The 60,948-nt window shown below is 42.1% G+C and overlaps 2 protein-coding genes and 1 long non-coding RNA gene across 9 annotated transcripts; 1 reads left to right on the plus strand and 2 right to left on the minus strand.

The window, feature by feature from the left end:
- Positions 1 to 19,397: 19,397 nt before the first annotated feature.
- On the plus strand, positions 19,398 to 43,743 carry LOC115548849 (uncharacterized). 2 transcript variants are annotated; one of them, XR_003977652.1, is made up of 3 exons: positions 19,398 to 20,479; positions 38,839 to 38,988; positions 43,654 to 43,743. It is a non-coding gene; the product is annotated as an uncharacterized LOC115548849 (long non-coding RNA). The 2 variants fall into 2 exon arrangements; XR_003977653.1 differs by having other exon boundaries at positions 19,401 to 19,891.
- Positions 29,635 to 45,955, minus strand: LOC115548848 (uncharacterized). Of its 5 annotated transcripts, none has more exons than XM_030363717.1 (6): positions 44,589 to 45,079; positions 33,657 to 33,953; positions 33,285 to 33,569; positions 32,474 to 32,590; positions 32,335 to 32,384; positions 29,635 to 32,149 (listed from the first exon to the last, which is right to left on the minus strand). In XM_030363717.1, the coding sequence occupies exons 1-6, from the start codon at positions 44,653 to 44,655 to the stop codon at positions 32,015 to 32,017; spliced, it is 951 nt and encodes a 316-aa protein (XP_030219577.1). In that variant the 5' UTR covers positions 44,656 to 45,079; the 3' UTR covers positions 29,635 to 32,014. The 5 variants fall into 5 exon arrangements, with proteins under 5 accessions (XP_030219577.1, XP_030219580.1, XP_030219576.1 ...); XM_030363720.1 differs by lacking the exon at positions 44,589 to 45,079 and adding an exon at positions 34,308 to 34,452 and having other exon boundaries at positions 33,285 to 33,564; XM_030363716.1 differs by lacking the exon at positions 44,589 to 45,079 and adding an exon at positions 34,308 to 34,449.
- A 7,785-nt stretch (positions 45,956 to 53,740) lies between these two features.
- On the minus strand, positions 53,741 to 58,281 carry LOC115549063 (acyl-coenzyme A thioesterase 1). 2 transcript variants are annotated; one of them, XM_030364056.1, is made up of 4 exons: positions 58,096 to 58,281; positions 56,477 to 57,029; positions 55,910 to 56,112; positions 53,741 to 55,516 (listed from the first exon to the last, which is right to left on the minus strand). In XM_030364056.1, exons 2-4 carry the CDS (start codon positions 56,934 to 56,936, stop codon positions 54,908 to 54,910), a joined length of 1,272 nt encoding a protein of 423 aa, XP_030219916.1. In that variant the 5' UTR covers positions 56,937 to 57,029; positions 58,096 to 58,281; the 3' UTR covers positions 53,741 to 54,907. The 2 variants fall into 2 exon arrangements, with proteins under 2 accessions (XP_030219916.1, XP_030219917.1); XM_030364057.1 differs by having other exon boundaries at positions 58,075 to 58,272.
- Between the last annotated feature and the right edge of the window lie 2,667 nt (positions 58,282 to 60,948).

Raw genomic sequence — 60,948 nt, forward strand, 5'->3', positions numbered from 1 at the left:
TACCGCAACCACCTGAGCCTATTACCGTGCCATCCAGCATCTCCATAATTCTCTGGTCTCCAACATTAAGCGAACATCAACTCCATTTCATATTGAACACGGAAATGAAACTTCTCGTTCAAATCATTATTCGAGTGAAGCCTCTCCGGCTGGATTTAATTGAAGGTGAGATGACGGAGGTGAGAGCAGGCTGACTCAGAACCTGTGTGTCAAGTTGCAGATCCTAGGTCTTCAGCACTGATCTGAGATCTTTTTAACAATCAAAATCAGACGGCAGTAAGACGGTTTTCTTTAGGTTTCCTGCCTGTACCTCTCGAAATCTGAAGTAGGTTCTGTGTCATCTTGAGGGTTCAAAAACCAGAGGCCTTCCAACCTACCTCACCTGCTAACAGGTACAACTTCAGCTCATCATCACTGAAGTCAGAAGAGGAGCTTCCGAAGAGCAAGTATCTCCTGCCAACGAACAGATCCAAGAGAAGTGTCCAGAGCAACAAGATGTGCAACATCCTTTGACTATTCAACATGGTAAGGCTTTTCTACGATATTGTATTGTGGACTGCATGTGTTCGATGTCTGCATTAAGAAGCCTCACCTGGCCTGAGTCTTTTTTAGATTGGACTCTGTGGCTGGGTTAGGCTGCACACCTGTCGTGCATTCACTCATCACTGCACACAGGTCAAACATGCCATCCCTTTACACACTCAGCATAGAGCTCGGACATGTTTGTATTGAACAACCGCTCTGTAGCATTCTTCCTACTCTTCCATAAGCCTGTATCGTGGTGTCGAACATCACATCACTCAAATCCTACAAAAAAATCGATAAACTAGTTATTGACCAATCAAATATAATGCCATAATCTGGGATTGTGTGTTTGTCTCTATGTTTACTAGTTACTAGTGCTTTTGTCTGTGTTTATGCTGCTTGTCTGTGTGTAAGTTCTTTGTCTGTGCTTTTGTCTGTGTTTAAATGTTTACGTGTTTCAATGTGCGATATGTTTCATGCACTTGTTGCTCTGTCTGTATGCTACTTGTTTTATGTTTTTCACACACCACCAACCTGTTATGGTCTGGAAGAGCGGTTGTGTAATTTTACTTGTCTGTGCTTGTGTCATTTTGTTGCGTGCCTATTTGTTGTATTTCTGTAGTTTTTTTATGTTTTATTTTAAGCCATCAACCTGCCAGGGACTACAGATGAAAATTAGCCTGCATGGCTAAATCTCACACATTTACACGTTGAACTCTGGTGCTCATGTTTATTAAAGCGTGCTGTCCCTTTTAAATAAAGAAATAAAAAAAAAATAGGTGGACCGATGAAGAAATCAGGTTATGGAATTTTAAAAGAGACAGGATTCCTGCATTTGGACCATCCACAACCCGTCAAAAGATCCAGACGCCACAGGGTTACTGTCTGACCTAGAAGCCCCCCGGGCGGTCCTAAAGAAAAGGGGTCAGAACCAAATGACGTACATGTGGCTTGACTCAATTGAAGGCTACATGTTCTGCTCTTGATCTACAAAAAAAAGTCCCTGGCCCGGAATGTGCCATGGCCAAGGTTTTGTGTGAAAATGGATAATTAGGATAATAAGGACAATGATGCAAAATTCTCAGCACTATTGAAAGAGATGACAAAATATCGGAAGACTAGGATGGACATGCAAATGGCTTGAACAACTTTAGTGGAGGGTTTTAAAGCCTGCAGGAGTTTATGTCTAACACTGGTAACTCAGCCAACTGATTTTCGACGTGTATGTGTGTGTTATCTATGTAATGCAAGTCCCCGGAAAATAAAATGCAAGTCTGTACAAGGTATTCCAGAGGAAAAGCTGCAATTACCATGTAGATGACTCCTAAGAGGATGATGAAATGTGGACATTTCAGATCCATGTCTTGGAAGAGGTGTTAAAACGTGGAGGGGGGGGGGGGGTTGGGGATCGGCTTAGCTCGGGTGGTAGAGCCGGTGGGCTTGTAACCGGCAGCTTGGTAGTTCAATCCACGAGCCGGCTGTCGCCTTGCATGGCTGCCTCCGCCGTCGGTGTGTGAATGTGTGTATGGCTGCGGTTTGGAACGAAGCGTCTGCTGAATGACCTAAATGTTAAATACGTTTGTAGAAGCGTTTGAGGATTGTTTTGCGTTGTGAGCAAGGGTTACTAGACCAATCAGAACTGGTGGATCACATGGTGTGCTACATAGGAACGGTATTGATAAGCATAGTGACAACAACTGTATTGAGGTGTTAGTGGAGAGGGCGGTTGACACAGACCAAAACACTTTTTATGTAGCATTAATGATGTGCATACTGGTGGTGTAGCTGATGAGGTGGTTGTTATTCTGGTTGTTATTCTCAGGTTGTGCCTGAGAATACGTGTACGGATAGTAGTAGTGATGTTTTTTTCATCCAAGACATAACCCTTCTTTAATGCATGTGATGTTGGGGCAGTCTGTAGGTCTAGGAAATATTAAATCACACCAGCCATCGTGATTCTGTAAGGAAGACTACTGAAAGTGAAGTGGATGACGCTACAGAGGTTAAGGCTATAGAGGTTGTGCCAGGTACTGACGTAGAAAGCCCAAAAGCATGGCACTGTTATAATGTAATCAATGGAAAAAAAAATACATACAGTACATTTACATTTGTATGACTAATTCCATCTTTATTTATAAGTCTTTATCAATCGGTGTGTAAATAAAAACAAGAAGGTTGTGATTTTAAGAAACTATATATTCATTCAGCAAAAATACAATTTCAATAAGATTGATTACTTATTTTTCACAGATAATATTATCAATTTTGTATTCTCAATACAAGTTGTGCTTGACACATCTTACAAATATAAAATCATCACAACAGACTAAATTACATTGAGAAATAGTCACATTTCATCATTCGGCTCTGATTACATCATACATTCTTGGAAATGGCTGGTTATTAAACAAGTTAAACTTGAAAAAGTTGAAAAAACGTAAGAAAAAAAACTTAAGACTTACCTTTTTAAAAAAGCCTTATGCTAATTTCCTTTTTACTGTCTATGTTTTATATGTTTTAACAACCCCTTTTATTTTTATTTCTATTTTTATTTATTTTTCTCTCTTAAACTCTGTAGCACTTTGAGATTTCTGAATGTAAAGTGCTCTATAATTTAAATATATTATTATTATTATTAAACAAGAAAATGACTCAATGCTTCACACAAGCTGTACTTGGAAGAACCTGAACCTGTTGTGTACAATATAAGACGTCAGTACAGTCCAGTTTAAGAAATCGATATATTGCGTCAGGGAACTCTGAGTATGTGGGAGAATTTCCATCAGTCCAAAAATTAGTTTGTCTTTGCGATGTAATACAGCCAGACAAAAGGCTCCCCCTACGTAGGAATGTTCTGCATTGACCACCATCATAGTCATTAGCTGATGGATGTCTCTGAGTAGTTGGGTTGCACGCCATTACCCCCAGAAAATAAGCCCTGTATGCAATCTTTTGACTCTTAAGTGGTTAACTCGATAGTATTCATATTAAAACCACTTTTCTTCAGTAGTCCGGTAGGTCCGGACATCTGTTCGATATTTCTACGACCGACTCGAAACCTGCATAACATGCTAAATTGAAAGATCTAACCAACCTCTTCTGAATCATGCTTCAAGCTTGCCTGTTCTGACAAGCTACACATGTTGTCCATGCGTTTCATCTGCTTCAATGTTGAAAGAAAATGTGTAACCATTCACGGCAGAGAGTAAAAAAAATCAACCTTTGAGCTACTGGGTGACGGCTAATAGCTTGAATAAATTGAAAATGTTCTCTGATATTCGGACCGTTTCTCAAGTCATGCTAAAAGGGGTTTAGCTGGAGATGATTGTCCATCAACTTAAAGGGCTGAATATTCTGCATAGTAATGCCGACATCTGAATGGATTGCTGTTATAGTTTCCTGTAAATGACTCATTATCCACAAAGCCGATAATGGCCACCTTTGGTATTCAGCCAAGAAACAGATTTTTCCTGATTGCATTTACTGGTACCATCAGAGATTACGCAATTTTAAGGCATGCACAATCATCAGGGTCTTTCAGGTTAACCTGTGCTTTGTCATGCCAAAACCACGCCAACACAAAGCTTTAAAAAATAATAAACGCTTGCAGACTGAACTTGTATTGTTAATCCAGTATATGCAAATCCATATGTCTAGTGGTCTCTTTGCTCAATAGCCAACAGGCAAATAGGGATCGAGTGTATGTTTTTTGTTGGTGATCATGATTTGTTATTCTTATTGGAATACTTATCAACCATCAGTAGACATTAATCGTGAATATTATGGATTGTATTGATATGCACGTCATAGCAGGTGAAACAACTGAAAAATAAAGAGTTGAATTTTATAGCATTTACCTAATCTCACTTGAAGTGTAAAGTTTAATCTTGGTTTACGCAAATGAGACATTTAGCATTATATATTCAGCCGAATCATAACTGAAGAGGGAAAGATGCTGTTCATTTGACATGAGGATGATTATTAAAAAAAAAAAAAAAACAGTGAATGACCAGATACAACAAAATTGAATATATGTGGCTGTGTTCTTAATAACCTTAGTGTCAACATGTGCCATGTGTCCTATCCTATTAGGGACGTCGGTGACGTTTCCCGTCCTGTATGTGTGAGGCCAGTTTCATGAGTTCCCAGAATGCCACACTCTCTTCTGCCCTCCACGCGGATGAAATCCGAAGTCCACCCTCCGCCCCATCGTCTGGAGCCAGCTCCTGGTCAGGGCTCCACCGTCAGCTCCCCCAGGAGATGGTTGTTGGGGGCTCTGATACAAACCCAGTCACACGGAAAAATTGAAATTCTGTGTCCCAGATCACGAATGAAAAGATTAAATGACGTGACACTGTCACGTCATTTGATCTTTTCATTCGTGATCTGGGAATGAAAAGATCAAAGCCATGAGTCATCAGAGAACTGTAAAAGGCGTGAAAGAAGTAAAGAATGTGATTCTCCCACTTTAACTGGGCCTTTGAGGCTGTCGGCCAGTCGTAGTGTTTTGCAATGTATCCGGTCTGTATTATTGGTTTGTAGCATTGAATTGAGAACTGTTCATCTCTAGTATAGTCTGTCCTTTGGTTTCTAGTTTGAGTTTACAGTGTTGTGCATACACATGTTGAAATTTACATTTATATTACGTAGTATAAATGAACGGTGAGAATCCAATGAAACACCACTTGAAACAGTAACGCTATTAATTGGGGTTGCTTTATATCGTTCCTTATTTATAGGCCGTTATATGGAATGGGGGAAATGGTAGAGAGAAAATAAGATGCACAGGAGGGAATTAATGAACCGATTTATGGAAACTTCCAGATTGGATCGGATCATCTTGGGGGATGACGGCCTGGGGCTGGGGGTGGGGGGGGGGGGTTGTTGATGGCGGCGACCTTGTTTTCCGCCGCCATTCCTATTAACACCCCCCCCCCCCCCCCCCCCCCTTCTCACCACAGTGAGGAGAGAGGAGGCGTTGTGCTCCTCTGGCGCTCCTCAGCCTCCCAGCACCAATAACAGCATCATAGATTTTTTCCCACCAAAAGTAAAAAATAAGTCACGGTGACCTCTCTTCGCCCTCCCCGTATCGCTGGGCTGGATCAGCCGGGCGGGTGATGATATCACAGCGCGCAGAGCGATGACACGGAGGGGGACAACCCCGTCGGGGTATTAATTAACGTCGTCCCCTCGACACACCAATACGGGCGCCGCCGATAAGGAAAGGGGAGCGGGCGGTGGGCAAAACCTTAAGATGTGATCGGAATCACCGCCGCGGTTCACCCAGATTCACCGCTCCACCGATTCCATCTCCTCCACGACTGTGGAGAGGCCATGCAGCCCCATTAATAACCGCAGGAGAACTCTATGGGCTCCACATGTTTAATTTATGGTGCGCAAGCAAAGAGGACCAGTGTACCTTTTGCTGCTGTGTTTTATTAACCTGGGAACCAGACGTATCTGCTAGCTAATGATTTATCTGCCGGTACATATGCACCAACTCCCCTCCCGTTCAGACAGATTGCCCAGCATTCGGACCAATCACAACCGCTCGTCTAATACAGGTCGGGTTTAATGCGATGACGCCCTATGGGAGCGCCGTTGAGGCCACAAACAACCAAAGTTGGCGGCCGCTGATGGCTCACACGTTGCTCTGATTGGTTGTCGGTCTATCCAATTATGTCCGGAGGCATTTTGGTCTGCGCCTGTTGATAACACCGCTTGGAAATCGAAATTGAACCGTGGTATTCCAGACTGATACGCTGGGGCAAATCGGTGTGGCCATTGTCAGGGCAACCGTTTTATGACTCAGGTCGGAAATAAGCGCATGTACCTACGGTAATGCTAAGCAGCCGACCGTGGTGTTTTGGGATACAACAAGCAAATAATTTGTCTCAACCGGAGGACATGGCGTCTGCAGCTGTAAATATTGCTGCGTGGCTGTGCTTCCATTTCCGTTTGCCAGCAAGCCCTCATTACAGGGTTTACCTTAGGTAACCTTTCCTTTTCATTCCCATTAACAGCATGGCAATTTAAAGCTGCTGTAGGTTAGATTGGAGAATTTTAAAGAGCGAGACAGAGAGAGAACAAACCTGTATGAACAAACATACAGAGGCATGCAAAGTCAACACAAAACAGATATTCTCATAGAGTATTTCACTCAATTATAGCTGACTAATGGCTATGGCCTTCCTTAATCAAATTCAAATTATCGTTCAGAACTCGTACCTACAGCATCTTTAACAAATTAAGTCTGGAGGGGGATGAAAGACTCATGACTTTACAGTAAAAATGTTTAATTTAATAATTTCTTCCAAAACAATTTCTGCAGTAGCACAGGAAACCCACCACAGTCACTTATAGACAGTTCCCCCTCTGGGTGGGGCTGACCCATGCAGTGGCATGTTGATGGGACATATTCTCATTATATTTTTATATTGACAGCCTAAGAATTGTTCTACTTCTTACACACAATTTTACAGAAAATTTGAAAGAAAATAATACATATATTTTTTTTGTTTTTCGTAAAAGTTTGGTGGGATTTGGCAGTTGATGGCAGAAGAGAGGAAATATGTTTTGGGTTTGTAGGATTATAATTAAAGGTAGTGAACATTTCCTGCAATAAACATTAAATCCTGGTTATGTGAGAGAAAATATGGAAATGGTATCGGAAATTGAACACCAGGCATTTTTTCTAATAGCTTCCCCCATTTTTCCTTTTAGGTGTCATTTTAAGCTGTGACACCGTAGTCAGTGTGACAAAATCGCTGCAGCTTCTAATTCCGCCTCAGCCACAACTCCCATTAGTTTCCTCTGCATTGCATGCTGACATTGACAATCCCCTGTTATTTGTTATGCTCCCTAGGGAGATGCTGTACTCTGTTCAGCAGTATCCCCATTTCACTTGCTGTTAAATTTCCATTAGGGGTACCACTTTTCCAGCTGTCTCCTCCTGCTTTAATTTATATCTCTTCTACAGCCTGATATCTTAATGATTTTTCTACCCAGTCTCTCGCAAACTCTCGCTTCTTTTGTTCCTCTTTATTTAGTAATTCCTAAATTTGATTAGCTTTTCTTGCATGTGGATTACCCCCCTTATCAGCTCTGATGACATCTCTCTAAGCTGTTTGCAAATATCGATATTGTCCGATAAAAGCAGGCTTTGGGAGATGGATCTCATCCCAGCTACCCTGTCGATTTTCTGGATTACTTTCTCTTCTTTGATGTGTGTCCCACCACTCCTTGCTTATTTACTCATCAAACAACAAAGAAAAATACACTGTGATGGTGTCTTTTGATTCTATCAACACGAGGAGGGTATCAGCATTTTTCATGTACTGTGTATGTTTGAAGTAGTAGGATTTCCCTGAGGGACCTTTGCCTGGCAACAATGTTCAGAGACTTCATCCATCGCAGTCCAAAGAGTCACACTCTGTCTTCCAGTCTCTCTGCTTCAGGACACAGCCTTCTGTCATTGTTTGTTAAATGGTTTCTCCTACCCTGGAGATTCAAAAAATCTTCTTCATACCATCCTTATGAGTTTAAAGAACTTCAACTAAACTCTACAGTCGGTAACTGAAAAACATGAGCATATTTTGGGCCCATGGATGGCAATTATAACGTTACAGCTAAGCATCAGTGCTTGATATACAAATTGTAGCCTTCCTGAAGGCATTTGAAAGATATACTATTATGTGTTGCTTAAGGTGTTAATCTGACACATTTCTATGTATCTTTCACAGATTTTACAGGTCAGAGGAGAAAACAGTTCAGGTGAGGAGAGATGTATAATTTCATCTTTTGATCTAAGTTTTAGATGCTGGCCATAGCAGAAGTAAAAGTTGTAACCGGTAGCTTTTGGCTCACTCCGATCTGCAGTTTCTTAGGTGTGATTTGGGCTGCAGCGGTGGAATTAGGTGGTAATGGAATATACTAAACACATTTATACTGAAATGTATACTGCATTTCATCAGAAAGTCCTGGCCCTTTTAATAGATTCCTCTGCACCTCCGTCATATTGTTATATTTCAGTACACCGGTTATATACATCGGAAGTTAGAATAAGGCGTGCTTCATTCGCAAACTTGTGAGGAAACTTATTATGGTTATCAGACTTTTCTCATCATGTGTGCTTTATCTCACACAGACAGGAGAATGACTTGGCAGAGGGATTCATCCAATGTTAATTATTGGACATTGGTTCTTGCATCCTTATCACATTCCCCACCCACAACCCAAGTTTTACACATAATCCCATTTTGGATCAAATCTTTATTCAAGGCTTACTTCCAGCTTTATATACAGATAATTATCGATATGGATACAGCCGGCTGGCCAAGATATGTCTGTATGTGAATCAAGAAAAATTAAACCCACTCTTGTAGCCGAACTTTGTCACAATCACCCGCTGTGCTGTTTTACACATCAAGTTTGTCATCACATTGATCTTTAAAGGCCACCCATCTGTATTCCCTCTCCAGCTCCATTGACAACCACTTGGTACTTGGAAACACATTTAATGGTCCCTCTGTGTAATTGTTCATGTAATGGTCGGGCTGGAACACAGCACCTCTGCTGTTTATGAGCCAGGGGTGCAAATTTGGTTTGACAGGTGGGGGAACCACCGGTTGGAGTTGGTCAGCAGGGAATGATCAACAAGGGCTTTTTTCTGATCACTGAATGTTCTTTTGTCATAACCTGTACTAGTGTACCACAGCCAACACAGAGATCAGAATCTCTTTAAATATTATTTGAATTATACATTTATTGTATACGTTTCAGTATTTACAGTATATTATGGTTAATTATTATTTTACTGTCTGAATTTTTTATTTTAATCACATGCTTAGAAAACCACGAGTATATACGTAATATATTGTGGAATAAAGAAATACGGTTATACTGTTAAAAGAAAAAAAACAAGTATCATTTAAAATGTGGAGGGGACATGTAACACCCCCCGCCCCCCTGCCCTCTAAATTGCACCTATGTTATGAGCCAAGGTCAGAGACCAGCCACCTACAGTCTGTGATGGATTACAAGTTTACAAGCCTCTGAACACCATGTGACAGAGACGGATTTCAGCAAATCATGGAAAAGGCACCATTTTTTTCTTCAATCCATCAGCCTCAAATATCGCAGCGTCTGTAAAGAAGAAGAATTTAGCTGTGTGTGTCCCCGATAAAAGGCTCAGAAAATATGCTTCAGTTTGCCATTGTTCTTCCATACAACTTTGGTGGATAACCACTGTGGACTTTCATCATCAGAAATCTCAATCCCAATAAGAAAGCCATACTAAACAAGCAATTAAAGTTGTCATCCAAAAATGTAAATTGTTCTAAAAACTAAATAAAAATATATAAATAAATGCAAATAAAAAGACTAACAAATGATGCAAGAGCTTCCCACGTAATTGCCTTCATCTATCTCCCCTAGCTAACCATGCACACAAAATGTTGGTTCTGTAATAATCTACAGCTCCCTCAGCCTTTACAGAAGTCTGATTTACTTCTGGGTAACACTGACAATGATGATGATCTGGTAACCACCCTCCACAGGAAGTACCAAACTCTCGTTTTTCCGGCTCTGGATTGTTGCGGATGATCAGCTGTGATGACTAAGATAGAAGAGACTTAAGACAGAAGAGGCTTCTCTTTTACACCCTCTAATACAGACCATTACCATTCAAGTTTAACCTTGAGCAGCGGGGGGCCATCTTGTGAGAACACCCTGCTCTGATGAGCGGGTTCCGATCATGTTTTCTCTGCAGATCAGGGGGGCCTCAAGCCTGTTGATTGATCCACTCTGAAGAGGCTCAAATCACAGGTGACGGACATGGTGGAAATGGAGGGCACCAAAGGTAAGAGCAGAAATCGAGCGGGCAATCAAAACTGTTTCAGATCAGATAAACGGAATAAGAAGCCTGGGAACCAGACAGATTTTGAAAGCTTGTGTTTATGTGATATGGTATGCAACTGGCAACCTCCTGTTTAGACCGATTTCGAAGAAGACCTCGCCCATGTCGGGCCAATCACAACTGTTATCGGACATGGGGTGGGCTTGATATGTCTACACAGAGCACCCTTGGTTGTTTTTATAAACAACCAAGATGGCTGCCGTCTATGTGTCCTACATTTCATGGCTCCGATTGGCTGTAGGTCTGTCCAATTGCTTCCAGACCCATTTTGGTCTGTTACGTTGATTACGCCCCCCGGACATTTTAAATTAACTGGCAGGTGCGAGATTAATTCGCATTTGGAATTGGTCTGGCGATGTCAGGCGATGTCATAGAATACCGATGTTCAAGGTTCAACAAAGATTTGCACAGAAGCATTTCCTTAGAGGAGACGCCGCATTTGCCTCACTTCGGACATTCTTCGGTAAAAGCGAGAGAGATCAAGAGCGTCCTTCTGATTGGCTGTGGTTGGAGTTTTCCGAACAACCCAAGGCCGTGCCCATGTAAGGAAATCAATAGCAGGAGCGGCCAAGGCCAGACTAATTGTCATTGTGAAAGGCAAACCTGAATGTGTGGACGGTCTCGCGAGGCCAGCACCGACCCGAGCAGTGGCGCCACTGAAAGCCCGCCGAAGGCAGACGACGGACCCTTCTGGGAAGGGTTGCGCTTGATTGAATATCAAATCCATTTTGACAGCTGATCTCCAAGCCTGCTTGGTCACCTTGTGCTCGCCTTCAGAGTTGATGAAGAAATGTGCAGATGTAGGGACGCCGACCTACCCATTCGTTCGACTGCCTCTACCGCTGCAGAGTGGCCGTGAATGAGGGGCCTGTTATCACTCTGCTCCACTCCAACGTGACCGAAGTGTTATGAAGTATTTAATGGGCACATAACAGTGGGAAGAATGATGTGTCTGGGGGATGCTCTGTGGCATAAACTGCAGGAGTCAGACCGTATATCCTCCATGGAGCATTGCTACGTCCTGCAGCCATTATATGTGTGCAGGATATGAAGCACAGGATTGGATGCTTACGCACACACAAACACACACACGCAGGGACACACACAAAAATACACATTCACATAGTACATACACACACACACACAGCAGGATGCCATGTCTCAGGAAAGACTACTGCCACAGTGAGATAGATTCATTAACACAACGTGGGGACATTTAACCAAGGCCTTACAATTCACTTTAGCTTAGTTAGCTTAGTTAGTTACTTCAAACATTATTCCTCCAATGTAGAAACCCATACAGTATCCATCAGAAGTTGCATAACAGCCCCCCTGGAGCCACCAGTTGGCCACTGAGCACACCCACTTAGGGAATATGAGTATGCGCTTCAAATGGTACGTTATCCATTATCACTGCCATTCGTATTTATCGTCTGTTTGAAGTCAAATCTGCTGCGTCTGGCAGTAAAGTGCAACGCTGCCATGCTCGCGCACGCATCACGGACAGATGCTCCGAGCAGCGTTTTTGGCTCTGCTCTGATACGCCATTCGTCGGTTGGTTACGGCCTCCTCTCGGCCGTAAAAAGCTTCGGAGGCAGCGGAGCGGAATGCAACCCGCCACACGCACAGTATTTCAAAATGATGTGCGGTAACACAAGGCATCTTGACAACAAGAAACCTATTTCTATGCACCGCCAGCCCACATTTAACACCTGGTTAGGCTCTGGGTGCCTCCTCTGCAACGAAGGAAAACGATGTCTCAACATTGGTATAACGGCGCCGTAATGAGATCTGATGGAGATTCGACCTCCTAATGTACTGTGATTGAGAATCCGTGTTTTTTGCAGTTTTTAAGCGTAATTACGTTCGGATTCATGCTGTAGAGCGATCATGCCCAGAAGAAATTACTGAAATGTGTGTACAAGTTCCTGCAGTCTGCCACCTGATTGTTGTAGTGAAGTCTAACTGGCTCACAGTGCACCTAACTTTTTACATGGTGAGACATTAGGTCTGGTCATCAATTAGTAAACTAACTGTCCAGAATAGTGTTGTGCCTGGTTATATTGCAAAACCTTTATATTGTATTGTAAGAACCCCAAACTAGAGAGAGAGAGAGAGAGAGAGAGAGAGAGAGAGAGAGAGAGAGAGAGAGAGAGAGAGAGAGAGAGAGAGAGAGAGAGAGAGAGAGAGAGAGAGAGAGAGAGAGAGAGAGAGAGAGAGAGAGAGAGAGAGAGAGAGAGAGATATTTATCAATGAGGCCTGTCATTACCAGCGAAAGGTATGGGTCATTACGGTCCTATTCTACAGGCACTCATTCTGCCACACAATACCCAACAAATGTAGCGCTATTTGTTTTCCTGGAACCAGTCAATTTTAATACATGATACATTATGTTGCTCAATACACCATTGTTCGATATAGCAGGAACACCATTTTCTTTTGGAAACCATTCACTTTGTGTGGTTTTTCCCCAGTCGTCAGTGTAATTTCCAACCAGCTTGCAGAATGCTTATTGCGTGTTAGACTCAGAGCCTACATTCTTTGCCTCTGGGCCTACTGCCCGAGGTTTATCTGTAATCTTTCTGTTTTAACAGAATTGTCATTTTGGGGCCCTTGGTTTGCTAAAGGCCTCCCTAACCCCCTGCCCCTAGTGTTCACTGGAGCAGATCCCAGCTCCACTCTGACTGAAATGTAATCAAATCCTACCAGAAGCACCGTGAATACAAATATTATAATTATCTTTGACTCCGTTTGGCCATGAACGACTATTAGCATACATTTGCGGAGCTTAAATGCCCGCTAGGAGCAGGCTGAGGGGAACTAATTGTTCCAATAATAATAGTTGCTCAATATGTTTTTTTTTTTTTTTAATGGAACTCTCTGAAAGACTATTTCATTATTGGAGTCTCTTTACAGTTTCAAATGTGTATGTTAATATCCACGTGGAGAGATGGCTTCTATGAATGCCAAATTATAACAATTGTTATCCAGGCGAGATAAAGGAGACACCGGCAGAGTATTCTTGATGCCTTTGGATTGAATGATTTTATTATGTATATTTATGACATTATTATGCAAGGGACTATGTGTCCAGTGTTTAACAAAATGGATTCACTCTTTTTGTGTGTGATTTTACAAAAACATTAAATTATCGGAATCTGAGACTTATTGTTCAACGCTACTCTATATGGCTCATGTTCAGAATAATAAAACACGTCATGTTTCAATGAAACATTTCAGAAAATCCAAAGACTCGACAGGAATTTGAGACTGTCGGTAATGCTGATCGAGCGCATGTTAAGAATGCTGAGATATGCCCAATTTTCAGTGAAAACACAATCAACATGCCTTTGTCTCTCTCTCTGGCATTTCTGCACTTGCTTAACAAATACAAAGATGGTGTATTTTTTCTGTAACCACAACAAAAAATGAACACGAGCAGCCTGGAGAAATACAAATCAATTCACGGCTGTTATCAACAAACAGATTGGCATCCACCCTGAATGCTTCAATTATAGCCGGCGTTAAGGCAGATATGAACAGAAATCTCACTTCTCGCTATTTCTATGTCAGGGGGGTTCTACCGTGGGCTTTTGTTAGGCCTAAATGATGCCTTTCACTGCTCATACTGGGACTAATTGGAGCATTTTCTTCCCTGTTGAAGGAGAAGAGGGCACGCCTCACTGAATTAGGTGTCCAACTGGTTTTGAAATGTGATAAAGATCTAGATTGTATCTATTGTCTCGAACACCAAGGTGTTTATTTGTTTGCTGTGTGGCCCTCAGAAGATATGCATAAAACATTGGACTCACCAGCACTAACGACAATGTGGCCTTCGAACTGCTGTCAAAGCTTTGTTCATATTACTCAAACATAGACACTGAATGTGTGGAAGAAAACATAATACGTCTATGATAGGGGGCTGAACGACTCATATATCCCATTAGTCATCAATCACTACCTTTATGTTTGTCAACAAAACTTTTACAGTTCCGATATTTTTTCAATTGAGTAAATAGTGGCAGTAGAAAAGCTCCATGCTGCAGGTTTCTTGTCTGTATGACTCGATAACTGGTATGAACTCCTGTCAGGGGTTCCATAATAGGGGATCAAGGATTTGACGTATTGTAAACACTATATAGTGTCCCGAGAAAACGTAAAAGTGATAAGAAGCAACAGGGGATCAACACGGTTGGGGTTAGCAGGCTGTGTGTGATGTTCAGGGAGGAAAATCAATCAAGAGCGGGGACAAGGGAAATACATATTGACATGTCGGTTGCAGATTCATGGTGGAAGGTAGATCATAGCATGAAGAAAAGTCAAATCAACACTCGGTACACAATGGAGTGTTAGCTAGCTTTGACATCATGGTGGTGTACTGACTGCTCAAAAGACCCGAAAAACAAATTCAATTTGCAATCCATGACGCTGTATACACAGGAGAAATACGGGGATTCTTCAAACGTTTTTTAATCAAGAATATATTGTATCTAGAGGACTGTCTCAAAATATTATGTGGGAAACACTGACCAAACAATATTGTGTTAAATATTGCCTTCATCGGTCACACTTGTGATGACTACAATGTTGTAACGGCCCTTTTCTGCAATCTAGAGCCTTAAAATAGCTCAAACTGTGGACAATTATCTGAAGGGATTGAGTCCAAACAGACTTGGCCTCTTGCAGGGAATGCAGAGATAACTCTCACACCAGGTGACCAAGGATCAGATGGCTCCCATAGGCAGCCGTGGTGTCCCAGACACACGCAGTTCAACCCGCAGAATATATCGGGAGCTTGAGCAGGGTCATGGATGGCAGGATCAGGTTGTCGGCCATGAATGCATGTTGAGTAATTGACAGCCTGGAAAGTACCCATGTGATACCAGTAGAGAATTCATCAGGCCAGAAAAGCTCCAAACTCGACCAGAAACCACACCTAGATAGCCTTTTTAAGCCTGAAGCTCAATAATAGCCAGACATTTTCCGTAACGAGTTTCTCTCCAAGCGTAGGAGTCATAGGCGACAAATAAACACAACAAAAAACAAAAAAACTAAACAAGGACAGCCTATTTTCTCATTAAATCATATAACGTAGGATAGGTTATTAGGCGAGAAAAGGAGTCATTCTACCTTTTTTACACATTCCTTATTTAGTAAAACACCTTGGAAAAAAACATATTAATATTAGGATTAAAATAAATTAAATAACAGCAAAAAATTTAATATGTCCATGCCCCTTTGCAGGGTTGAATTTCATGCCTTTTTGCAGTCTTATTTCAACAGACTGTCGCAACTTTTGCATCGTACAAAACCCACTGGTTCATTATTCTCGCTGTGCACATTGTGAAAGACTATCTCAAATTCAGACTTTTCTCTCTTTTTTTCTCTTGTGCAACCGGGCTGCAATTGCCAGACGACAGCTGCCTTCTCACCTACTCAGCAGGATCCATTTTTCCCGTTTCACTTTAATCCCAAGCAACGTATCTGACGGTTATTGATGTCTTGTTGGTCAGTCCGGTGGGTTGAAGGGGGGGGGGGGGGGGGGGGGGGGGGGGCAGCAGAGGGGGGGGGGAGGCTGCTGCCTGCAGCGGATCTGACAGAGATACGTTGCTTGTTAGTGAACACACTACAAAAACACGGCAATCATTTTAATTAATGAATTCATTCTTACCTTTACTTTACTTTACTTTACTTTACTTTATTATGGATCCCCATTAGCACTTGCCTCAACAGCACGGCTATTCTTCCTGGGGTCCTTCACACCCAAATACACACAACATCATACACAACAACAATACCGATACACACATACATAGACAATAGTTCACTTACAACAATTCAGAAGAATTTCAGAAATTACAAGTTTACAGTATTATGAATTGCATAATCAAGAGGGAGAAAAGGGTTAAAAACATACCCATTACAATGACTGTTCATTTGTGTACATAAATGTACTAATAGTACCACAAACACAACACAACCACCACTGCTGTTATTCTATCATAGTTAAACACAGATCAGTCAAGTTCATGAAATATTGGCAGATACTGTTTTACCCTCATTTTAAATCCTTCTTTTGTAGTGGAGCATCTGATATAACATGGCAGTGAGTTCCATCCTACCACAGCTCTGTACAAAACAGTTTTCATTATAACCGATGACTTCACTATGGGAAAGTTAAACCTTCCTTCCTATAGCATGTCTCGTTTGATGTTCATGTTGAGGACAGAGATTTAATAACCTTTTATATGATACATTTGGAGTCTGTATTTCTTTTATGTTTCTGATGAAATTGACCAGACAATAAATTGACCTTTGACCAACAGTCAGCCATCTCAGACTATCATGCATGTATTTTAGATTAGTTCTGTAGGAACAATTTAATGCACAACGTGCTACTTTATTTTGAACAACTTGTAATTTCTTCAAGTCCTTCATTGAGGCACCAGACCAACTAACAAAACAATAATCAAGTTGTGACAGAGCTAGAGCATTTAAGACTTGTCTAATGAAATCTGGTGGCAGACCCTTAGAAACTCTTCTTGTAACAGAGACTGCCCTTCCCATTTTGCTTCTGATATTATAAACATCGCTGGACCAGGATAAAGTATGGTTGAGAGTAATCCCTAAAAAGTAATCCCTACAGCACCTTTTTTAAGGGAAGATGGTCCATAGCCCCAGCCTTACCACGGGGATTCTCTCAAGTCGAGGAGTTCACTAGCCCTGTGAGACCCTCTTGATGTAGGCAGTTCCCGGTTTAGTTTCTTGCTGGCATCGCTCCCGTTGAAACCAACTCTCAAAGCCCAGTCGTTCACAATAAATAGCTAAGTGGGGTTCTTGCCAAACCCGGTCAGAGATGAGTCAAGCCTCCGGGGAAGCTCCGTCCATCATCGCAACACTTCTGTCTGCCGGACCACTCTCTTCCTACTAGCCTCCTAGCCATGAGGCTATAGGTAACAAAAGATTAAAACAATGGTGGCCCCTAAATGAAATCCTTGATAGTATTTGAGAGAGAGGCAGAGACAGTATCGGGTTGTAAAATATGTTACAGCAGAAAGGACAGTACTATTAACTAGTAATCCCAATCCCATTCCTACCCCTCCCCCCTTCCCCTTACCCCTTCAAAGGCGTAAGGCGAAGGGGTAAAAATGGGATTGGGCCAGAGTAGGGGACATTAATGGAAAGGTTGGCCCTTATTTTAGCAGTATGGCGAGAGGTCAAAGTCTTCACCAGGCCGTTGCTCTTCTTTCTGCACTGCTGCCCTGCTGACAGCTAGCAAACTGAACATCGAGGGACATGGGACATGCTGCAGTGGGCAAGTCGCGTCAAACACACACACACACACACACACACACACACACACACACACACACACACACACACACACACACACACACACACACACACACACACACACACACACACACACCTCCAGATTTATAGCGTCGGCTGAAAAGGGGGCGGCTAAAGCAATTTAGATAAACCTTTTTACACATATGCAGAAAGAAATAATTAATTGTGTGAACGGGAGAGGAGGTTCCGGTTCATTTGTTTTATATGCCATTCAATTTCTTCACTCTGGAATAATACAGAGCTTTGTTCCGTTTATTGGTACGTCTGAGCTTCTCAATGACCTCAATTTAAAAAACAGCAGTATGTGTAGGACTGCCGATCCAAAGTCTTGGCACAGATGAACTTCTAGTGCTTGGGGTAGTGTCCCTGTTAAACTTATGTAAAGCACTCCTGGTGTACCGAAACCCCTTTGAAAGTCTACAATTGTACCTTATTTTTGTCACGTAGTTTTGGTCAATTGACGTTGAATGAATTATAAATTGGGGGGAATAACATTATTGCAATAAACTAGGCGGCTTCAAAAACCTACCTGTTTCTGTGCCAGGAAGTAAAAACAATCTATATACAATGACATTTGCTTGGACAGAATATAGGATTTGGACCATTAACCAAACAATTGTTGCTATTGGCTCAGGGTTGCTTACATGCAATTTCCTGTGTACCTAACTTCTTGTTGACGCCTATTGAAGCCTCTGAGAGGATTTGTTAAAGTAACTCTTTTAAATTAGCTGGTCAATCTTATGAAATATTGGGATGCCAAACTATTTTGGCACCTTTACATACAAAGTCAATACATTACTTGCACATTAGGCAAATTAGGTTATTGATAATTACATTCACTTGTTATGGAGCTGAAACAATTATTGAATTAAATCATCTTTACATGGAGAATAAAGAAAAACTAACATATCCTCTATTTTAGTCGGCTCTGTCTAAAAAGTGGTTTAAAATCCATAAATGTACCAGTCTATTGGCAACATCCATAGATTTTATGCACAAGTTCCCAAATAACTAAAGGAGCTCTATGTTATCATGATATGTCATCAGTGATTAAGGAAACATATATACTGTATATAGCTATGTCTATATAATAATAATAATTTTATTTGAAGGCGCCTTTCTTGGCACTCAAAGACACCGTACACAAAAGTCATAAGAGAGAAAAAACATTATGGCATCTCAGACAACAATGCGACAGCCACTATGTTCTCCTTTTACGTTCCTCCATTCTTGGTTGTAACGTTTGTTTTGGTTTCAGCTTATTCTCTGAGTACCCCGGGTTGTCAGATATTAAACAAATTGGCACACAGAAACAGCGTGCTGCATCCATGAAAGCAAACGAACAAGCTGGAACAACTGAGATTTGACTAACTTCCACCCGACCTAAAAAGCCTTGTCCTCTTCCGAAAGAGCTCCTTAACCGGATCCCTGCTAATTTCCGAGTTGTATTTGAAAGTTGGAGAAAGCTCAGAGCCCATAAAGATGGATGCCACCCGAGTTTTCGAGTCGGAGGAGGAAGGAGTGGCCGGAGACAACTCTCTCCCATATTGTTAATTTGGACTGCAGTACCCATTTTAAACGCTTAGTGTCAATGTTACATAATTGTACCTTTAACAATGAGTATGCTATAGGCTCCTGTAGGCATATAGACAGTGCATCGAACTTTGCTTGAAGTACGGCTTTTTCTGTTACGTCTTTCTTTTGTACTGCTTTGCTCGAAACGTTTTTGTAAACCTATAATCATCCGAGAATACAGTGATTGACAACCAGCACAGAAAACGTAAACGTTGCTGATTTATTTCGGCGGAGCAGAAAACAACAGACTTGCGAGGACAATTATGATTAGCTTAAGTGGGTTAAGTCTAGCATCGCAAAACTCACTCAGGTGCGTTTACGTTGAATTAAAGTTTGAAATGACTCTACTGCCACCCGGTGAAAATGCAGTGGCTGTCCATATAAGAGATGAGGTGCGAGTCGTTTTATCGCATCATATCACTCATAGCGGTTGACCTGTTTTGTTCGGGTCCCTGCCTTCGACAGTTGACATTTTTTCCCAGCCCCCAGGATGATTGATGGCGCATGGACTTGGACCGACACGTGAGGAGCTTTCACTCATCTTTGATAGATCCTCTGGTGCTGTCTGCTCCACTCACTGCCTCGCATTTTAAACAAGGTCCACACCAACAGCCCTGGGTTCAGGAGATTACACTGCTACTGCCCCTTGCACTTCTAAAAGGATTATTCCTTCTCAACAGTTGCCATTCTGAAAAAAAATGCTTTCATGAAATCACATGCTTATAAAGGAGGGATCGTTAATTTGTGCAGATTTATAGGAGCCATCCGAGGCCATAAGGGCACGCCAGAGTCAGAGGTCCTAAAAGCGTGTATATTTTGACAGATGTGTTCCACGTGTTTCATTTTCTGACTTGTTTCATGTTATGATTGATTGGGTTTGGATTCATTAAATATGGGCCATAGCAGTGACTGAAGTTATAATTGCTACGGAACAGTTTGTTTTGTGAAGAAGTTTGGTTTCTAAAGCTGTCAGTCACCATGTGGGGAGGTGGGGATGTTTGAAGCAGGCCAAACTCTGCTAGTCACTGATGTAGCATTCGCGATGGTAGTGAGAGAGAGTGTGCATTCTGTGTGTGACTGCAGAGAGCTTTGCAACAGGACCCATTTCATGTAAGACCCAAACTGCTTGTCTCTATCAACAAAATGTATCTTCTTATTTGGTCGAGTTGTATGATGATTTCCAGATTCCTGTCTTGAGTGTATCTTTGCCCTGATCCAATGTTTTGCCCTGTCCAGACACCATAAGAGAGGCCTCCTGAATAGTTTGTTAAAATATATAAAATGCAATTCAACAAAGTCTTCTCAAGACACTAAATGATACAGAAAAGGACATGAGCTCCACATCTGCCATCGGCATCTCAGCCTGTCTTGATTAATGGCTCCGTATCTGCTTCTGGAGGCGTGAAATTATCTTTAATTACACTTATTGCGGTTCACGGGTAGTGTCTTGTTCTGCCCTGGTAGACAAGATTTTGGTAAACACCTTTTTTTCTCCTTTCAATTATCAAAGTGTTTAGTTCGTAAGCCTATAAGGAGCAGAACATTGGCATCGTCTTCTTCCCAGTAAAATCGGTCTCCGAAGGCAGGACTCGACGTGAGCGAGAACAGGTGTCGCATTCAGCCTTTGTTAGGATGGGATTTGGGAGGACGCAGGAGTTTAGAGGACAGCATGGTATATATACTGATGTTATACCTGCCTCCGGGGACCTGGTATTCAGGATGAGAGTACCTAGATATAGGTCATCCATAATGTACTATGGCTGATCTTTGGTCTTGTTTTCCAGAGTACTGGATGCAGCAGGCTCCTGCTCGGATTTCTGTGTGGATTCTGTGCCCTCTAGTGGATCCAAGAAATTCTTGGTCTTGATCTGTGTTGGTGTGGGAGCACGCGCATGTGTGTGTGTGTCGTTAAGTGCGAGCCAGGTCAGGTTGAGTAAGCTTAATTGTATCACAGTGATTTAAAAAAATCTGATTAGCTAATTTCATATGTTCACATTTCAGAAATCCAGTTTTTAGTTTTTCAATAGTGGGTTACCAGTTGAGAGCAATGAAAGCAAAACATTAATTATGAAACAACACCTTAGAAATGTCTAATTGGCAGATACAAAGGCAGAATATGAATGAAAAAGAGTTGGTTCATTTTGTGTTATACATTTTTCAATACTGGTATGACACATCTCCTATTGCCCTATTGAGAGAAAATCTTATCTAACCATACGTCATAAAGCAACGCACATCGTTGTGGTGTGGGTATTTAGATATTCGACATAAACATGTTTTTATCTCTAATGTGGTGTGAATTACGTTTTTTCTCTATTCTTAAACCAGCTTCTCAGCGTTCTCAACTAATTGGGTTGCTACTGCACACCACTACAAGTAAACCTACTTCAATTGCAACCAATTATCTCGATTCACAAGAAAGGGTAGCGACTGTGAAAACATTACAAATTCATTCAGGTTATTGGTCATGGTCGCCCTAAAGGTATATTGCTGACCCTTAGAAGCTCATAAACATTTGGCGTAGTGAGTGGAACAACACACCCACTTATCGTCCTGCCTCCTTTTAGGCAAAGTATCATATTTTAATAATGTTGTGATGTGACTTCACCCGTGACTAAAGCCGAGAGCCGAGTGCCTTCCTCACTGACACCAGGAGTGTTGCAAACTGGTGTCACGTCAGCTTCGGTCCATAATCGGGTCCCTGCTTATCGTTTACCCTTTTATAACAGCCACAGTGTGTGTGTGGCGGTCTCTGTAATACATCCGTCGAGAGCCTTCTCACTGCTTTCTCTGACAACTTCACAGCACTATGGGGCCCCTTCTTCTACCTGTGTAATCTATCAATGATTGTCAAATTTGTGTCGCTATATTTCATTTCATTGTTTCATCTCGCCGTGTCTCCAGACAGGCCTCATTGCTAGACACAAGGCGATTAAAAAGAGTGCACGCAGAGAGAGTGAGGATAATGTGTTTTGTCGGATTGAACGCGAGTCTCAAAGCCAGCTTTATTTAGATAGATTCACTTTTTGTCTGTATGTTTCCCCCCAAGGGAGTCAACAACTTGATGTAGGCCTGTATAAGACGACGTACTTAAACACTCAACATCGAGATCAAGCATGCGTATTAGTATATAGGCGTGTAAACATTTATTGTGTCAATTAAAGCAGAAGTTATTTCATGTTTTGGATGTATTTTCTGACAGACACTATAGCCTATGACATTGCACCGTGAGGGTGCCCTTCCTGCCAAATTAAAACAAGACAGCATATCTGCAGAGAAGATTGAAACCCAAGCATTTAGTTTATTTTAATTACTCTCCTCTCACTTTGTCCCTCCCTCAGTAACACGCACGCTGCGACAGCCTCCAATTAGGATCGGGCTTACTGCTCGCGTTCTTTAACAGCTATTCCTAATTAGGAGGAACTCGACAAACACACACTCACATGCACACGCACGTACACACACACACACACACACACACACACACACACACACACACACACACACACACACACACACACACACACACACACACACGCTCTCAAACGCACATACACTTACTCACACAAACACACACACACATACATACTCTCAAACGCACATACACTTACTCACACACACACACACACACACCCACACACACATACTCAAACACACACTCACTCACACGCACAGGTATACCCAACGGCTCAGTTGACACCAGGTGCCCGGTGGAATCAGTGCGATCCGTCTCTTCTGAATTTATTTCTGTCTATTTGTTATTCTGCCTCCGTCTCGACACCGCTGAACTTTGTCACTCTCCACATCGCAGACACACCCCTGCCAGCTCCGATGGCATATTAAATGAGTAGTGCAATACCATTGCAAACAAACATTAATTTAATATATATATATATATATATATATATATATATCTTTTTTTTATTTTTTTATTATTATAACTTTATTCAAGACACAGGAAGGTCCACATAGACAGCACACTACATATATATACACACATATACATATATATACACGCATATAAATACACACACACACACACACACACGCATATATAAAACAATATAAAACATTTAAGAAGGAATGCAAATGAGGCATTATCAATTATAATACAAACATAATTAAAACACATACAAGCTTCGGGTCCAATGTTTCCAGAAGCAGGATGAGTACCTTGTGTCACTCTGAGAGATATCAATTAGAGACACAATAATCGTGTTCATAGACCCAGTCAATCTGCCCATGAATCTATACATACAATTTCTGAGAACAGCATTGAAAGTGGGCACATTGTTTGTCACGCACATTTCACTGGCACTACCCCCACTGGGAATTTTAAGCAAAATTCTCTGAGCATCATTATATGCCACATGAAGTTCTTTCATTTTCGCTTTACTGTAATTACACCACAGGTGTAATTATATATATATATATATATATATATATATATATATATATATATATATATATATATATATATATATATATATATATATACAGGTATATATATATATATATATATATATATTTATAGGCCTATATTAAGAAGTACTGCAAATTAAAGAGTTTATTATAGAATTATGATCATAATGGAAACTGGCATAATGGAAACGATTTTTTTTCCTAAGGATAGAGATGAGAGAACAAGGTTTTTTACAGGAGTTTCAAAACAAGCGATTTATGAAAGAATCACTTTCTCTCTGTGCTCCATTTGTTTTGTAAACCATCTTCACCATTCAGGGGACCCACTATGATGCATCATTTATTTATTTATTAAAGGTTGTTTGCCATTTACACTTTAGTCAACTTCAGAATGAGTCTATGGATTCTGTCTATTGATAAGGAACATTGGCAGCAATGTTCAGGAACGGATCATTTAATTACATTGCTTGAATGCAACCACAGGGTATGCCAATAGGCCAATATCGAACTAATGAGCTACACTGGTTTTGCCCTTTCTTTTACACCTTTCACATCTCTCATATTCTGATATAATAACTGAATGTATCTATATATATATAGACATACATATACCTATTACACTGGGATTATGGGGGTCAATGAAGGAAGGTTCCGGACTAGGATCAAGTCAGATTCAGGGCTAGGATCAAGTCAGATTCAGGACTAGGATCAAGTCAGGTTTAGAAGTCAGGACTACGATCTTGTCATAGCTCACCATAAGCACAATGGCCTTTACGATCAAAAAGTGCGTCGTGCTGTTTTCCGATCACGGTTGCTTTCAGTGTTTCCATGCCGGTTGTTTTTATTTTTGTGTCGTGCGTTGCATTGCGTTCTCCTGAAATACTGGAGAAACAATATTTTACCCCTATTTTAGCTTCATGCTTTCCAATCAGTTTCCAAACTTAAAAATATTCAAATTGTTCTACAGTTTTATGCATTTATATTTGAAGATGATTTTTCTGCAGCATGTTTTAATTTAATTTAAAACTTTTTTAATCATATTTCTTTTTGTAGAATTCTTAAATGGTATTCATAAAGCCTTACTTTGTTACTTACGTTATTTTTAGGTGTTTTTATGTATTTTTCGGTGGTAATGTTTCAGTCTTCCTTGTGTTTTGTTGACCTTCACATTGAGCTAGCCTTGATTATTTTGTAGCCAAAAACATCCTACGCTCCATTCGCACGCGCGTGTGTGTGTGTGTGTGTGTGTGTGTGTGTGTGTGTGTGTGTGTGTGTGTGTGTGTGTGTCTGTCTGTCTGTCTGTCTGTCTGTCTGTCTGTCTGTCTGTCTGTCTGTCTGTCTGTCTGTCTGTCTGTCTGTCTGTCTGTCTGTCTGTCTGTCTGTCTGTCTGTCTGTCTGTCTGTCTGTCTGTCTGTCTGTCTGTCTGTCTGTCTGTCTGTCTGTCTGTCTGTCTGTCTGTCTGTCTGTCTGTCTGTCTGCCTGCCTGCCTGCCTGCCTGCCTGCCTGCCTGCCTGCCTGCCTGCCTGCCTGCCTGCCTGCCTGCCTGCCTGCCTGCCTGCCTGCCTGCCTGCGTGCTGCCGCGAACGCATAGGGAAACATTGGAAGGGAACCGTAACTGTTTTAAACAGAACATGTAAAAGATGAGGTGCTAAACCTGCCCCAGGCACACATTCTCTGGCTCGCACTTTTAGGGAGTGGCCTTTTTTAAATGTCATCAATATTATTTTATCCTCATCAAGGCCATAATAGTACAGTTCCTGCTTGCATAATTACAGTACCCTTGATCGATTTTATGTCTTTAGTCAAAGTTTTCGAAGCTGGGAGGATTCTTTTGACTTTATTTTGTGATGATCCTCAACTTTGGATATAAATTCTGAGGAGCTCAGCTCAGCTCATCTTATTTCTAAACCAAAGGGACATTGATTACTGTTGGGTTTTACAGTGCGGCGGAAATTGTTATGTGTGTGGTGGGGTTTTATTACCAGTATTTTATTACCAGTATTGGTGATAAAACTTTGACACTGTAGTTGTTGATATAGTAATCTGCGTCACACACTCCCAACAGACATTGATTGACCAGTAGAGATGAGACTACCAGCCAACATGTCTTTATTGACAGGAAAATGCAGATTACCACAGGCAATGCCATAATCAGAAAATCAATAAGCATTCATATATCAGCCAAATCTTTATGCAACTACTATGCAACTATCACATTGAAATGACCGCCTCCATTTTGTAAGCATGGGAGCATTAGCATGTTAGTTACCGTGTTGGTGAAAACGTTTATTTGGCAATTGCTTATTAATTAATCAGAAATGGATTTGTCATTATGGGAAGACATTGTTGTGATGGAAACTGCGGCAGTTTTGCTCCTCTGAAACGTGACAAAACAACATTTTCACAACATTACTGTACGTCCACACCAGGAGCGGCCATAGCGTCAAAGACGCTTTGGTCGCTCACAAAGTTTCGCTGCGAATTTTTCTGTTCGCTTTGGTCGCTCAAGTCGCTCATGACGTACAATTCAATTATGCAGACGCATTTAAAGGAGCCGTATGCGTTTAGTAGGCCCTACAGACAGCCATATCAAATAGTGAACTCTCCCATACACCTTGGCCATATTGCCGAGACGGTTTTGCTTGTTCGATAAAGTGCTTCGACAACAAGTAGGACAGTGATTCCCCCCAATATACAAAAAATCCTAAAATGTAGGCTAATTACAACCGAGAACAAAAAACCCTGCGTGCTGTAGTAGTTAAAATATGTTTCACTGATCTGGATCTGCAAATCATGATCTGCACTCATTCGTCGCATTCAAAACAAATAGACATTAGCGCACATGGCTAATTTGCATACGCGGCGCACAGGACTGGTTGGCTCCGCAAGGCAAATAATGGAACATATCTATCTATCTATCTAGGCCTTTCTGTCTATCTATCTATCAACGCGTGTCTAGTTTTAATGTGATGTATTGTGTGTATGTCCAGTCAGACTTGTTCTGTGTGGTCTTGTAGGCTACTGTCCTGTGTGGGACGAACCACCTAAATGGATTCCCGACGATTTGTGTCGTTTGGTATTGATAAAGACTTGACTATCTATCTATCTAGACTATTTAATTAAAAATTATTCACCTCAGGCTCCGTGAATAGTGGGGAATAGAGGGATAAATGACAAGGGATATATCTCTTGTCTTTTATCCCTCTATTCCCCACTATTCACGGAGCCTGAGGTGTGAGCCTCGTCTTGTCGATTAGTTTGTTTATGTGACGATTTCAAAAACTTTTTTGGTTTTGTTTAAAGCATGCTACACGCGATTGGTTGGTTAGATTGGTGGCATGGAGAGCAAATTATAATGATTCCCGCTTAAATACGAACGTTCTAGATGTAGCCTATAAATACTCCCGCTTATCATCACTTGATATCCAAACCACTATGGCGTTTCGATCTCTGAACTGAAAAAGGGTTGGGTCGTACAACACCGGGTGCCCAGTTACAGCCGCGATTAATACTTCAGCCGACATTTTGTTCAGTGAGTGAATAAAGGTAGGTAGGAACCAAAGTGCCTGCCAATGTTCCCTGGGATCCACGCAAGCGAAGAGCGTCTACATTCCGATTGGCTGTCAGTGTTTGGTCGCTGAAGCGAATAATAGTCATTTGCATAAAGTTAAAAAGTTTTCAACTTCTTTTTGACGCTCTGGTCGCTCAACTTTGGCCGCTGGTAGCGTTGGTCGCTTTGGTCGCTTTGGTCGCTCTTGCCCATAGAAAGTGAATGACTTCCGGCGATTTGGTCGCTCAATTCGCTTCTGGTGTGGACGGACAGTTAGCCTCTGGTTACGGTTAATGGACGTGGATTTAGGATTTTACAGCACTACAACTCTCTTGAGTCCTTTAAGTATGACGCAGTGTTGTCAACTGAAAAAGCTCTGTGATGCATTTTGATGTACTGCTGTACTTCCAATGGATCTTTGGCAGTTCCTGAAAGGAAGGTCAGATCAATGATTTCTCCCTTTCATCGGGTCATTGGCTCTTCAGTCTGTTTATAAACTTCTGTATACGTTTTCTTTTAACTTTGCTCATCAAAATAACTAAACTCCCAACCCTTTATGTTATAGGTATATACCTAGTCGGCACACAGAACACATTTCACCTTCTTCGGAACACATTGGCTGATTGTATTCTGTCTTCTTGTGCTGGTCGGGACTAGCATCCCGGGAGCTGGCGTCATTAGCAAAGTGCAGGCTCTACAAGACAGGTTTTGCATTATATTACTTGTCTGTAGGCAGCAAACATGCATTGGTTAGCTGCTGATTTAAACATTTTACTTGAGTTAGTAGCTCATGCGGATGTGAGCATTGACCACGGGAGCCAGCATGGGACGACGTCATTGGTTATGGCCACTGTCTTAGGACTTCTCTTAGGTTTATACATAGCAGCAGTCCCCAGAGTTGTTAACCAAGCTGGATCAGCGCTCTGAGTGACGTGAGACATTCCCGCGCCCACCTAAGTGACATTAGGTGGTTGCAGTGGTGCAGTTAAATTACACACCTAGTCGGAGTTAGGGCACCACCCCTGCGATGTAATTTTTTCAGTTACGTTTTGGTAAACACCTTACTTCCTGTAACAGGAAGTCTTACTTCCTGTAAGGTTTTTCTGTAGGGCTTCCTGTGTTGACCACATTTTAGCTGCAGTTCTTGACAGAAATCCGAGACATAATTTTGAATGCATTCTACACGCTCCAACGCCATACAACCTAGCCAAGGTCTCTCTCTTGTGTTTGGATCAATATATAAATGTACTCATTTTAAGATCCATTGATGCGTTTTCATGTGTGAAATGTCTGATCTCAGATTGTGTGTGTGTGTGTGTGTTTGTGTGTGTGCGCGCCGCGCACCCCCCATTAAAGTGTTGGGGTGAAGAAGGCCCTGGTGACAAAGGTCATCATCACGGAGGAAAGACCTTTCCAGCGCAGGATAAGCAAGGAACAGTCCAATGAAAAAGAAGAAAATCTAGATAGGATAATGTTTGGTAAAACATTGGAAGATCATTTGCTTACTGCAGTGAGATTACCCATGGCTCTTTGTTTATTCAAAGTTTATGCTACTTCTACATTTGGACAGTCCAACTTCAAAAGGCAACACTGCGATATCTTCCGTTTGACAACGTCCAAGCATGGACGCTGTCGTCGCAGTGAGTGACTCCTCTGAGGCATTTGGACATCTGGAAAAGTGACAAAATAGCATCGATTTCTATGTTTAAGATCCTATAATACGTACTTTAAGGTTTTAAACAAAACCGAAAAACTACTTTGGGGAAACTGGAAATAGCTTCTGTAAACCTTAACAACAGTAACTGTTTTTATCAGGGGAATAACACGTTTTGCCTCCTTGCTAGAACTCTCAACCCCAAAATGCATATTCTTTAAAGTCGTATTGTTCGAATTTGAGCAGAAACACAGTGTTCACTGACAATTTAACTTAATTCTCACTCCTAGTGGTTTCTGAGTTCCGTCCTACTGTGCATTAGGCTGATACTTGGTGGAGTGACTGGCGACATTTAGATATTTTCGAATAACAACGAAGTTCCGCAATGAATGAAACCACAGATCTATCATCATGGAAAAGATGTGAGCTATCACGTGTTGATAGCTCAGCGACAGCTAACATGTGATAGCTAAAAAATGCTAGCGCATATTATAAAAATAGATAGGCCTACTCTGACCTCTGGCCGTAGTACTCACTTCATTTAAATGTGTGCGCAAAATACTGTGCCACTTATTCCTATGTGGACATCACAACTTTCATGACAAATGTGCGCGCTGTATACAAACATTCAGTCACGAGGAGATTCAACCTTTTAAATTGAGCAGAAATACTTTTAATGTGCAGTTAGTATTTCAATGTATCCAGGGGCTTCATTTAAAGCTACAAAAAGAATACAAATAAAATAATAAATAAAAAATTCAACGCAACTCTGACGTCCCCAGCCAGTGGGGGGCTAATGACGTCATCGTTTGTGTTTCAGATCCACATAAAATCCTAACACGAAACTGCATAGGTCCGGATAGATTTGAAACCACCTCCGAGGGTGGTTTCAGAAATGTGCGGTTTCGGGGAGCGGATTCGCCGGCTCCGTCTGGACGATCGGCCGAAACGCACAAGACTTATGCGGTTTCACCAAAAAATCGGCTTCGTGTGGACGGGCCCAAGATAAAAGGTTGTAATGTTGTTGCTTTCTAAAGAGAAAACTGGGATACCATCATAACACAAGTAAAAACAAATGAAAAAAATACATGCTTAAAATAAATGTGTATATACAGTATATGTATATTATATACACATATATATATCCATAAACACAAAATATTTTTAAAATAAAGAATTTGGATTACATTTGTAAAGAAAATGATTGTCCTTTGTATTATAATTAGATACATTTAAAGTAAAAAAATAAAAAATACTTAAAAAATAAATAAAAAAACACATTCTTCAACCAATGACCCCAACCATACTTTTTTCATAAAGAGGAAGTGGTATGCAAGGTGCATGAGAACAGAACTAAGATAAAGAAAAGCCGAAACACCGCAGAAACACTTCCTCATTTACAAAAAATGAGGAGGTCTAACTGTCAGTGCAGGTATCAGTTATGGGAGTGCATATGCTTCAGATCACTCAAACCCGTTGTCCATATATCCCCTTGTCCTGTGCCACACTTGCTCTTTCCTCCTATCCTTCGTTTGTTGGATAATTTTTATGTCCGGTCTGTCTGAGCCAAATTGTTATATAGCTAACTTCTCTTCCAATTTTAACCTCTCAAATGTTTTTTTTAACAGAAACTCAACAGACTGTTAATCACAGGTCGCAGCACCACTCGGCATATCTGCATCTGATATAGACACGACGAAAGATACTGGCGGGATAATTTGAGTTAAAACAACAACAGTTGTAGAATATGACCATGGGGCAGACTACTTTACAACCATACAGCCGTTTTTTAGCGCGGATAGCATTTCTTATTGCAGCCTGCAGGGTTATGCGCTAAACATACAGAGGAACGCGGTCGCTGAGCTGCCCTGCCCCAACGTTGCATGACACGTAAACTCGACTAGAATCCCCACGATCATCCAAAATTTGATGTCAACAGACCATAAATAGTCGGAAAGCCTACAGAAACTATAGATAGTTCATGCGAATTCTGATAACAGAGTTACCCAGTTGGTGACGTATAGTTTAATAGTGACGCGCATTAACATGGCTGAACATGAACGTTTTACACAATATAAGAGAATCAACCATCATATCACATACTTTACTATTGATTGACGTTGTAAGTTCGGTTGGCATCGACTTTGCTCAGTTTTAAACGTTGTGTTCTGGTAAACCAGCTCTAGATAAAGGCAAGTGTAGCCTTCCTTTAGATCGGGTTGGGGTCCCAGAGAAAGGACTAAATTCCTTTAGGTCAGGTTGGAGTCCTGACCTGGGTAACTTTGAAGGGTTTGAGACCTGCGTTCTTTCTGGTTTAGAGTCCTAGATTCCGGGGTGGAGTCCCAGAGGATGGACCGAGTTCCTTTAGGTCGGGATGGAGTCCCGAAGTGGGTATCAGAGAGACAGTTGATCTGATCCTAAATACATTGCCCTTTCTAAAATGCTTATCAATTTTACTCATTTCTTTGCATATGTTCTCTTTCACTTGTCTATTATTTTATTTTATGACAATGTTTATATGTGAAGCACTTTGAGTCTGCCTTGTGTATGAAAAGTGATCTATAAATAAAGTTGCCTTGCCTTGCCTTCCATACAGTGGCAATATACAATGTGATTCTCATAAATAAAAGCAAAATGATAGCAGGTGAAAGGCTACAAGGAAATAAAGGCATTCAAACTTGAAACTGATCCTACTAAGTTCAGTTTAGTTCTGACCGTTTTTTATCAGACAAAAAAAAACCTGCTCTGAAGAACTTTTAGTTTCCCAACGCAGTGCACATGAACGGTTGCTATCGGAAACAAGCGTAAGTAAGCGTCAGCGTCGTCACCGACGAGGCGTCTCGTTACCACTAAGGACTGTGAGCGCGCCTTTAATCATACATCGTTCTCACGTCATATCCCGCCTCAACCGTATCCAATCAGCGTCGACTAGGCTCACTTGCGGCTCAGAAAGCATCAGGACTTCTTGTATATAGGGCCCAGAGTTTGGTGCTACGCCCCTGATTGAACCAGCCACCTTCTAAACACGTCCGTGCTTGTCAACCTGGGCATAAATACTTTCGGGTGAGGCTGTTTGAGGGGGAATGGGTTCTAAAGGGAGAGAAGAGGGTCCTAACATACTGTAGACGGTGGGAGACTGGTCACAGTTTGGACTCTGGAAAGAACATTTAAGACATAAGTTTGTTGCATTGTTCAATTATCTTATAAACAAGAAGTACCAATTCCCATTTTATCAACATGTTATATATGTATGGTTGTCTTACATATGTTAGAAGTATTACATTTTAATGATTATAGGTAATAGAACATTTAAGTATGAAATGTAGGAAATCAGCTTACCTGGTCTTCGCTACCAGGAGAATGGGTTTCCCGGTTATCGGTAGGGTGGTCTTAAGAATAAAAGGTTCCAACAATTATTTATATATATATATATGTGACATTGTACTTAATGCAAACTGGTGAGAAAATAGTAACTTACTATTTTTCGTCCATTTGCAATAACAAATTCCCAGAGTGCACATTGCCATGATGATGCCCACTAGACAGCTTGAAATTATAATTAATGGAACTCTTGGGCTGCTGATGGCATTCATACCTGTCAACAACCAAAACAGAAAAAAGAATAACTCTACCGTTGTGTATCATCAAACATATCATCCACTCAACTACAATTCTTTGTCTATCTTGAGTGAACGAAAGCTATCAAATTGTTTACATATATATGAGGGACTGTCTGCAATTTTTTTGTGCAGTTGGTTAGAAAGGGCAGAGCCATCCGTCAGCCATTAGTGAGTGAGAGGTTTTAGGTTGAGGGCGGCGCCGCCCATGCCTCTGTAAGCCTTCCCTGATTGGTTCATGGAGTTTATCTTGCAGGTCAATCACGGGTGAGTGAAATGCAACGCTTGTCAATTTGTGGAGACACTTGAGGAGGGATCAGAGAGGGAGGGGACGTGTTTTTTTTTTTTATCGCGCTCATTTCAGTTATTTATTTATTCTCTCTCTCTCTCTCTCTCTCTCTCTCTCTCTCTCTCTCTCTCATATGTATGAGTGTGTGAGTGTTTCAGTAGTGAGTGTGTGAGCGTTTCAGTAGTGAGTGTAAGAGTGTTTCATAGGTATGTGTGTGAGAGTGTCTCAATTAGTTATGTCCTAAACGGCCCCTCATATATATATATATATGTTTCCAGCACTTCAATCTAACCTACAGCAACTTTAATGCCACACAACCAATCACTGGTGTTTTAGAATTCTTAATATCTACTCATACTAATAAATATTTGCTCTAATCTTACCATCTTTAAAACACAGAGGTTTAATCTCCATCGTGTCGTTTGACCAGCTCACTTTGTTGCTATGGTTACAGATGCCGATCAAACCATTTGACAGGTAGAGGTTGAGCCGGGCATCGGAGGTCACGACCTCTTCTGGGTCTCCTCCATCCTCAGAGCAGGTCCGTGGGGTGCACGTGAAGGTGGAGTTTAAGGAGGAGCTCTGAGTGCTACAGGTCACGGTCACATTACAGGATTCAGGACTGGGAGACACAGACGACACATTCAGGAGCACTGGTGATACCTGCTCTGGAACAACGAGATTTAGATATCATTAAAACACAATCAAAGAAACAGCTTGTATCGAATGTCTGTACTCTGTTTCAGTGAACATACCTTGAACTGTGACGTGGTATCCAGCAATAACTTCATCTTTTTGACCACTAATATCTAATGCTTCGTAAAGTCCACTGTCATTCAATCCTACATTTTTTATTTGCAATGAATAATTATTTGTTGAAAACTCTGCCCGTGTGCCATAGAAATTTTGTGTATCCCCTTTGGGATTATGTCTTAATATTCTTATTTTTTTAAATTGCCATGTTAACTGACCGGCGGGTTTCTGCGTTTGTAATTCCATGAATAAATCATTTCCCTTGAGCAAAAAAACAGTAGACAAATTAAGTTCTGACCCTGTTAAGAAATAAGAAAATATGTCAAAATAAGTCATTTAATAATGTGTAGGCCTATACATTTATTTGTCCAGATATATGATGTACTAACACAATGTCACATTGAATAATGCAAGCTATGAATAATCCTTTCTCACATAGAGATACAAAATAATTGAATGCAAGGGATTTAAACTGAGCATACCGTAGCAAAGTGATTAATGCAACAGGAAATACAGAAAATGTATTTTTGTTCTTTAATGCGGATGTTGTAAAATCGGATGACGTTAATTGTAAAACTATTCCCTCATAACAATGAAAGCAATGGGCTACAAAATACCACGAAAAATTGTAGAAAATGAGTAAAATGTTTTACCTTGTAGGGCTACGAACCAATAATTAAGAAAATACAGAGCATGAAGAAATACAGAGCAGAGATACATGTTAGATAGGTTTCGGATCCTTTTCCTCGAATGAGTAAACTAGACGTTGAACCAAACCATAGCATCGTAGGGTGTGTGTCTTTCTCTTTACCAACCCTCTCTGCAGGGACGTGCACAGGAATTTTGAGGGGCAGTTGCTCTGACCTGAAAAAAGGGCACCCCCCCCCCCCCCCCCCAAAAAAAAAAAAAAACTGACAGGCTATATGAAGGACTGAGAATAAAAGGGTCTTTATTAATATATTAATACAAATAAGTAAAACACTGAAATACCTACTACTAACGATAATGCAGAAAAACATGATTGGTATGTCCTTCTCTATGGACAGCAGGAGGAGGTCAGACAGCCGCTCTTGACCACACTGATCACTACAGGGTAGTGATGTGCTCCTCTTTGCTGCCTCCTTTAGTTGTCTTTCTCTCTCCTGAATCCTCCCCTTTTCACTGGGCATTTCGGCTTCACTTAACAATAACAAACAATACCCAAAATAGTGATAAGATTTAGGCATGAACCATTTTGAATGAAAGAATTCATGTGATGCATTACTTCCATCTATTATTCTTCTTGTTAAAACGAAATGTTAGAAACTAACTATCAGCAGACATGTAGCTTAGTTTGCCTACCAAAAAATGTGTAGACTATGTGATAACGGGCTGCTTGTCTGCAAGCTAGCTAGCTGTCTGATTATTTAGGCTAAACGTTACGTGGCAAAGCCTGGATTTATGAAGATTGTAATTCATTTCAAAAAACGTGATGATGATTGTTTGTTTTGTTGCATATTCTTGAAGAAAGTTGTCCAATCCCGGGTTGCTTTACTTTAACTCACTTTATTTGTTATAAAGTCGGCATGTTTTGGTATGGTAAATGGAGACTACGGAGGGAATTGTATCTAACGCGTGTGAGAGGAAAATACCGTGATCTACTTCAAGCCCCCCGGGCTTAGGCCCGGGGGGCTTTCTGCGCCGTCTACCTATTGATCTCTGCCTCTAGAGTTTGAAATCACCCGCTAGAGGACGTCAAGTGGGCGTGGCCTAGTGGGCGTGATGGCTTCGGCTTCTTCACCTAACCAAAGGTGATGCCTTCTGTGGTGGAGCAGCCTTCAATAAGGTCTTGCTCCCCTTGTGGCTATGTGAGGGTAATGCAGCTTCTTAAAATACTTAAGTTTGTTATACATCTCGAAATTCACCTTTTCCGACAACATCAAGGCAGTCGTCTCACAGGTGCCGGTGTTCCGGTCGCGTGCAGCACTGCAGCTACGTAAAGCAGCTTTCACACGCCGCGCGGCAACTCGCCGCCTCCATTCATTTCAATGAGGGAAGGGCGGCAGAGGGGAGGCGGCAAAAGCGGCTGTTGCCGCGCGGCAGAGTTTGCCCTCCCCCTACTGACTTTCACTCTCAGTGCCCGAACGGAATTGAATGAGGCTACGCTTACTTTATGAAATGTTTCGAGTGGCAATTTTTTTTATCTAGGCCTACATGAAATTCTGCATCCATTAAATGATTAAAAAATATATATATATTTTATATTTTTTTCCTCGGAAGGGCAACCTGAGTCGAGGAGGGCATATGGGCAGTTGCCCAAGCAACCTGAGCAACCCCCCTGTGCACGTCCCTGCCTCTCTGTGTAGGGGAGAACAGGTCTTACACCGAATTCTGCGACCCGTCGAAATATGTGACCCCAGAGGGCGCTGTTGTTATTTGCCATTATTATTTTTTACTGCCGTTTATGAAATAAATACGAACTAATGCCACAATTATTCATGTCTGCGATTCGCAGACATGAATAACAAGACAAGACAAGTATTTTTCTTTCAAACTTCGGCCTTCTCCCTTATTTTGTTAAAGTGTTAATGTATTGCGTTTATCTACAACATGAGAAATGTTGATCCACAGCTGAATACATATTTTGAAGCAATACATTCCATTATAATTACAAACTTCCACTGCCTGAATTTTGTGTTTTCCTTTACATGAATAAAGACATTTCCACCATAAAATAAAACCTCTACAGAATAACATCATTGTTTGACACTCAAAGAATACCCAGACTTCCTGCTTAATGATGAAACCTACACGCCCCTGAAAACTAACTTTGAACTCATTTCAAAGTCACCCGGTATTTGAGCCTCATCACTTGTCGTTTGACGTGCAGTTTAAGGGTGGTAACGACGCTCCGATTAATTGCTTCAATGAGCTATGATTTAGTAATCGGATGGATTTCTGACGATCTCACGACCCGATTACCTACGCCTGTGCTGCTGTGCATGAACAAACCCAATGCAGCGCAAACATACACAGTGCAGTCAGCGGGAGAACATCTTGGTCCTTTACTTATATTTTCGTTACACGTTGCTGCTTTACTTACGTTGCATTGTCATGGTTTAGGGGGAGAGAGAAGGATAAAGATAAAGCGATGATGGATTTAAAATTAAATCTATCTGGGGTTTATTATTTTATAAATATGGCAGCAACATATCTATCCACATCTAATTGTTGATTTGATTTGTAGTTGTAATTGTACATCGTCAATTGATGCACAAATGGAAACTTGTGATCTTGTGATCCCATTCCAATGGTTAAAACTCAGTTTCTGCCCGGCATAAGAGGAAGCCGTCATTCAGAAAACATGTTTTTTCATTGTTTAAAACAATGCAAGCATTCGTACAAATCAATGTGTTTAAAACTGTTAAAATAAAAGCATAATTTTATAGTTAAAACAAATGATATAGGCCTATCATATACATCTTCAATCAGTTATGTTGAAAAATATGATTAACTCTATGACTAACTCCACAAATGTGCATAAACTTAAAGTGCTAGCCTTGACTGTTTAAAAGCCAAGACCACACTAACAGTAAACAAATTCATACATGAAAGCCAGACCGACACCACTCTGAAATATACACTCATATGAAATACAGCAGCTTGTGGCCAAGCAGTACTTCTACTAGATTATATTTGTTCTAAATTAGTGTTATCATTTCTCTGAAGTGCTTTAGCTATAATCATTTTTTTTTCTGAAGAGCTTCCAGTGTTGACACATGATTTGAGATGAATTTGTTCTTGACAGAAATAATTGTCAATGAATTCCAGTGCCATACAACCTAGCCAATGTTTCTAGTATTTGGAACAATATATAAATATACTTATTTGAAGATCCATTGATGCGTTTTCATGTGTGAAATGTCTGATCTCAGATTATGTGTGTGTGTGTGTGTGTGTGTGTGTGTGTGTGTGTGTGTGTGTGTGTGTGTGTGTGTGTGTGTGTGTGTGTGTGTGTGTGTGTGTGTGTGTGTGTGTGTGTGCGTGTGTGCAACCCCCCCATTAATGTGTTGGCCGTGTGGTGTAATATGCAGAGGTTTGTGCAGGGGTACGCCCAGCAGCAGCAGCCCCCTAAAGGTGTGTCCCTCAATCCTCGGACGGTAGACCTCCGAGTCCAAAGTCGAAGATCTCCCAGCTTTCTTGCGGCATTTCTCGGAGGCACGGCCCCTTTTTGTCTTCATCTTTCGGAAATCTGAGAGCAGACGGAGAACAGTGATGACGCTCTCAACAAAATGGCTGCGCCCTTGAAGAGATTTTTCTTTTTTGTATTTGTACCACGTTGGTCATTTTAATGTTGGTTACATTGCTACTTTATTCCGGTCACCAATTCATAAAATGCACAGCCTTTCTGTGCGTGCAATACAATGTGAAGTTGTGGTGTTTGTTTTCGGGCTGGTTTGCTCAAGAGGCTAATGTAGCTAACAATAAACAACGACCAACCAATTTCATCACATCACAAAGACGAACAGGAACGCTATGAATGCATAAATTACGTCAAAAGTGCAACTTGGGAGGCTGGCGTCCGAGGATTCAGGAACACACCCTAACGCTCCGCTGAGCGGGCCGCTGTCCCGGACCCTCCCCTGATCCTGAGCCCCCTGCCGGTAGCTCTGCTCCAGGCGGATCTTGTCCGGGTCGGTCCCCTCCGGTACAGACCCCCCCCTGCCGCTCTGGTAGCCCGGCTGGGGGGGTGGTTATGGTGGAGGAGGTGACGGGTTAGGGTCTATGGAGGGCGATTTGACAAAGGGCGTGGTCTTGGTTTTGGCCAACTTGTCGAAGAAGGTGTGTGCCCGGACTGAGCCGTATTTAGCCGTACTCGTCTCGCGGTACTCTTCCGTTGGGATACTGAGCATAGACCTAATAAAGAAAGTACAGCGGATAAAAAAATGGCGCCTAGTGCATGACGTGCTGGATGTAGAAATATTCTCGTTGTCTAGCATTGTAAGCATTGTAGCATCATAAGCTAGAGAGTTCTGTCTACACATCTGCCTCTTCTGACATCGCAAATGGGCGAGATATCAGAAGAGGCAGAACTTCCGCAGCTAACCGTGGGGATGTTATGCATACGACAACCTCATTAGAGTGTTATTGAGTTCAGAACCAGAGCGTTGACGCCTCTACTTCCTGTCTCCCCCCCCCCCCCAGGTGTCAAACAAGCGGCAGCACCACCTCAACAAGCACCTGTACCGGCCCTCCACCTTCCTTGCGTCCTACGAGCCATCCGTCTTCATGGAGGAGGAGGACGAGCGCGCCGCCTATTACAGCAGCCTTCAGGACCCCTCGGCCGACGACTACGTACGTTACCGCCCTGCTCTGTCGCTCTGTCTCTGTCTCTCTCTCTCTATTGGCTCGTTTCCACCGGAGGGTGCGGTTCGGTTCGCAAAGGTGCGGCATGGATTGCGTTTCCAGCGCCAAAAGTGGGCGTGACCCGGACTGAGCCGTACGGACTGAGCCACGACCTAATGCATGACGTGCCGGATGCAGAAATATTCTCGTTGTCGTCTGTCTACACATCTCTCTGCGACTTTAAGTAATAAAAAGTCAACACAGTGCCACGGAGAGCACTGAGCCCTCTTGGATGCCGGGCCGAAACAATATTTGTTTCACTACGACTCCTTTCAGCTGCCGACCCTTCGTAAAATAAATAAATGAAACGGCTTATAAAACGCTTGCGGAAGCGTTTTGAAAAGAGAAAACTTGCATTTTATTAGCACATGGTATGAAGATAATTATGAGCCTTTGATTGATATCCAGACATTTTTTGCGGAGACACATTCCTGTTCCCCACATGTATTGGAGTGAATGGTGAAATCTCCTTCTGTACCTCCATGAATCGACGGACCCGTCCACAGCCCGCTAAAACAGCTGCAATACCAGGCTTGGCCGCTGAGCACTAGTGGATTGCGGAAGTATGCACTGCTCCTGGGGGCTTGGTAATGAGAAGCCTGAAAGGGCGCCGGCAAGTTCGAGCTACACACGCCGTCTGTTGATTGGTTGACAGAATCGCACTTCTGTGCGACAGGGGAATAATAACAAACAAACACATTTCCCGCAAGATATTTTTGGAGTTTGCCGGCCTTCTTCGACGGCATACATTGTTGCTCTTTGTTCATTGTGCAAATTCTTACGCTTCCTTGGATTTATTAGCAGGCTACACTGTGTTGGGCTGCTATGAGATTAAGATGCTAACTCAGCTGCCGCGGCTATCGCCATCCGGCTTAAACCCCGCCCTACCATAAGGGTACTGTCGGCGGTGGAAACGCGAGCCGTAACTGAGCTGGGCCGAAACGCACCTTCACTACTCCACCAAGCCGCACCGAAACAACCCGAACCCGCCGGTGGAAATGCACCATTATGCCCCGCTTCCAACCGAGCGGTTCGGTTCGGTGTGGCTCGGTCTGCTTATATTGGCGGACAAACAAACACAGTACCTGCGAGGTATTTCTAACCCTATTGAAGAAAATGTTGAGCAAATGTTTGCCGTCCTTCTTAGACGTCCTCCATTGTTGCTCTTTGTTTAAGGTGTCGCAAACTTCTTTTTCATTTAATTGATTTATTAGCAGGCTACACTGTGTCGCGCTGCTAAGATGTCACGATGCTTACGTAGCTGCCGTGGCTATCGCCATCCGGCTTGCACGGATGGCGATACCAAGACTGAAACCAAGCTAATAGCTTGGTTTCAGACACGTGGTTGTAAGGTGGAAGACCGGAATAAAGTAACAATGTAACCAACTGTGTAAGAGCATTTAAAATCGACATTAAAATGACCAATGTGGTACAAATACAAAAAAGAAAAATCTCTTCAAGGGCGCAGCCATTTTGTTGAGAGCGTCATCACTGCTCTCGGTCTACTCTCAGATTTCCGAAAGATGAAGACAAAAAGGGGGCGTGCCTCCGAGAAATGCCGCAAGAAAGCTGGGAGATCTTTGCCTTTGGACTCGGAGGTCTGGCGTCCAAGGATTGAGGGACACACCTTTAGGGGGCTGCTGCTGCTGGGCTTGCACCCCGCCCCACCACCATAGCTTAAGGCTACTGTAGGTGGTAGAAATGCGAGCCAGATTTAGCGTGACCGATCCGTCCCGCTTCGACCTGCTCCTAGCCGTACCGAGCCGAGCCGTTCCACTCGGTGGAAACAAGGCACTATTGTCACTTTCCATTGGAATGACTGACATATGGGTAACGGTGTTTTGATTCCTACGAATAAATTTTGATTTCCCTTAGGCAAGGTTTTATTTGTCTACCCTAAAATAAGGGTACACTGATAACACAATATCACTTTGAATATTGAAAACTATAAATCCATTTTTTCTTCGTTACAAAGATGCTGCATTTTATATTTTTTTGATATTTCCAATAGAAAAAAAGTTTTGTGAGGATGGATGTTCACCTTAAACAGATAAGTTGTTACAATTAAAGCAATACGCTACATTTATCAGAGACAAATTGTAGAACATTTGTTTTGGGTTTTACCTCGAAGACCTACGAAACATCAAATGAGAAATAGAGCAGAGATGCATGTCAGATACCATTGTTTTGAATGTGTCAAATAATGAAAAGAGAAAATGTTCTACAAAGATAAGAAAATAATACAAAAAGGTATAGTATAAGTGCCATCTTTGGGAAGATAGTGTTGACATGAAGTGAAATAACTACATTTGAATATACTTTGAAGGAATACGTAATTGTGGAAAAAAATGTCCTGGCTGAGCCCTTGTGTTTAACTCTATGGCTACATGAATAGTCTCTCTCCTCTATCCATCAAGCTGCTCCTTGAACTTATCCATTGCTGTGCATGGTTAAATAAATATGTAAAATATTCTTAACTAGTTAACCCTTCCAAACCCTAAACAGCAACTGCACTTGAGAAAAAATAAGGTATTAGAAGGAAATCATGTTAGGGGCGTCAGAGTATCATCTGTGGTTGCTGCTCTGACTGGCTCCTTCCTGTTTCTTTCTATTTCTGCACAAGAATACCAATGTGGTTTGAGACCTAGCCTGACTTCTTTTCTAGCTAACTATCTGAAGTTATAGCAGACATAGCTAGAGGAAGAGGATGTACATGCAGCACGACAAACAATGACAACAATGGCTGATAGGAACACAACTTTTGGTAAACTTTTATTTAGCTATTTTGATTGTATGCCGACACTGGCAAGTGTCTTCAAATAAAAGGGTCTGCTGAATATTAATTTGTATTAAAACTGGGAAGTAAAACATAATGTTGTATTATTTGATAAATGCTATATATATGTATATACACAGACCATTTAGGCATATTCAAGAACAAGGTAACAAATAAAGAAACAAATTATATATCATATTAAAAAATATATAGTAACATATACACATATAGAATACACATAAAAAATGTGTTCAATATATTGTCTTGTATAATATAATATATAGTATATGTTGGAGATAGATTCTGTGCAAATATTTTGTATGCCCAACTTTTCGGGAAAAATAAACCTACATATTGAACTTACTCTAACCCCTAATTTTTTAAATATCTGCAGGATCATCCATGTCTCTCTGACTCTCTGTGTTTGTATTTTTATTATCAGCACCTTGCACAAGGACCACCTGACATTAGTAGCCAGGGATTGAACCAGCAACCCTCTAAGCCCTTATTGGGTTTAGTTCCATGTCGGCGGGTTCTAAAGGGAGAGGAGGGGCTCCTAACAGACTCACATTCATATAGACTGCAGCAGCTTGGTCACAGTTTGATCTCTGGGAAGAGAATTTCAAATATAGTTAATGTTCTGAAGTTTAGTTATGCTATATTATAAACAATACTTTATATTATATTAGTATGTTAAATCATCTTTTTGTCTAGAATACACGTTTGGCATTTAAAAGAATAGTTTAAAAGTGGGCAACAAAATGTGAATATAGCAACCAATTTGGAGAGTATAATGTCTAGGAAATTGGCTTACCTGGTCAAAATGGACTTTGAGGTGATTTTCTACAGAAAAAAAGAACCACACACAAATATAATAGAATAATACACAAATAATACTATAATAACATTTTATTTGTTTTATTAGGTCAAACTGGAGGCTAATTTGACTTACTCTTTTTCCTCCAGCAATAAAAAATTACCAAAATGATGATAGGAATGACGAAGACCAATCGACAGAGGATGTTTAATATCTCATAGTTTGGGTTGTTGTCACGAAAACCTGTCAAGAAATAAATAGAGAGAAAGGGATCAAACATTGGAAGACCTTTATCATAAACATGCAGAAAACATAAATTCATGAAGCAGAAACACACAAACAAAGGAGCAAATAACTATAGAGAAGATGGCCAAAGAGAGACAGAAGTTCAGGGACACTGTTTGATGCATTGCCTGATGCACCGGCTGACTTCACAGGGATGAGGGATTTATCAACATCAATAATCAATAACTGTAACTTCAAGTCTGTTGTGGTATTCTTAACGCCACTATGCATGGATGTCAGTGATGCATTGAGCCTAATGTAAATAAATGTCATTAATGATGAATGGCGTTCTGTTAGAAGGGTGTTATTAGACGGAAATGTATTCACCGGTTGTGTGAGAAAACGCTTTAGGACAGAGTTCAAAATAGGGGAAAATATAGCAGGAACCTTTGCTAATTTGCCCTTCACTAATAAATATTTGCTCTAATCTTACCAACATCTTTAAACACAGAGGTTTAATCTCCGTCGTGGCCTCTGACCAGCTCACTTTGTCTCTCTCTAAATATATATTTCCAGCACTTCAATTTTACCTACAGCAACTTTAATGCCACACAACCAATCACTGGTGTTTTAGAATTCTATCTACTCATGCTTGTCCAATCATACACTGGGATAAATGTAATTACATTTATAATTTGTATTTGTCCAATAAATATTTTCCCTCATCTTACCAGAACACAGAGGTTTAATCTCCATCGTGGCGTTTGACAAGCTCACTTTGTTGCTATGGTTACAGATGGCGATCGAACCATTTGACAGGTAGAGTTGGAGCGGGGCATCAGAGGTCACGACCTCTGCTGGGTCTCCTCCATCCCCAGAGCAGGTCCGAGGGGTGCAGGTGAAGGTGGAGTTTAAGGAGGAGCCCTGAGTGCTACAGGTCACGGTCACATTACAGGATTCAGGACCGGGAGACACAGACGACACATTCAGGACCACTGGTGATACCCGCTCTGGAACAAGGAGATTTAGATATCATTAATATACAAACAAAGAAACAGCTTGTATCGAATGTCCGTACTCTGTTTCAGTGAGCATACCTTGAACTGTGACGTTGTATCCAGCAATAATTGTTTCTTCTGCACCACTATCTACTGCGTGGTAAAGTCCACTGTCAATCAATCCTACATTTTTTATTTGCAATGAGTAATTCTTTGTTGAATACTCTACCCTTTTGCCATAGAAATTTGTAAAAGGCACTGTTTGATCAAGAAAATGTCTTATTATATTGTTATCATTTGTTTTAAAGCGCCATATAAACAGACTGGTGGGTTTCTGCATTTTTAATTCCAAGAATAAATCCTTTCCTTTGAGCAAAAAAACATTCGACAAATTAAGTACTGACCCTGTAAAAAACAAGAAAAGATACCAAGATAAGTCACTTAATCATGTGCATACATTTAATTGTCCAGATACATGTACTAACACAATGTCACATTGAATAATGCAAGCTACGAATCATCCTTTCTCACATAGAGATACAAAATAATTGAATGCAAGGGTTTTAAACTGAGCATACCATAGCAAAGTGTTTAATGCAAAACATTTTTGTTCCTTAATGCGGACGTTGTAAAAACGGATGACGTTAATTGTAAAACTATTTCCTTATAACAGTGAAAGCAATGGGCTACAAAATACCACGAAAAATGGTAGAAAATTAGTTAAATGTTTTACCTTGTAGAGCTACGAACCAATAATTAAGAAAATACAGAGCATGAAGAAATATAGAGCAGAGATACATGTTAGATAGGCTACGGATCCTTTTCCTCGAATGAGGGAACTAAAGACAAGCGTTGAACTAGAGCATCGTAGGGTGGGTCTTTATCTTTACCAGCCCTCTCTGTGTACCTTGCCTTGCCTAGGCTAAACAAGTTATTTGCCAAACCAACTCATATTTTGTTATTACTTCCGTGCAACTGATAATATAGTATTTTTCTTTCAAACTTCGGCTTCCTGTACCTCCCTTATTTTGTTAAAGTGTTAATGTATTGCGTTTATCTACAACATGAGAAATGTTGTTCTATAGTTGAATACATATCCGGTATTTTAAAGCAATACATTCCATTATAATTACAAACTTCCGCTGCCTGAATTTTGTGTTTTCCCTTACATGACCCCCCTTCCACTTCCGATCTGTGGGGATTGCGAGGTTGGGGGTGCCTCTGTGTGTGTGTGTGTGTGTGTGTGTGTGTGTGTGTGTGTGTGTGTGTGTGTGTGTGTGTGTGTGTGTGTGTGTGTGTGTGTGTGTGTGTGTGTGTGTGTGTGTGTGTGCGGGCTAGTGACAGCCTGAGCTGATTTACTGTTGCAGCGACCGGGGATGTTGGGGCATGCCTAGATGGGAGCAAATGAGCGCCAGAGTCTGTCAATTTTAAGTGTTAAAATCTTTTCAAAAATGTATTATTCTATTATAGTATTATTTTGATATGAAACACTATAGTTATCCGTATAGTAACACATTTCAAATTAATGTGTGGGAAAAACTGGGGTGGTATGTACGAGCAGTGGCTGACTCAGACTGTTTGAAGGGCAGGGGCGAAAAAATAAAAAGGGCACATTCTGGACAACATGGGGCCCCACCAGCGGACACAGTGGCTTTTCTAAATGTATGGTCTTTTGTTCCCCCAACGGAGCCTTAAAGGCAGCACTGCCTGGAAGGTCCTATCCCCTAACCTTAGCAAGCGCTGCCTTGAAGGTCCCATTCGGGGCACTTGTAACATCTCCATGTAGCACTTAAAAGAATAGTTGGGCTCATAATTTAAACCGGAGCTCTGGGGGTCCTCCGCCAGAAAAAAAATTGCTTCAAAGACACTGTTTCCCCTTATTCTAGCGACTTTATAAACACCAAAATAAGTTGTTCACATCATTGTGCACTTTCACATTTTAGCCAAAGAAAGGAGGATGCCTTACTGCTTTCATCTTTACTAACATAAGTAAGTAAAAATTTGACTGGAGAAAATTCAATGTGCCGCTACCATACAGTCTTTGACCGCTGACCACCAGCTACGGAAACATTTAAGGAAGTTTTCCTTCATGTTGAGGTGATGGCTGACCATTATCGTCTCTCTTGCATGAAATGACCTACACTTGAATGATCTTGAACGCTCCAAAAATGTATATACATTTTAAACGGATTATGCAAACTGAAAATATTAAGTTTTTCTAACTTGGCATCTAATTGCGCTTTTCCACTATGGGTACTCTTAATCCGCCTTTTGCTTTGTTATCCAGTGGAGATTTAAGTACCACTCGATGTAGCTGTTTGTCATGGCGACGCCACATGAAAGCAACGCCTCGCATTCCCCGTTCGTCAGCTACCAAAGAGAGGAATGTCTGCACCTCAATAGCTAACCACAACATGTTTTTTTTCGGTTTGCCATATTCTTGCTCCAGAGGGCACATCATCATCATCAGGGGCAACCTAGGGCACTCACTAATTTTTGTTCATGTGTAAAGGGCAGCCAATAAGGCACTTTCTCTAATTTTCACCACCATAGAGGGCACTTTAGCACACTTTTTCAACCATGGGGGCACCAGACGGGCAGAAGGGCACTAGAAGGGCACCAGACGGGCAGAAGAGCACTAGAAGGGCACTATAAGGACCAGAAGAGCAGAAGGGCACTATCAGGGCACTAGAAGGGCACTAGAAGGGCACTGGAAGGGCACTGGAAGGGAACTAGAATGACCAGACGGGCAGAAGGGCACTATCAGGGTACTAGAAGGGCACTAGATGGGCACTAGAAGGGCACTAGAAGGAACAGACAGGCAGAAGGGCACTATCAGGGTACTAGAAGGGCACAAGATGGGCAGAAAAGCACTTGAAGGACCAGACGGGCAGAAGGGGACTATCAGGGCACTAGAAGGACCAGACGGGCATAAGGGGACTATCAGGGCATTAGAAGGGCACCAGACGGGCAGAAGGGCACTATCAGGGTACTAAAGGGGGCACTAAAAGGGCACCAGACGGGCGGAAGGGGACTATAAGGGCACTCATTAAGGCACGTCATTGAATTTTCTTGTTCTAGAGGGCACATCATCATAATTTATTGTATGAAGGAGCAGGGCACCTAATCATGTTTTCCACGGGAAAAGGGCAGCCAATAAGGCATTTCCTCTCGTTTTCGACACTCTTGAAGGGCACTTTAGCGCGCTTTTTCAACCATTGAGCCACGAGGGGGGGCGGTCGCCCCTCCTCGTGGTTGGTATATACGAGATGCGGTAATTATTATCTGTATTACTATTATGCCATTAAATATATCGGCCCATGCTATTTAGATGGTGGTACAAATATTGAGTTTACATAATGTGGGTTGTCTCAGTGCCTAGGGGCTAGTGACAGCCCAAGAGTAGTGTTTATAGAACGCGGGGTGTCTCAGTGCCTAGGGGCTAGTGACAGCCCAAGCCGATTTACTGCTGCAGCTTGGCACCCAGGGGCGGCTGCACTCTGGACGCAGGCCTGTCGCGAGAAGGCAAGCAAACCAAGCAATTGCTTGGGGCCCCGAGCTGGCCTGGGGCCCCAAGACAACGACCGGTTATGAATAAAATGCAACGACAAACTGATCGGTGATCGGCATAGGCGACCTAGTCCTAGGGCGGCAAATGTGTTGAGGGCGCCCTCTGGTGGCGCCCTTAATTAATTAAATTATATGAAACAAGTGGGACAGGCTATTAATTGATGAGAGAGGTCGAGATCGTTTTTGGCCTTTGGCATGTGCCACCGCGACCACTGACATACCATGGCATATATGCTTTTCAGGAACGGCACATGCCATTCAGGAACGGCACATGCCATTTAGGAACGACATATATGCCGTTCAGAAACGCGGCACATGCCACATATGGTATGTCAGTGGTCGCGGTGGCACATGCCACAGGCCAATAAACGATCTCGGCGCTAATGACTTATTTATGTCCGGATGACGTTCCTAAAAGTACACGCGTGCAGAATACTGTCTGACCGAGGAGATTTTAGATTGAAATGTTATTTGACGGATGGATAGCCATCTAGTAGGCCTAGTCTATTTGGGGGCATTTATTTTTAATAATAATACATATGAAGACATTCGACTGACATAGGCCTATGTAACAAAACGAACCTAACAAATCATATTGATAATTTGCGTAAGCGATGATCACCGTGGTCCTTTGCTGCTTGTAGTTATTGTGATTTGATAAGAGCATATAGTGTGATCAGGGCCGTCGGACTGCGGGGACAAAGGGGACAGTTGTGGGGGGGCCCAAGGCAGAGGGGGGGCCCATGACCAAAAAAAAAAAAAAAAAAAAAATTTTTTACTCAACCTTTTAATTTTTTACCTCCCCCCCCCCCCCCCCCCCCCCCCCGTCAACAACCTGGCGCAGGGGGGCCCATCAGTACCTATAGTATAGGGGCCCAGGATTTGGTGCTACGGCCCTGAGTGTGATTGTTACAGTCTAGCATCAAAGTGTTGATTGATATAAACTTGCATTTCCATGACACTGCTTCAGAGCAATTGAGAGAAAGTATTACGACAAGGGAAGTTCAAAATACATTGTAGCCTACTTTGTTTATTAAAGGTTGGGTATGGAATTCGCTTTTTTGGCCATTTTTGCAAAATTACTTGAAATCCTTATCATAACCCGCTTACAGCCACTGAGTCAGAAGTACTGACATGAAAATTAAACTTGTCAATCATCTGTGGAACGGGCAGGGCACGAAAAACTCCAGCCAATCATTTCCATTGCCACCGAGTTGCATTGGACAGTAAGTACGTCAATCAAACGGTCGTACTGCACTCCCCCTCCCCCGCGCGCGACCCCTTCGTGCAGTACTCGTGACCCAGAGCTCGTGACCCAGAGCAAGCTCCTGTTTGTTGTTATCCTGCGGTAGCTACTGGAACTAGTTAATCCACATTTGGACCTAGCAGTAGAAGACAATTTCCATGGCAGACAAGACGCCACCATCCCCACCACCACCACCACCACCAGTACCAGCAAAGAGAAGGAAAACTCTTTTTCAGTTTAATGTTTATAACATCTGGTGCAACCATAGCCGCGAGAACGTATTCTCAGCAGGGGGTGCTGGAAAAAAAAAAACCCGGCCTGCACTAGACTCGCAACTCGTCACATTGATAAAAAAGATATATAGCAGCGCAGCTCAATTACACCAGTGCATGCGCGCACAGTTGAAAATCGATCGTTGTGTTCACTTCCTTCACACCATGGTTCACATCCAGCTGCTCACAGAACAAGTTTAGCGCACCACCGCTACCCTCACACTTTTTCATATAACCTTTTTTCAGCACTAGGACATATGAGCATTAAATAAATGCTGCGTCTCAACATGCCTTGGACAGCAGCGAGGATGACTCGCTTTGCCACGGGCCGAAACAGTTCGGAGCGACCACAGCCAGAGCGAACACAGCGGGGCAGAGGAGTGTCAGGAAGTCTTTGGTGTACACATCAGTACGGCCTATTTGCACTACTGTTTAGTGGCAATGCAGTGTTTTATTCTATGCCTTTTTATTTTCGTATATTATTTCAATTAATATAATTTATTTATTCATGAAATCAAGATCTGGTCTTCAAATCTTTTTTCCAAATATAGGTCGTCTTACAATGGGGTTTGTGTTTATATTTGGACCAATACGGTACAGCGGGCGCTCACATGACGTTAAGCATTTCCTGGTGCATAATGTGACGCTTCAGAACCTAAAATCCCGTTTCTCCCCGTTGACAAGACAACACATAACCGGCGTTTTCAGAAATCTCCACTTTGGCCGGAGTTTTTAGAAATGATCGTTTTCTGTGATAAGACAGGGCCTCGGACAGGGGGTGTTGCAACACCCCCAGCACCCCTACTTCCCGCGGTACTGGGTGCAACTTACAGCTGAATGTAGTGCCATGTTGTTAAACGAAAACCTACGCTAGCCTGGCTCGCTCTCGCGCATCTCTGTTCGCGCTCGTGCATGATTGCACGTCCAGGTACTTGGAATGGGTGGAGTCAGAGTCAGCGTTGAAGGAGCGGGGGTAGGACCATTTGAGTTGTGTATTTTCAAAATCTGCTGGCGTTTCGCAAATCGCGTACCCAACCTTTAAGAGTCAATAAATGCATTGATTTACAATATGTTTACAGCACACCGACATGTGTATCAAGATACGGCACTATGTTTTTGTTTCAAGATTATACGGAGGGAATAGGCCTACTCTATAAAGTTAACTCTATTTAAAGTAGGCCTACAACGGAAACCTGGACATCCCAGCTCTAACCCGAGAGCCGCTCGATCTACGTGCACGCGCAGTAGCAAATACAGTGGCTGCTGTGCTTGCACACGACCACCTCGCTGCCGGAGGGTTCAGCACGGCGGTGTGTAGGGCCAGGCGTTTTCAAAAGCGACTGCTGCTGCCGCCCCCGAAAGTTAATATTTGAGGTTAGTGACGACCAAGTGACACCTCGACACTACCGCGGGAAGATCCAGGGTTCAAATTTGCAACCTTCCGGTTACCAGCCAACCAACTCTACCTCATGAGCCACATACTTTAATGTATATTTGATTTAGATGTGCTGACAATATACAATTTGATTTTTTAAACACCTTACCTTTAAAAAGTGAATCACAAACGGTAGGCTATATGGTGCTGCAACTCCAATTAGGGTGACCGGATCCCAATTCACCAGAAGTGGGACAAAGACTACGTTTGTTGTGCGGGACAAAGTGGGCAGGCCCGGTTTTATGTGAAATTACGTTCTAGGAGCGGGGGGGGGGGGGGGGGGGGGTTGAATGCAAGTTAGTTCAGCTGCTGTTACCTTATCTGCGTTTGAATCATGTTTGGGTTTTAGCAGGAACGTAGGCATGGACTGGGAAGCCTCCTTTTGAGCAAAACCATTTGTTTATAGTGTAGGCTACAGTAGCCTATTCAATATTGAATGAAGAAGGCTACTGTACAGAGTAGACAATATGATTTGCTTGTGAAGCACCTTAAAAACTCAATGTAGCCTATATTCATAGGCACACCCAGCCTCGCATTCAATATAACACAAACTCGCATTCAGTTTAGCACCGTCAGTAGCCTAAATAATTATATGAACACAATCTAAAATATCTTCCTACAAGAAAAAATAATTTGTTTGCTGTAAATGGATAAAAGTCAACAGATGCGCAATGTTCAGCTGTCAGATGTGTTGTGATCACTTGTAGCCTATTCCTCATAGCTCTCAGGCTGTGATACACGATCCACCACGATCCCATGCACAGTTTTATAAATGAGACCCCTGGGGTCTCATTTATAAAACTGTGCGTGGGATCTTTACTAAAAGTGTACGTACGCCCAAAAGCCAAGTTTTGCGTGCGCCAAAATATATTCCGACTTATAAAACCCTGCGTCGACCACACCTCTAACTAAGCAATCTTTGCTTTATAAATCACAGTGACTATACAAGTGTGCGCAGCTGAATCAGCTTCACGTTGAAAAAAAAAAAAATCGAGTCTGACTGTCAATAACAATGCGGGACAACGTCTCATTTTGAGGGACGTGTACAAAGTCATGTAAATGCGGGACTGTCCCGCACAAAGCGGGACATCTGGTCGCCCTAACTCCATTGCATTTATTTTGGGAACTGGGAACTTGCGGGAAGTATAGAGCTCGTAAGTCCGCCCCTTCCGGTAGACCCCCATGGGACCTCTGAGATGAATGGGTTTCAATGGAGAGCAAGTCATTATTTTCTGGTCCCAGTCTTTATATGCCATGGATTACACATATGTCGTTTGTTGATTTAAAAGATAATTTTTCACGTCAAGAATTTGAGTTTATTGTGCAATTGTTCAGTTAAAGGCCTACGCGCAGTGTGGCATCCCGCCCCTTTGACCTCGGCCCGGGCGGGTCCGAGGTTTAGTGTTGGACGGCGTACACCGCCGCCCCCCAGAGAGCATCACTTCTCTCCCCCCAATCAGCGAGATAGGGGACACCTGGCCGGAGGGAGGACAAGGCCCGGGAGCCATCTTAAAAGGAGCTCGACAACTGACGAGGGGGAGGAACGGGAGCGAGGGGCAAGAGGGAAGCGCTCGAGACCACGATCGACTAAAGGCTCACGGAGACCCTAAATAGATGGTGATTGTGTTCCATGTCGGAGATCATTGCAATAAACGCTGAGTGTGGCTTGACCCTCTTTCAAACGTGTGATTCGTACCTGGAACCCGTCACATTGGGAAGCGGGTTACCACAGCAGGTTAACCGGAAGTATTGATTAATGGGTACATAAAGGACTCAAAATATGTATATCATTCATAAAATGTCTCCAAAATAGCGTTGCAGTCCAGTTTTAGTAGTTTTTGGCAGTAACAGGTGTTTTCTAACGCCATTTGGCGATGACGTCACGTTGGGGAGACGTGGTGGGAGGTAGTCTCAGCCTAGGGTTGGATTTAGTGATTTGTTTCAGTGATTCACTTCCCGTCGCTCAGTTCGCCAAGAGGACTCGTTCGCGAATCGTTCAGTCGAGTTTCCGGTAGCGGTGAATCGAATCATGCACGGTTCTCTGAGTCAGTCAGACTCAGCTCCTCCTAGCGGTGAATCGAATCATGGAAGGCACGGTTCTCAGACTCAGCTCGTCCCTCGTTCTAGTTCTCAAACGTCAACGTTATAACTTTAACCAAACAAAGCGGAATCGGGGTGCAGTTGATTATTGGATGTTTAACATATCAGCAAGATAATAGACTTGATTTAGCAATGATGGTGGGGGTCCCGGGTGTTTTAGGCTCTCATAAACAGAACCCTGTGCAGCCCAAGACTAAATCTAGCTGCCAAAATTAACACTGCCTTCAAAACGAGAGCTGGTTAATTGTAAAAAATGCATTAAACTGTAATCAGAAAACGCGGTTATATGCTATAGACCCTATAGTATCTGTCGTATAAAGGCTGGGGCGAATTTCAAATATGCAAATGTTGAAAGTATGGACCGTCGCGATTCCCATTGAAACCAATGGCGCTGGGACTGGTCTTCACAACGAGAGCTGATAGATTGTGAAAAATGCATTAAACTGTATTCAGACAACGCGGTTATATGCTTTAGACCCTAGAGAGTATCTGTGGTATAAAGGCTGGGACGAATTTCCAATGACAAATATGTTCACTTTATGTTGAAAGTATAGACCGTCCCAATTTCCATTGAAACGAATGATGCAGTGACTAGTCTTCACAACGTGAGCTGGTATGTTGTAAAAAATGAATTAAACTGTAATCAGACAACGCAGTTATATGCTATAGACCCTATAGTATCTGTGGTATAAAGGCTGGGGCGAATTTCAAATATGTAAATGTTGAAAGTATGGACCGTCGCAATTCCCATTGAAACGAATGACGCGGTGACTTGTCTTCACATCGAGAGCTCGTAGGTTGTGAAAAATGCATTAAACTGTAATCAGACAACACGGTTATATGCTATACCCTAGAGTATTGGTGGTATAAAGGCTGGGACGAATTTCAAATGACAAATATGTACACTTTATGATGAAAGTATAGACCGTCACGATTCCCATTGAAACGAATGGCACTTCCGTCACGTTGGGATGAAATTGGCAGATTCAGAGTTTGCGGTTCAATAGATAATCAGTGAAACATTGTTGCGACACAAATGACACCTCTATCAAATGATCCGTCTTTAGAGAACGGTGAATTGCATTGGCCTTATGAGCTGTCGGCTTTCAGCCGCGAGCTTAGGGACCGTCTGCAAAGTGCAAAACTGAAAACGACCACAATGGTCAAATTTCAATAGCGTCGCCATTATTGACTCTAGAGACCCAAAACGTATTCCATATAGACATGGCCTCTATATGGTCTTACAACATTTAGTTTTGAGAAATCTTTGAGGATTTTTTATTTAGCAGCAATTTCAATAGCGTCACCATTGTTTAATCTAGAGCTCCAAAACATGTTCCATATAGGCATTACCTCTATATGTTCTTACTACAACCTGACTTTTGAGAAATATATGTCTTCTTATTTTTGAGGATTTTTTATTTAGCAACAATTTCAATAGCGTCACCATTGTTGACTCTAGAGCTCCAAAACTTGATCCATATAGGCACGGCCTCTATATGATCCTACTACAACCTTTACTTTTGAAAAATATATCTCCTCTTATTTTTAAGGAATTTTTGATTGGCAACAATTTCAATAGCGTCGCCATTGTTGACTCTAGAGCTCCAAAACTTGTTCCATATATTCCATATAATCTCTTTACAATTTACAGAAGTAACTAGTAATAAGTAACAAAATACTTTTTTTGAGTAACTACCCCGAGTTTATAGATTCCTAAAGATACTATGTTACACAGGCACTGTATTCTGCAGACCACTCTAGAACTTGTTTGTCGTTGTTGTTTCTGGTTGTGAGTGTGCGTGAATGCTATGCGTAGGCTTAATCGCAATTGCGTCAAGACAAATCCGATTGGCCAATACAGATTGAAGATAATAAAAAAATAAAAATTCAGTAAATTATTTTAAGTTCAGCTTAAATTGTCAAGATACATTGCTTCCAATAAAGTGAGTATTGGCACAACTGGTTGTCATTTTCATTTTGAGGCAGCAGGGAGTGTTGTCAGCAGCTGCTGAATGTAACTAATAAAGTAACTTATCTAATTTATTTACGTTTAAAGTAATACAAATATCAATCAAGTAATCAGTAAAGTAACTAATTAAACTCTTAAAGGAGTAATCGGTAATCAGATTACTTTTTCAAGGTAATTTGGGCAACACTGTAAATCAAGAAAACACAACTAAGGCTCATGCTGTAGATTAGAAGATTAGAGGAAAAAACATTACAAATCCCACCCTTTTGCCTCTAGTACAAATAAATGAACACATAATCAAGATGGGAACATGCCTCAGTAGTATACCTTTCTTTTTGTGTGATATGGCAATTCATCAAACAAGAATCATAGTTTCATTTCAACACAAGGAGGCACAAATCATTACAGTCATTGATCTTTTACTCTGGAGCTTAAGGTTATAGGAGGCTGCAGCCTCCTATAACCTAGCTTTGGCTGCCCCAGCCTCTGGGACCAGGTGCGTTCTGAAGAACTCTTGGATCTTGTTCCACAGGTGCATCTCAGCCTTGGCGTGGGCCTTGGGTTCCCCGCCCCAGGCGACCGGCGCCCCCACCACCCCGTGGAAGCTGGACGGGCAGTACGGCCCGAACGGCGGCTCCAGGTAGTGCCCTGCTACCGGGTACACCACCTTCTCAAAGTTGTCCTTCCCCTGACGTCTCAGCCTCTCCGTCATCTGGTCGGCAAAAAGACAACTGTCCCAGTTGAGGTCGTCCTCGGCGGCCACGAAGAGGAAGCGCCCTGTGGCTCGTTCGATGGGGATCAGCGATCCCTCGTTCTCCGGAGCCAGGGGATCGTGAAGGCTGTGCTTTACGTTCAAAGCCCCAGACTTCGTGACTGTGACCTTGCTGACGTCGTACATCAGGGGAGAGCAGATTTGACTTCCTCTGTAGAACAGGGGTATGGCAACGTTGGAGCAGCAGCAGTTAATCGACACGGTGGCTTTAACGTTTGGGAGGTGCGTGGCGATGGAAAGTGCCAGATCTCCGCTCTTGGATATTGATATTAAGCCAACGCCCGAATCCATGGCCTGTGAGAAATAACCACTGTTTGTGTAACATGCAATATCCCAGTATATGAGCCACTTTTATGATTACATAGTTCATAATCTCAAATTTTAATTGTATTGGTCACTTAAGCCTCCGGTCGAATTTCTCCCTTAGAGCTGCTTCTTGGCAGTGTTGGACCAGGTTAAGAAAAGCATGATTTAAGATCCAAGCCCGAAAAATAACGTTCAAAAGGTCAAAACATACTAGACCTGAGAGCAAAACAAACCACATTGGGACCAATGCCTGTACCCGACTAGGAATAATTACTTAATACTGTTTCATCAGAAACGTCATTGTGTCACTCAGTACTCCTAATTTTTCAACAATTAGCATTGTATTTCCACTTATTAAAAAGGTAACCTCAGGTTTCTCACCTTTGGATGCTTCCTTAACAACTGTATTGCCTCCTCAAAGTAGTCCAAGTGAAGCTTTGTGACCTTCTTGGACTGGTCGTCGTGGCCGTACAGCGCCAGAGTCAGAACCATGAGGCCACAGTTGGCCAGGAGAGAGGCTCGTCTCTCAGACAGCCCATCGCCGTAAATGTAAAGGTCCATGACAGCAGGGAACGGGCCTTCTCCTGAATAATGGGACAAATAGTGAATTTCAGGCTTAGCCTTCTGAACTAATCTTTAATTTTATGACCAACCAAATTAGAACTTTTGTCGGATGTCAAACCGAAAATTACAATAAATGTCAAGGATGGTTGGATATCATGAAGTAATAATATAACTGTTAGATCCAAACTTACAATAAACATCCATTATGGTTGGATATATGACAAATATGTCAAATCCTGTCAAAAACGTCCAAAGATTATTACGTTTTCTTTTACCCAGCTCTTATCATTATGTGCCTGAAAAAGTCAAAGAATTTGTTTTGGACCTTTTTGGTAATTAAATAAATAATTAATTAAAAGAAAGCAAAAGCTCTCAGCCAATCACCAGGGGGGACAAAGAGAACTCCACGGATGTTCCCTTCTTTGATTGGTTGTCGTTCGACCCCATCTGCCAGCAGACGCCTCTCATTGGTCGCCTCGGCCAACAGGGGGCCAGCCCCCGCCTCTCCATCGTGCACGGAGAACCTGACTACGTGGGGCCTCCGGGAGTCTGTCTTGTGGAACTTGGTGTGGAGGGCGTCGGCCCTCAGGGACCACAGCAGACCCATGGGCTCCACGCCCGTGTAGCTCCCGCCCAGCGACGGCTCCCTGCCGAGGTCCACGGCCCCGCCCGCGTCGGCCCTGTAGACGGCGGAGGCGTGGAACGGCACCCCCTTGTCGTCGGTGGCCCTGGCCTTCATGGTGACCACCTGGGACGAGCGCAGGCCGTCCACCAGCACCCGGACGGGCTGGGTGTACAGGCACTGGGCGCTGGGCAGCAGCCTCATGCGTACCAGGGAGGACATGCTTCCACCAGTTGTCTCTCCGAGATGTGCTGGAAGGTGATGGGTCCAGAAGGATCGTCCTCCACGCAGACGTATGGCGTTTCTGCAGTATAACTGCAGTGGTAAATAAATAAATAAATCAGTTATATATAGTATATCTCATCACAAAAGTTTGTGTTTTTATATTTTATTAGGAAAAAATATATATAGACGATAGAGGTCAGCAATAGGCCTACTCGCCGCCGCGCAATGACGTCGGTTAGGAAAAATAGAGTCTAATTCATCTTAAACAGTGCTGTCTTTTCCTATGTTCGAAAGGAGCCACCTTTTAATCTCGCCTGGACCCGATAACGTTTTCCACAAAGGTTAAGGAAAGGGGGCATAAAGGTTAGGAGATTAGACTTTCGGAATTGGGCCCATGTCTATTGGAAGTCTGTGATGCAGCCTACTAAAAAAACAACTGCAATGTCAAAATTGGAGTACCGGTTTAACAATACTGGTTATAAAACCCACCGCATACACATAATGCTTTTAGATCCACTGTAAACAGTAATGTATACATTGATCTTGGTGCCTTTGCCGTTTTGAAATAGCCTAAAGGACAAGATGAGCTGAGCTCCTCCAAGAATCTGTATCTAAAGTTGAAAAAGTCCACACGTCTTTGACATTTGATCAGAGACGTTTAATCTATCAAGGGTACCGTGCGATAATAATATGAGTAGGAAACGTAATGGCGAGGACTGGATGAGGATAAAGGCAGCTCAGCTCATTCTTAAAATCACCAAAATCCTTAAATACTGACAGATAGCCCTAAGCATTTATTAGTGGACACAAAACGAAATACAGTTAATTAAACCATTTGTCGTAAACCCAAAAGGATAATCTTCTACTTCAGCATATTGTTTAAAATACAACATTTGAAGATAACTACGCTTATTCCATTTATTTCCATTATAGGAAATTATTTAACAAATAATACAATTATATCTATTAGATCATAAATAATATAATATCTTGTCACTGTTAACAGGACTAATCCAGTAGACTACTCTGACAGCAGCGAGAATATCGATTTGTAGCCTACACCTCAGGGATTTACCAAGTACGCAGTTTTGTATCTTCGTATTGTTCACGCCTCATTCTATGTGGTCATCCTTACCCACACAAACGGGGTGCCTACCTCAATCACCCAACACCGACCACAGGAAAAAATCTATTGTTCCCGTTTTCATCCTTAAAGTGGTGTATAAATTAGTTCAAACACGTTTCTCGCACGGTGTCGACCCTACTTGACCTAGCCTACTATATTTATATCCGGATGACTTTCTGAACTAGCGTTGGATTTAGTGATTCGTTTCCATGATTCAGTTCCCGTCGGTCAGTTCCTCAAGAAGAGTCGTTCGCGAATCGTTCGTTCGTTCGTACAGTTAGTTTCCGGTAGCGGTGACTCGAATCATGGAAGGCACGGTTCTCAGACTCAGCTCGTCCTTCGTTCTCATTCTCAAACGTCAACATTACAACTTAAACCAAACGCAGCGGGATGGGGGTGTAGTTAATTATTTGATGTTTAACGTATCAGCAAGATAATATACTTTATTTACCAATGATGGTGGGGGTCCCGGGTGTTTAGGCTCTCATAAGCAGAACCCTGTGCAGCCCAAGACCCTAACCCTAACCCATCTACCTGCCAAAATTAACACTGCCTTCAAAACGAGAGCTGGTTAATTGTGAAAAATGTATTAAACTGTAATCAGAAAACGAGGTTATTGGGGTCACTAACACTAACAGGCGGACCGCGGTCCGGGTCCGGACCCAGACGCCGTCCTATACGGATCCGGACCTATAGTCAATAAATTATTCAAGTATTTTTAATTTTAACGGGGCACTTCTATTTTGACCGGCGCAGCGTTTCTAGACATTACGGTACTGGTTTAGCGAATCAGGAAATCCATTGACCAATTGCATTCGAGTTAAGCCATCCCACGTGATGCTACTCAGCCAATCGAATCTGTGCATTTCCGGCACAGGCTGCCTGGCTCATAGACAGTGAGACAGTGAGCGATCATGCGAGAGATGACAAAGAGAAGTGCGAGAATTACAGAGAAAGAAGTCAGATAAGAGTGAGTAAAACAGCGGGAGAAGGCAGATACGACAGCGGGAGAAGGGTGAGAACGACAGCGGGAGAAGGGTGAGAACGACAGCGTGAGTAGAGTGAGAAAGACGGCGGGGGAGGAGTGAGATAGACGGCGGGAGAAGAGTGAGATAGACGACGGGAGAAGAGTCAGATAGACAGCGGGAGAAGAGTGAGATAGACGACGGGAGAAGAGTCAGATAGACAGCGGGAGAAGAGTGAGAAAGACAGCGGGAGAAGAGTGAGTAATACAGCGGGAGAACAGTGAGATAGACAGCGGGAGAACAGTGAGAAATACAGAGAGAGAGACAGAGTGAGCCGGAGACAGAAAAATAACTACACATGGGCCATGGCGCTCTCTAAGAAGAGAAAAGTGGACAGCGAAAACATCTTTCAACCCAGAATGGACAGACTCATTCATGTTCATTCTTCCCACTGGAAACACAAAACCAGGTTGTCTCATATGCTCAAGAGACAGTGGCAATCATAAAAAGTGCCAACGTGAAACGCCACTATGAGACAAAGCACAACGGTTTTCAACAAGCATACCCACTCAAGTCTGAGCTGCGGTCACAGAAAATAAGCAGTCCAACCGGATCCTGACCCATTCATTCACTGCCCAACAACGTGCTAATGAATGTTCCCTCAGAGTCACTTGGATTTTGGGTCGACACAAAAAGACATTTACTGATGGAGGGGTTTTTAAGCAGTGCATGAGTGCAGTAGCTGAAACCTTACTTGAGGGGAAACAGAAAGAAGAGCTTTGTGACAAAATAAAGCAAAAACCCATGTCAGCATCATCAGCCACAAAGAAAAGTGAAATGTTAACCCAGGATGTGCTAGCCCAGCTGGATGAAGCCATTCATAAGGTGTGTAGGCTTAGCTGTAGATGAGTCTACTGATGTGTGACAATGCTCAGCTGTTAACTTATGGAAGGTTCTTCAACCAAGAACCAAATAAAGAGTTCTGTGAAGATGTGTTAGGTGTAACTCTCCTTAAGACCAGTACAAAAGGAGAGGACATCTACCTGGCCATTAGGTAAACACCAACAGACCCATACTAGGCATTATGTTACGGAAATATCATAACAGTGGAGTACTGGCCTAGTTGTGTCACTAGATGGCGCCACATACTCGATACAAAATGTGTAACGAGTGTGTAGAAACTATGGCCTATCTTTATCCCACTCACAACATATATAAGTTATAGCATGGAACCAATATATGGCCAATATAATAAGCGTATCTATCTTATGAATGTTTTCATGAAACCAAATGGGAAATTTGATGAATATCCATTTGGATTATGACATTGTTTATGATTCACTGTCCTTTTTCTGCCCATCTGTGATCTGTCCACTATTTAATGCTTAGCTCCTATTCAACCAGCATGAAATGATTTTAAGAGCAACTTGAATAGAAGGAGTATCTGAGCTGCCTTTATTCTCATCCGGTCCTTGAAATTACATTTCCTGCGCACATTATAATACCATACCTTGATCGATTTAACATTTCTGATCAAACGTCAAATACGTGCCCACTTTTTGGACTTTGTATATCAATTCTTAGGAGCTCAGCTCGGTTAATCTTGTCTATTTTTTAAGCAATGGCACCAAGATAAATGTTTATCAATGTCGGGTACAGTGAATCTAAAACTGTTTGTGTGCTGTGGGTTAAATAGTTTATTCCCCGCATAAGAGGAAGCTTTCATTCAGAAAACATGTTTTTTTTATTGTTTAAAACAATGCAAGCATTCATACAAATCAATGTGTTTAAAACTTTTAAAATACAAGCATCATTTTATAGTTACTGTTCCATATACATCTTCAATAATTTATGTTAAAAAATATGATGAATCCCTATGACTCCACCAATGTTCATGAACTGAAAGTGCCACGTTTTG

This window comes from Gadus morhua, chromosome 8 (genome assembly GCF_902167405.1).
Source record: "Gadus morhua chromosome 8, gadMor3.0, whole genome shotgun sequence".
Lineage (NCBI taxonomy): Eukaryota > Metazoa > Chordata > Actinopteri > Gadiformes > Gadidae > Gadus > Gadus morhua.

Coding starts and splice junctions, on each gene's coding strand:
- LOC115549063 (XM_030364056.1), bottom strand. CDS start 56,936: ATGTCCTCCCTGGTACGCATGAGGCTGCTGCCCAGCGCCCAGTGCCTG. Junction 56,113..56,476: donor AGTTCTCTTTGTCCCCCCTG/GTGATTGGCTGA, acceptor CCCATTATTCAG/GAGAAGGCCCGTTCCCTGCT. Junction 55,517..55,909: donor TGTTAAGGAAGCATCCAAAG/GTGAGAAACCTG, acceptor TATTTCTCACAG/GCCATGGATTCGGGCGTTGG.
- LOC115548848 (XM_030363717.1), bottom strand. CDS start 44,655: ATGTATCTCTGCTCTATATTTCTTCATGCTCTGTATTTTCTTAATTAT. Junction 32,385..32,473: donor TTGCAAATGGACGAAAAATA/GTAAGTTACTAT, acceptor TTTATTCTTAAG/ACCACCCTACCGATAACCGG. Junction 32,150..32,334: donor CTCCTGGTAGCGAAGACCAG/GTAAGCTGATTT, acceptor TGTTCTTTCCAG/AGTCCAAACTGTGACCAGTC.